Source organism: Ornithodoros turicata, chromosome 1, assembly GCF_037126465.1.
Source record: "Ornithodoros turicata isolate Travis chromosome 1, ASM3712646v1, whole genome shotgun sequence".
NCBI classification, from domain to species: Eukaryota; Metazoa; Arthropoda; class Arachnida; order Ixodida; family Argasidae; genus Ornithodoros; species Ornithodoros turicata.
The window spans coordinates 151,006,076-151,078,164 of record NC_088201.1 but is presented as its reverse complement, the minus strand read 5'-3'; the positions used below and the strand labels follow the sequence as shown (position 1 = coordinate 151,078,164).

Genomic DNA, 72,089 nt, shown 5'->3' with positions numbered 1-72,089 from the left:
CTAACAGAATCTTACGAGATGATCAGACATGCCAGACAAGAAATGGGGAATCTTCATCGTAGCGCCGTCACTGCGTGGGTCACTACACCAGCACGATGACGGAATGGTCATTCTTTTCATATACCCATTCCGCTACCACACTGCCACGACGACTCGTTCTTCTCCTGTCTGAGAGAGAGAAACAGAGAGAGAGAGAAGCATGTCTCGACTAGAACTTTTATTCTCGATTATATGCGCGTGTAGCTCTTTGTTCCACGGTCACTCGGTGCCTGACGACAACGCTCTTGGGGTCTCTTCCGGGTTTTCCGATGCTGCACAAAAAGGGAGTACTATCGTAATGCGATACCCGTCAGAACACCAGCAAAGCTTACGGTATTTGCAGCTTCCATAAGGGAAGGAGTGTATCGCATCCACGAGATAGCGTTTGTTGTCGTACGGGACCAAGCTCTTCTTGAGTCTCGAAAAGGTGTACATTGTTTGCTTTATACTCTGAATGGTGCACTGCTTCTGAGAGACTGCCATTTCATTGAACAGAGAATCACGGTACACTTCGTGCAATAAATGTTTCCTCACCATGTCTTTCTTAACTCCATTTGCTCTTGCGATCTGTTTGTGTGTACCAGCCAAGAGAATGCTGTACATTTTGGCTCGGCTGGCTACGACTTCCTGAATAACTGCGCCTCCCGTCTCGTCTTTGAGGTACCCCGTCTGATTCGCGTGCTCGTCGTTGAAAAGCAGGACAGGAGGACAGATCTAGCTCACTCTCAATTTTCATCAGCTGCTTCTCCAGGGTCTCACACGTGAGAGAAAAAAATATGCTGTCCGTATCACTATAGATCAATTGCACTGGACACGTCAAGCGAGAAAAGAGCGACTCGTAGATGAACCTGTACATTCGGACTTTGGATATCTCTAGAATGGCAAAGCCCGCGTAAAGGGGGTGCGTGCATTTAACCCTCTTATTCTGCATCTCGTACAAGATGCACTTGTCACTCAGAATGTGGAAATGCTGACTGTTGATGGAACTAGCTTTTCGGAGCGCGGTTGTTTCTTTGTCGTAGGCAATGGTATACTTTTTCATACGTCTCACATTTTGTATCGACTTACCGAACGTGCTGTTCGACATGGCTTTGTAGAGAAGTCGCTCGGATTTCGTGGTGGCGGCATTCCTCAAAGCAACGTTTCTGTGCATGAAGGTTCTCAAAAAATTGTCTTGACGAAACGAGAGGATGCTGTGAACACATTTTATTTTCATGCCCAACCTCACGTACACAGCCAAGCAACGCATAATGAACGACATAGCGTTCCTTGTCGTAGCACGTCAGCAAGAGTTTATTTGTGGGAGGAGCGCTCTGCTTCAACGCATATTTCAAGTGCCGCTGGTAGGGGGAGAATTCGTTCTCGTCCACGCACCTGTGTTAGGGTGCCAGGGGAAAATCCCTGGTGAGCGCGTGCAGTTCTTCGGGATACGACAAGCCTACCACGAAGACATAACCTACTTCCGAATCGTGAGGAATGTTGGGAAAATCGATCTCGCTCCACCTCGAAGGATCGGCCCACTCAAAACCACCTGTTTGGAGAGGAAAATTCATCGCGCACGGATACAAACTGTTCACGTCGAGGTACTGGATAAAAGACTTTTCTTCCTGGGGATCGTAATCGTCGCACCCCTCGTGATTTGCCCGACAGTATATGTGGAAGGTGTTACAAATGCCTCCTCTGATTCCTTGCTCGATCGTTTCGTACATCTCCTGGTCACTTATGAGTTCGAGCTTGACTTTAGTGAACTTCAGAGCGCTGCTCCACGCGTAACTGGCAAGAGATACGGTGCGTAAGATATCTATCCTATCCGTTTCTTGCGCAATTCTCCTTAAATATAGCACGACGTCACAGAGCTGACAAGTGTCAAGCGTAACGTACAGACCCGTGTAACCGCCGAGGTCCTTACATTCAAACAATTCGAAAATCTCGAGGGCGGACTGATAGACCTCGTCCGTGATCTCTTGGTCGTTCAGGTCGCTTTTGAAAGCTTCCTTTGGCGGTAGCGCGGGCAACCATTTCTAGACATTGTACATTTCTAGACTATCGACGAAGGTGTACGGATAAATGCCCTTCCTGAGGAGGCGACGGAAACGGTCACCAAACATTTGACGGGTACAATGAAACGCACTCTCGCCTCTGCTGGCGAGCAGAGTTTCCACCAGGTTCGACAAGGAGAGGTTGAAAAACTGCGTGATATCGCGGAAATAGATATCTCCAATATTGAACCCTCTTATCTTTTCCGAACTCGAAGCTAAGATCCACGGTTCACCGATATTTAGAACGTGCATGTGTCGGCGAAGGGAGCTCAAATCATATTGCAGGTTGTGCATGCACACGACGAGTTCTTTGGTGCTACGACACGTAAGGATACACGTATCACACAGCGTCACGACAAAATTCGAGGACCCGGGCTCTACGAAGCGGGTGTGGTCGTGATGCAACACTTTCCGTGTGTGTCGGTTAAACTCGATTCCACAAAATTCACAGTGCGTCGCGCACTGGTGCGGTCTTCCACACTCATGACCAACGGTGACGGAACACGGTTCAGCCTATCGATTTGTTCGCCAAATCCCTTGAGCGCGAACAAGCATTTTTCTGCCGCGTTAGGTCCCAAATAGCCACCGAAGCCCATTATTTTCAAATCACAACTTGTCACTAGCACGATGCTATACGAGCTCATCCTGCGCATACTGGAAGCGTCCTTAACGAGTGCATCCTTTTCCAGTATGCTTTCCGTGTCCAACACCGCGAAATAGGGGTAGGGATGCATTTATTGTATCTTGGTGAAGGAGACGCTCTCCCCTGCTTTCGGTATTTCGAGAATTACTTCGTTTACGTCTCGACACAGACGTTCGTGCTGCTCCAACGCCCATCTCGTCCTATAACCGCTCGTGCATTTCTCACAATAAGAATAGTCGCCTTGTCCTATGAAAGTGCTTAATTTTCTGATTCCATAGAAATGCTTCCTAACCTCGAGCAGGTGGACTTTATGTTTATAGAGCGCGCAGGGAACCCGTCCGGTAGATATGGAACTCGTCTGCTCGTCGAACACGTAGATGTACACGGTTATTTTGTTTTTTCTCTCCCACAGGGAGATGTCTTCATAAGTGACTGGGAAGCAGGGCGTCCAGTACGTTACGCGCGTCTCCGGATTCGAAGGATTCATGTATTTCTGGTATCTGACATAATCGTTTGGGTTGTTCCTCAAAGGATACAAGAGTGCCAGCACGCTATACCTGAAACAGTCGTTTTCGTGATTCGGTGGACGTTTGACGTTTGTGAGAGTCTTTCTTTTTCTCTTCAACATTTCGGGAAGCTCGATCGTGCACCCGACGCGCTACGGTTTTAAGCGCGTTAGTTTTAAGTCGACACATTGGGTGTCGTTCGAGGTGAAACCAGATCCTTCTCTCGCATAGTTTTCTACGCGTTGCGAGGACTCTACGATGGCAGCACTTATCGCGCCTTCGATTTCTTGGCGATTATGAACCACTCTCATGTGAAGGTTCACGTGAAAAAGATAAGGAGTCAACCCGTCGGCTCCGTCCTTAATCATGAGCGCCTTCGAGCACAGACAAAATTTGAAAGGCATGGAATAAGCTTCGAGGACGCGCGTGATTACTGCAGCTATGCTCGGTAGACAGAGTCGCAAATCGTCGACGTTGTCGTCGTGCGGGGAACAGAAAAGTGTGTACCTAGTAGCCCTTCCATCAAGTACCTCATCTGTGTCAAAAAAAGGAAGAAATCGTTTCTCGAGGGATCGTTCTCTACGACGTGTTCTCGTAATTCAACGATTCTACGACCCTGGACAAGCTCAGCTTCGTTTCCAAATTCTGTGCTTGCATCTGGTGATTCATCTCAAACCCTACCAGACAGAGGAATGAAATCTGCATACGACTGATCCCCTTCCCACATGAGCAATTCGTCTGCACTGTCATATCCATCTAGATGTTCGTCGTCGTCCGTTTCACTTATTACGAAAGGCGAACTGCTAACTCTGTCGTCGTTGTCATCTGAAAGCATCGCATGGCATCGATGGGGTCGTACTGACATACGAGACAGCGTAGCACTGCAGTCGAACAAAATAAGTACGAGATTCCCCCTCATGAATCAATGCTCACTTTTCCCTTCAGTTGAGGAACGCTTAATATTGATGATGAGAGAGATATGGATGAGTCCCTGTGTGTTTAGTGACATGCGGTGACAGCAGTAGTATAACTTGATACTGTATAAGAACCGTACTGAACAACGACGCCCTATTTTTTCTAATCCAAGATGGCCGATTCTAATCCAATTCTAAGCCAAAATCCAGTTCTAAGCCAATACAATCCACTTGTAATTCAACGGTCCAACGGTTGTAATCCACGTCACGGTAATTGGCCCATGCCTGCTGATTGGCTCACCAAAACTCCGCCCCTTTATGCTAATTACTTGGCTCCACCCACTTCACGCTGATTGGTAGAGGCTGATCGTTGAGCTCTGCCCCTAATTAACCGGCTCCACTGATTGGTTCCCTCTGATTGGCCAGCTGAACATAGCATTCACCAGTGCCGTGGCCGTCGTTCTAGGCCTACTGAACATAGCCTGCACTAGCGAGGCAGCGGCTTCACTGCAGCTCTATCTCATATGCCCAAACTTACCTCGTGGCGTCCAACTTTCCGCCCACTTCATGCTGATTGGTCCTACCGATCCAGACTTCTAATCCAGTCCGCGCTAAGCCTACTGATCACTCTCCCAGCGCTCTGATTGGCCGCTATAGATTGGCCCGTCCCGCCGAACATAGCCTCCACTATCGCCGGCCCTGCTCGGCCGCAGCTCCACTGTGGCTCTATCTCAGATATCCAAACTTACCTTTATACTAGGTCTGCCTACTTCATGCTGATTGGTCCGTTCCAAGCCTACTGACTTCTAAGCCAAACCATGCAAAGCCTACTGATTGGCCCTTCACACCGAAGCCTACCGATGGCTGGCCCTGATTGGTCCACGATAAGCCTACTGAACAGTGACTGGCTTGCCTGAATTTGTCGGCACCAGGCAGCCGCTTCAGACAAGACACACGGCACTTGTTGATTTCAACCTTTATTCGGTACAACAGCCTCCTGGTCCAGCTGTGGGTTGGTTCAGCTGCATCAGAGAGATCGCTAGCCCCGGTCCCCGTTAATCCCCATTAGTCCTTGCGCTCGTTGGTGACTCAGCTCCCTCCTCGGTAGATGCCATATGGCTCATCTATCTGCAAGTGCTCATTGGCCCATCTAACTACAAGCCTCTCATTGGTCACTTATGTCTATATAGCTCCCTAACAGGCAAGAACTGCACTTCCACTGACTGCTAGACCCGACTGCTACTCCCTCTAATCTCTACATGAGATAACATAGGTTTAACTGTGGGATATTGGAACTTTTACCATAAGGTAGGCTTAGCGAGGGCTGGTGGGCTCCAACTGCTGTCGACCCATGCCTCCGCGGCTGCTCACTGGTTCACAATGAAACTTTTTCACATGCTCTGAGGGCGCCAATGAAGGTTCCCTACACATACAATAGATGGCGCCGGTTGTACCCTCTTTGCAAAGATGGACAGCTGCGACGCGAGTGTGGTCCATCGTGACTCATTTATATCCAACTGGTTCGTACTTCTAGAGAGCCAGCTGTAGAGGGCTGAACAGCTTACATGCCACTGCCTCCTGCTGTTAGTTCACAATGAAACTTTTTCAAATGCTCTGACGGCTGCCCTACACATACAATAGAAGGCGCCGGTTGTATACGCTCTTTGCAAAGATGGACAGCCGCGACGCGAGTGTTGATAATGTCCATTCTAAACGCAATGGTCGCTCCTTTCTATCGAAGTGCTTATTGGTTCATACTTCTAGCAAGAGAGCCAGCATTAGAACCCAAATCTGCTGCTGAACATTACAAACGATGAATAAAACAGCTTACATCAATAGTTCGGTGCCGCCATCTGAAGTCAGCCTTCTTCATGCTCCATGCCCCTCATAGCGATGGCTGCCTCGCGGTACTAATGGTAAATTTTAAAAAATGGAAATGTTCAGGGTACGATGAACACATCATAAAACACACTCTACCCATCTCTCCATAAAACACGAGTAAAGTGGGCTTAACCACGTTGTATGCATGCGTAGGGGGAAGCCCACCTCTGGGAACAAGCTTTTGGTTTTGTGATAGTGTGCCTTTGCACTTCAACATGAAAATTTAGTTCAGTGTTTATCAAGCAGAATGGAGAGGAAAAAACATAAATAATGCTATAGAGTGAAGCGCGTTCATTCTTAAGAAGAACGGATTTTGCTTCAACAACAACAGCAAAACAAAACAAAACAAAACGTTTCAATGTTTAATAAGCAGAACGAAAAAAAAAACATCGTGATGCCAAGCAGTGAAACCCACTAGCTCCGCACGCGTTCGTACTAAAAAGCTGAGCAGGAAGACGCACATGATTGAGAAACATGGAGAGTTGATGCGCTGCAGAGAAGCTCGTTTTAGAGAAAAACGATTTCAATGTCGATTGAGCAGATCCTCAAGAAACCCTGTAGAGCTGCACCTGCAAGGAAGCTTAGTATCGTTTTGTTTTAGACGGTGTGCGTTGCAGTTCAACACAAGAAACTAATTAAATGTTTATCAAGCAGAATGGCGAAGCATAGTAATGCTATGCGGTGAAGCTCACGAATGCGCTCACTGACGCTCCAACGCTTATTAAACAAAGTGATCGAATAGACACAGAGTGGTTGGTGCTGTGCAGTGAAGCTCCGCACGTACTCAATATTAAAAAGAAGACTCAACCCAAACTGAGTAGGAAGAAACACAATTTCAGATTGCTTTCAGAGCTCTCACGAAGGCATTCTGTGCAAACGTATCCAGCGTATATTTCACGCGACACACCTAGCACGCGTTCCTTCAAAACAGTACGCAAGAGCACTATTAGACAGCAAGAAGAGGCATGCACACACCGTTATCACGTAGCTATGGATACACACACAATTCAATTTTGAATGCGTAATCTGCGTAGGATCGCGACGCACGGGCTCAACATGCGCCGATATAGACACATCAAACTATCGCGCACCTTCCAGGTCTACAAATCTGCATCACGCCGCAAACGTAGCCATCGTATATTTCACGCGACACACCTCCGCGTTCGCACGAGCACTACTGAACAGTATGAAGCACCATTAGAAATATATATTTAGGATGATCACACAAAAACGCACTCAATCTTAAAACGCAGACTCAACCCAAGCTGAGTTTGAAGAAACACAATTTCACATTGCTCTCCCGGAACATTACGTGCAAACATAGCCGGCGCACGCAACCCACCTAGCACGCAGAGCACCAGTGGAAGCACCATTAAAAATTAGGATGGTCACATTATGAACAAGTTCATCTCGGAAAAAAAAATGCTCTCCTTCGCAGACGGGCACATAGATTCACGAGCACCATGCAGCAGTATCTGAAATACGAATTTCCGACGGCAGCTCGTGCGACTTTAGCCTGCTCATGTCCGCGTATATTCCGGTTTTAGACAGTGTGCGTTTAACATAAGAAATTAACTAAGTCAAGCAGAATGATAGACCACAGTGATGCTATGTGATAAGGCTCTCACTGACGCTCTAACGCTTACAAAACAATGCTATGCACCGAAGCTTCGCACGTACTCAATGTTAAAAAGAACACTGAACCCAAGCTGAGTATGAAGAATACACAATTTCACATTACTGCCCCAGAAAATTATGTGCAAACATAGCCAGCGCAGGCAGAGCACAACTGGAAGCACCATTAGAAACATAAATTTAGGATAATCACACGGCGTCACATTATGAACAAGTTCATCACATCAAAAAAATGGGCTCACCTCATCTACGTGCGTCACCGATATGACGCACGTAGATTCTTATCGAGCGACGCGGCACGGCAGGGCACTAACTTCATTGATATAAAACAGATGGCCCCAACCGGAGGGGTATATTACGCGCCTGTGTTTCGGCTATCTAGGTTTCCGTGCGGCTGGCACGGTAAGTTGTCGACATGCGGGCGAACCAGGAAGGTGCGCGGCATTTTGGCGTGTCAGCGCACGTTGAGCCTATGTGCGCGGGCAGGCTAAAATCGTGTCAGCTGTCCACGCGCCCGAAGTTACCCAAGCAGCACAATGTACCGAAAGTCGAGTTCAATAGGGGTGGACGGTATGTGTCTTATCAATGTTCTTTAGTTTCACCAGTTCGTTCAAGGTCTTCCACCTACCCGTCCACCCCTACTGCACTCGACTTTCAGTACATTGTGGTCATTGGGTAGTGCCCTGCCGTACCGCGTCGCTCGACAAGAATCTACGTGCGTCATATCGGTGAGATGAGGTGAGCCCATTTTTTTGATGAGATGAACTTGTTCATAATGCGATGCCGAGTGAATATCCTAAATTTATGTTTCTAATGGTACTTCCAGTTGTACTCTGCGTGCGCTGGCTATGTTTGAACATAATGTTCTGGGGGAGCAATGTGAAAATGTGTTTCTTCATACTCAGCTTGGGTTGAGTGTTCTTTTTAACATTGAGTACGTGCGAAGCTTCAGTGCATAGCATTGTTTAATAAGCGTTGGAGCGTCAGTGAGGGCCTTATCACATAGCATCACTGCGCTCTATCGTTCTGCTTGATTTAGTTAATTTCTTATGTTAAACGCAGACTGTCTAAAACCGCAATATACGCGGACATGGGCAGGCTAAAGTCGCGCGAGCTGCAGGCGCGCCGTCGGAAATTCGTATTTCAGATACTGCTGCATGGTGCTCGTGAATCTATGTGCCCGTGTGCGAAGGAGAGCATTTTTTTTTCCGAGATGAACTTGTTCATAATGTGACCATCCTAATATTTTTAATGGTGCTTCCACTGGTGCTCTTCGTGCGAGGTGGGTTGCGTGCGTTGGCTATGTTTGCACGGAATGTTCTGGGAGAGCAATGTGAAAAGTGTTTCTTCAAACTCAGCTTGGGTTGGGTCTGCGTTTTAAGATTGAGTGCGTTTTTGTGTGATCATCCTAAATGTATATTTCTAATGGTGCTTCATACTGTTGAGTAGTGCTCGTGCGAACGCGGAGGTGTGTCGCGTGAAATATACCCTGGCTACGCTTGCGGCGTGATGTAGATTTGTAGACCTGGAAGGTGGGCGATAGTTTGATGTGTCTATTTCGGCGCATGTTGAGCCTGTTCGTCGCGATCATAGGCAGATTACGCATTCAAAATTGTATTGTGTGTGTATCCATAGCTACGTGATAACGGTGTGTGCATGCCTCTCAGGTGAAAAATTGCAATATTGGCGGATATGGGCGGGCTAAAATCGCGTGAGCTGTCCACGCGTTTCAGATAATGCGTGCTGTATGGTGCTCGTGTCGCGTGACGCGCGGTGAATCTATGTGGTGTAAAACCTGTCATATTTCTAACTGTGATGCTGTTAAAGTGAACACATTTATTCTGAGGTGAACTTGCTTATAATGTGATGAACTTCGTTCATTTTGAATCTGTGTGATCACCCGGGACTTATGTTTCTAATGGTGCTTCTTGCTGTCTAATAGTGCTCTTGCGTACTGTTTTGAAGGAACGCGTGCTAGGTGTGTCGCGTGAAATATACGCTGGATACGTTTGCACAGAATACCTCCGTGATAGCTCTGAAACCAATCTGAAATTGTGTTTCTTGCTACTCAGTTTGGGTTGAGTCTTCTTTTTAATGTTGAGTACGTGCGGAGTTTCACTGCGCAGCACCAACCACTCTGTGTCTATTCGATCACTTTGTTTAATAAGCGTTGGAGCGTCAGTGAGAGAGACAATCGTGAGCTTCACTGCATAGCATTACTATGCTTCACTATTCTGCTTGATAAACATTTAATTAGTTTCTTGTGTTGAACTGCAACGCACGCCATCTAAAACAAAACGATACTAAGCTTCCTTGCAGGTGCAGCTCTACGGGGTTTCTTGATGATCTGCTCAATCGACATTGAAATCGTTTTTCTCTAAAACGAGCTTCTCTGCACAGCGTCAACTCTCCATGTTTCTCGATCATGTGCGTCTTCCTGCTCAGCTTTTTAGTACGAACGCGTGCGGAGCTAGTGGGTTTCACTGCTTGGCATCACGATGTTTTTTTTTTCGTTCTGCTTATTAAACATTGAAACGTTTTGTTTTGTTTTGTTTTGCTGTTGTTGTTGAAGCAAAATCCGTTCATCAGCTTTTAAGAATGAACGCGCTTCACTCTATAGCAATATTTATGGTTTTTCCTCTCCGTTCTGCTTGATAAACACTGAACTAAATTTTGATGTTGAAATGCAAAGGCACACTATCACAAAACCGAAAGCTTGTTCCCAGAGGTGGGCTTCCCCCCACGCATGCATACAACATGGTTAAGCCCACTTTACTCGTGTTTTATGGAGAGATGGGTGGAGTGTGTTTTAAGATGTGTTCATCGTACCCTGAAAATTTTTTTAAATTTACCATTAGCACCGCGAGGCAGCCATGGCTATGAGGGGCATGGATAGGATGAAGGAGGCTGACTTCAGATGGCGGCACCGAACATATTGATGTAAGCTGTTTTATTCATCGTTTGTAATGTTCAGCAGCAGATTTGGCTTCTAATGCTGGCTCTCTTGTTAGAAGTATGAACCAATAAACAGTTGGATAGAAAGGAGTGACCAATGCAGTTAGAATGGACATTATCAACAGTCGCGTCGCGGCTGTCGATCTTTGCAAAGAGGATATACAACCGGCGCCATCTATTGTATGTGTAGAGCCACCGTCAGGAGATGTGAAAAATGTTCATTGTGAACCAACAGGAGGAGGAGGCGGCATGTAAGCTGTTCAGCTTTCTAACGCTGGCTCTCTAGAAGTATGAACCAGTTGGATAGAAATGAGTCACGATGGACCACACTCGCATCGCAGCTGTCCATCTTTGCAAAGAGGGTACAACCGGCGCCATCTATTGTACGTGTAGGGAACCTTCTTTGGCGCCCTCAGAGCATGTGAAAAAGTTTCATTGTGAACCAGTTAGCAGCCGCGGATGGAGGCATGGGTCGATAGCAGTTGGAGCCGCCAGCCCTCGCTAAGCCTACCTTATGGTAAAAGTTCGAATATCCCACAGTTAAACCTATGTTATCTCATGTAGAGATTAGAGGGAGTAGCAGTCGGGTCTAGCGCCCTAGTGAAAAGACCCCTCAGGTCTAATGTGTTATGGGACTGAGAGGTCCTCTCAGGCTGGTGGACCTCTCGGGCTGACCTCTCAGGTTGAGAGGACCTCTCAGAAGCTAATGCCCAGATCTGAAATCAGAACATCAATGTTAAATTTTGCCGTCTACGCTGCACCTGTCGTCGGAGTGGTAGAATCATACAGTGCTATGATACACCAGACATAGATACAGACAAGTACATGTCACAAAACTCCATATATATTGAGTTCCTTCGATTGTAGAGATATACTCAAGGCATGCACGCTGCTATCTGATTATGTAACAGTTATTTCAAATGTCTTACAGAATTGTGAATACCTAATATTTGTTGAAGGATCGCTCGCAAGAAACTACACGAAACGGTAAATTGCAGCAACAGAAACTAGATTTAGCACTTACATGTCTACGAAAGCATACGAGTCGTCATCAACACATACTGTCGTATTTCACAAAGCGTGAACTCATGGGACACATATTCACAATGTCCGCAAAGCGGCGATGACAAATATTCTTGAGGAACTCTGCTTCTCGGTGATCAAGTTCCTCTGTTTTACGTATACTTAGGGACTTGCGATGCACCGTCTAGTTTCCCTTGCTTGCGTAAGCCGCCAACTAACTGGCGAGATTGGGTTCTCATCATCTGTCACTTCGTACGAGATTCATCTGTAAGAAATACAACTTCAAAATGTCAGTGTAAATCAGTGTGTAGGCATCGAAATATATAACATACCGTTTGGCACCAAGCGCCGTTGGTAACGTTACGTGGTTGGTAATCTTCCTTTAGGCGCTCATAATGCGTGTCTGTGAACAGTAGTAAAAGCCTAAAGTCAAGAGGAATACCTGTCAATCACAAAAGCATATTTGAGACATCGTCTACATACCTCAAAAACAGTTAGAATCCCGAAGACAAAACGCAAATTACTTGAGATCCGCGGCCGACGTCCTCTCACACTTCAACGTTTCAAAACAGACTGATTCAACCGCTGGCGACTGGCCGAAACGCTTCCACCTACGTGCAGTGCAATAATGCACGGATTGCAAGAGCAATAGCTTCAAGGGGAGACGGCAATACAAGATTATCACGGCACGTGTTCCTTGAAGGAATAATGCACAAACATGTGAAATCTTGCGATCTATTTTCCAAAGCGGACGAGGTAGCATGTTCCGCGGCGATGAGAGGTGTTGCACGACGCACTGTCGCAAAGCTGTCTGAGAGGTCCCCCCAAACCTCCCAGGGCTACATGAATGATTCTACAACGTCTTCCAGATTTTCTCTAAGAGGTCCTCTCAGACGCTTCTGTGCCACCTGAAAGGTCCTACCACACCTTTCAAGATTTCTTGAAAGGTCCTCTCAGGCCTCTCAGGAAATGTTGAGAGGTCACTCAGACATATTTTCGCTAGGGCGATCAGTGGAAGCGCAGTTCTTGCCTATTAGGGAGCTCTATAGACATAAGTGACGTGACCAGTGAGAGGCTTGTAATCAGATGGGCCAATGAGCACTTGCAGATAAATGAGCCAGATGGCATCTACTGAGGGAGCTGAGTGACCAACAAGCGCAAAAGATGACCGGGACTAACGATCTCTCTGATGCAGTTGAACCAACCCACAGCTGGACCAGCAGGCTGTTGTACCAAATAGAGGTTGAAATCAAGAATTGTCGTGTGTCTTGTCTGAAGCGGCTGCCTGGTGCCGACAAATTCAGGCTAGCCAATCACAGTTCAATAGGCTTATCGTGGACCAATCGGGGCCAGCCATCGGTAGGCTTCGGTGTGAAGGGCCAATCAGTAGGCTTTGCGTGGTTTGGCTTAGAAGTCAGTAGGCTTGGAACGGACCAATCAGCATGAAGTAGGCAGACCTAGTATAAAAGCAAGTTTGGATATCTGAGATAGAACCACAGTAGAGCTGCGGCCGAGCAGGGCGGGCGCAGGCTATGTTTGGCGGGACGGGCTAATCTGTAGCGGCCAATCGGAGCACTGGGAGAGTGATCAGTAGGCTTAGCGTGGACTGGATCAAAAGTCTGGATCGGTAGGACCAATCACCATGAAGTGGGCGGAAAGTTGCACCCCACGAGGTAAGTTTGGGCATATGAGATAGAGCCGCAGTGAAGCCGCTGCCTCGCTAGTGCAGGCTATGTTCAGTAGGCCTAGAACGACGGCCAGAGCGCTGGTTAAGGCTATGTTCAGCTGGCCAATCAGTGGGCTTAGAATGGGCCAATCGGTAGTGGCCAATCAGAGGGCTTAGAATGAACCAATCAGTGGAGCCGGTTAATTAGGGGCAGAGCTCAGCGATCAGCCTCTACCAATCAGCGTGGAGTGGGTGGAGCCAAGTAATTAGCATAAAGTGGCGGAGCTATGGTGAATCAATCAGCAGGCAAGGGCCAATCATCGTGAAGTGGGCGAAGCCAAGTAGTTAGCATAAAGGGGTGGAGCTACGATTGACCAATCCACGATCACTAGGCTTAGCATGCGCCAATCACCGTGAAGTGGGCGGAGCCAAGCCAACTAATTAACATAAAGGAGCAGAACTACGATTGACGAATCAACGATCAGTGGGGCTTGGCGTGGACCAATCAACGTGAAGTGGGCGGAGCTAATGGCGGCCAATCATAATGGCTTTGGATTTGGCTTGTGTTGGATTACAAGCGGATTGTGTTGGCTTAGAACTGGATTTTGACTTAGAATTGGATTACAATCGGCCATCCTGGATTAGAAAAGGATGTCGTTGTTCAGTACTGTTCTTATACAGTAGCAAACTATACTACTGACAGCGGCTATTGGTTCCTGAAAAAACAATGCCATACATAGAATACACTCACACAGCAGAGACGGTCAACTTATATTTTGGCTCACGAAACGACTGACGTCGTGGATCGATGCCCCTCATGGGCTTTCGATCAATCGCCGTAGAACCAGCGCACCTTTTATAGTCGCTACTCCGCTCTCCTCCTCCTCGCATTGCGATGCTGTCATCTGTACTTTGCCCACCCTGCCTTCCGTGCCTTTTTGCGGTGTCGCATATGACAGTGATACTATTGTCGTCGAATAAAACGTTACGCTAATGCCAAGCTAACACTCTGGGCCGACTCCTCTATGGCGACGAGAAGGCCCAGAGTGGGATTCGAACTCAGGAACACTATATACACGATACACTAACCACCAGTCTAATTCGTGCTGCGTGACGTTTTTCTTATTGCGGGGTCCGTGTCTAAACACGTCCAAACATGTTCAAACTCGTTCAAGGACGTCATAGAGAGTGAGAGAGAGGAACTAGTGCGTCCAGGGACGACTTCAACGGTTCGCCTCTGTCTGAACACGTCTAAACATGTTCAAACACGTCTTAACATGTCCAAACACGTTCAAGTACGTCATAGAGTCAGAGGAAAACCTTTACTATACATGTTGAAGCGAACGTTTGATCGCTTCAAGTAAGTAATACCCATAAGTAAGTAAGTAAGTACGTAAGTAATTCTTCCTAATACCCATGTCATCATCATCGTCGAAATGTTTGAAGAGTTTCGTTTCCAGTTTACAAACACTGTTGCTGCGTATGAAGTCGGTTTTTTCCCGCTGTCGGCTGATAGACGGCTGTCCCATGCTTTGAGATCTTGTGTGTTTGTGTTTGAATCAATGCATAATGTCACGTGTCAAGATGTCATTTTGCGTGACACGAAACTGTTCTAAAACGTCGTCGAATCAATTCATTATCCTCAAGTGCATTACACCGTTTATTTTTACTACTTTTTAGAAAACTTTCTGGTTTTGGTTGTTTCTATGTGAACGCGTGCGTAGTCCGTGTACACCTGGAATTCATACGGGGAGTATACTGCACGCAGGGTGTTTCAGTAACTGTGAGAAGAGAAATGAGATGAAGGTACGCTACAGAAAATTATGTGCTTTTCCTCGTTTCTGTGATTAGTAGGTACTTTTCAATATGGCCAGTATGTCTCAACCAACACCCCCTTTTCTTTTTATTTCCGCTATGCCATCAACAACATTTATTCGTAGGGAGCTATTGTCATGTTCTATAATTTCTATAATTCTTGAATGTAACTACGAAATTTGCCAAGGTGATGTAACGCTGTTTGCCAGAAAGGAGAATATTTCATGTCAAATTTACCCCATTTCTTTACGGAGTACGTTCCCTAGTACTATGGTATTGGAGTTGGTAATACAATGATAAGAACAATGGTAATTTGTCTATCTTTATCGAATCTGCGAGTTTCTCTGTGTTCGATTCAGCGATTACCATTGTATCAGGTGAGGTCGGGAGTAGCCCAGTAGGACGAAATAATTGATAGATGCGCTGCCTGTCTATCAGAAAAACGTTACATTCACTTTACACTCTTCGGAGTTCAGTTGACGCGGTTGAAGGGATTCGTTAAAATGGATAAAACGAACTCTATTGCGAAAGTTCTCCAAAGATGAATATATTCCTGCATATTTTCCGCACTGTTCCCTCTATTTTTGACACGATTACTACTATATCCCTTTGCCGTGAAATGTTAATTCGCTGCAGCCAACTGCCATGCTTGCATCGCAAAGCCGTAATTTGGATAGGACGTAAAAGTTTTTCGGTTCAGTGTCGACGGTATTCACTTTGAAGTTGCATACCTCCCATCGTGAGGACGCACGTCAACATAAGAAGTACACGCAAAAACAATGTCTTGTTGTTTGTGCTTTCTCGCTCCCAGACTCGGATTTTTCTTTGTGTAGATATAGGTCCTTTCTAAGCACTCTGTCACTTTTAAGTATTTTGGCACCTACAGAGAAAAGAAACTGAAACAGACACCGTTATGAGGCCCACCGATATTTCGTGCGTTTCGCAGAAAATTTAATTTTCGAAAAGCGCGGGAGTTGTGATCACGCCGCCGCCTCCGATACCAGCGTAACGCTGAATTGCGCCTATTCAAACCGCCGACGACGACGACCAAAAATAGTTCCAACGTCGCCGCCGATAAAAACAGCATCGGCGCACATCTCTATGGATAACTGCCGAAGGGGCCTCTGCTTGTGTGAAGGGGCCGGTTTTTTCATCTCACACGAATTAATTGCTCGCACAAAATTAATGCGAATGTTGTGTTCGGTACCAAGGGAGCGGTTCCTGTTCGGTATGATGCTCACCAAACTTTTTTCGAATCCTTCCGAAGCCTTCCTTTAAGCGGTAATAGGTAAACGACTATTCTCTGATCTCCCGCCTGTTATATATTCGTTTACGCAGACTGACGAGGACAGCCTACTGAACTTCCACCAAGTCCTGAAAACAAAAGAACACAAAATCCCTTTCAGTTAACCGTCGTTTCAGTGTTATGTTTTCGGTTTTCCATTTTTTCGGAACTTCTTTGAGTTTCAGCGAAACTGTCGGGCATAGTACCAGGTTACTTCTTGTTTTATAACGGTAGCGGTACATCTTTAGGTTACTCGACAGTATCAATATCGGTATTTCGCTTTTTTGTTACTCAAGTAACGAGCATCAATAACTCGATACCATTCTTTTTTATCGGGTGAACACTGACTCTCGCATGCAAGGCCTGATATTCCTATGAAAAAATGGCTAGGAAGCAAGCGAGCTGGTGAAGATGATGCATAATGTAAAACCCCGAGACTAGGGTGTTGTGTCTAGTTCGTATTGTGTCTGTCCTTTCGTGTTCCCTAGTCTCGGGGTTTTACATTATGCTGATATTCCTGTCAATGAAGGCGGCCGCTGACACTAAGCTCAGACACAGTGTTGATTTTTCTCTTACTGATTGTAACATACTGCACTTGTTATTGCGACCCTGCATAGCAACCACTAATTGGGCACCATTTTCCCGCTATAACCTCAGAAGCAGGGTGTACAGTAGCCATTCCAGAACACAGACTACAACATTCCGGCTGTGTCGAGAAGCTCCCAACCCAGTTTATGAGAATGAGCAGTCCTAAAATTGGCGCCCACTCCCGTGAAATAACGAGCAACGTTCAAGCGTATTCGACATCGAAACTGCGGATGTCTGGGCACGTTCTGTGCATGCTGTTTAACATGGCGAGCTGCCTTAGTTTCGCATAGCCTTCGTCGGCATACTTGATAGATTCGTGGCTTTATTCGTTGCGAGACTGCCATGAACGCATGAAGAGGCAGATAAATTTGCACTAAAGTCTCCTGAAATTAAGTATAGTATAGACTTCATTGCTTCTGCTCTAGGACACATTTATAATTTATCGCTCCAAATAGGAACTTCCCCCGCACAATTGAAACAAGCTAAGGTCTCAGTTATTTATAAAAGTGGGGATAAAAACGATCTATCAAATTATAGACCAATATCAGTTTTTCCAGTATATTGATAATGTCTCGACAGGTTTATTTACACCCGACTGCAGAAATTTTTCGAGAGACATCAAATAATAACTGACTTGCAGTTCGATTTTCAACAGAATAATTCTACAGAGAGTGCTCTGTTGAGACTAAAGGATATTATAATACCCGGTTTCAAAAGAAAAAGTGCCCAACGTCAGCGATCTTAGTACATTAGCGTACAGCATTTAACTGCTTATACCATGGAACACTGACAAACGAATTAGAATACTATGGAATTTGGAGAGCTGCACTAGACTAATGCGATCTTATTTATCATTCAGCGAGCAGGCTGTTATTGCAGATAAGGTTACACCCGATTTTGCCTGTGTCAAGTCAAGTGTGCTCCAGGGTAGTATTTTAGGACCTTTATTTTTCAAGTGCTACATAAATGGCATGGTCAATATTTATGCAATAGCTTCTAGCACAGTAGAAGTAACCTTTCTGATATATGCGGACGACACTACGCTGCTTTTATCCGGGTCATCAGTTATAGAATTTGATATATTGGCAAACCACACTTTAGAAAGCGTGAAAACGTGGTCAGATTGCAACTGCTTAAGCATTAACATTAAGAAAACAAAGACGATGTTGTTTAGTCCTAGAAATATGTTTCTATCCAAAATAATGCTAAACGTTCCTATGACGGCAAGGAACTCAAGGCCGTGTCTTCATTTAGGACAATGGCCGTCGTATTTCCGGAACATTTCACATAGACTTTGCACTGCAATTTTATTGTTAAAAAGTTAGCAAAGATGACTGGAATGTTATGTAGACATCGTTATCGACATCCAGAAAATGTAAAGTGCAAATATATAATTCACTGTTTGTTTCTAGATATAGTTATTGTTTTATGGTGTGGGGTACTACCACTGCCAGGAACATAAATGTACTGTCTGTCCTGCAAGGAACAGCCTCGAAAACTATGGCTGGCTCGCGTTCTCTTGTGCATTGCAGAGAGCTTTCTAGGTGCTATAACACCGCGCCAATTTCACAGTTTTTTTTTAATTACAAGTTGACATTAACGTATTCTCTAAGTGTTCGTAATAATCGTGCCGAACTCTTGGATTTGTGTAATCTTCGGAAACGTTCCTGTTCCTATCGCCTCAGAGCTGTACAATTTGATGTACCGATGTGTAGAACTAATTACCAGAAACAGTCAATACAGTACATGTCGGCGTCTTTGTTTAATCAGCTTATAGGTACGTCAGTACAAACGTCCTTGTTTTCTAAGCGGGAAATATCCTATTTCTTTATATCCAGGGATTAAGTGAATTTCTATTGTTCTTGTGCTTCTTCTGTGTAATTTCTGTGTAATGCTGTTGGATGATGTATTCTTCGGAGGAGAGTCTTCGCAAAGCCTTCTGGCTTCTTACTCACTCCCATCCGAAAGGAAATACAATTGAAATTGAAATATGAATGCAACTACGCACAAACCATATTCGAAATATGCACTAAAAGCCTGAATACACATGTACAGGGTGTCCCACGCAAACACATCTTTTAAAACTACGACGGTGAAAGAGCACACTCTGAGAGGGTGAAAGAGCACACTATCCTGGGAAAACATTAAAAGAAAATAGAAGACGCAACCCAAGTAACTGGTATTTACCTGCGAATAACTTTCCCGACGAGTTCCAAAAGAATGATTTCATATTCGAGGTGAGGGCATTGTAGGGTAGTCCTTACGTTTGATAAATCAGCATATGTCACAGTTCTGCTAAAACACCCAGATATGTGGTTCTTAGCTTGAACACCTTTATAGGTGGCGCTGGCTGTGGTGAGCCTGTCTCTATCACGCTCATTTATATACCACGTCAATTAAATGAAATTTAACGTGAGCATAGATGATGAAATTGACATAATCGTGAACACTATAGTGGAAGCAGCTGTTAAAGTCATTGCTAGAACATCGCCATCAATACCCTGACACACCAAACCCTAGTGTAGTGACGACTGTGGGGATGCACGTAAAGGAGAACAAAAAGCATGGGTTATATTAGGTTGTGGTTTAGGTGTAGGTTGTTGTTGTGGTGACAGAACAGCACATTTCAAACATGAACAGCCTGCTCCAAAAGTAAAATAAAACCACACAACGAGAACAATGAACCATATAACCAGAGCCTGACTTTTTCGGGTGAACGAGTTTACCCCCGAAAGGCCCGGCAGTCTGTCGGGTTTAACCTGATGTCTACCGGTCATTACAAGCGTTCGTCGCAGCTCCGGTCCCGTAAGTTGACTTTCCTGCGCAAACAAAGCGTTTGTGCATGCGTGAACGCTGCCTCCACGTGCGAGAGCCTTGCGTATGCGCGTCATCCACCCCATGACGAAGGAAACTCGCCTTTTTACTTTCACTTGCTCATGGTTTTGCTTGATGAACATGTGCATTTATGCATTTCATGCATTAACGTCGCGACGTTCGTCTTTTGACATGATGGCGGGTCGTATACGAAAAAGACTTGAAGAATGCGTTAACGAGTGCAACGATTTCGAAATAGTGAAGAAGGGAGACAACGAAAACGCCAGGGCAAGATATGGTGCGCTAGTATAAGTCTAAAAGTCGTCTACAAGTAAACTTTGGGAATGTGTATTAGACATCTAACAAAGTAGCTCTATTGCTCTGTATTCATCTCCTTGCCTTCCCCCAGCCCTGCTAATGTTACGCTAAAATACAGCTAATAGCCAGATAATTGTAGCAGATTTAGACCCTTTTTAGAGCAAACGTGTACAATGGGACAGTATTTATCTATCCACGAAGGCGTCACATAGACATGTATTAGCCATGATGTCTAAAATTATGCACAAATTATACCTAAGTTTTGGCACTTGTTGTTTGTTTTTATTCATCTCATGTAGTTGTTCATCCAGGTAAATGTCCCTCACATGCACATGCAGGTATGTGTAGTTCATGCACAGAATACAAATAAAGTATGGATATTGGTACAAGATTTATTTCTTTTGACGTATTTGGTAAACATTTACTTCCAAACATGTGGTCAAATTACCGAACATCATGAGCACTTCTCATCTTTTGCACAATGACATACCAAAAAATCTAGGTACTCTTCCGAAGTAGATAGTAGTATACATGCACAGATATCGCAGTACTTGTATCACTGGTAGATACAAGCAATGCCTCCGTCCTCGGGTCGGTGCTCGCTCCCTGATTGCTCCAAAGGCAACCAGTACTTTTCACGTGTGGGGTGGTAAGGGTAAGGGTGGTAGGTGTCACGGTAGTGTGGTAAAATATTGGATGCAGCTTGTGTGCTGCAGAAGTAAAATTTATGCATATTTTTTACTCAGGCACTTTGCAAGTGTGAAGTAGATCACCATCCGTACAAGTCGGACCGTATTTTGCTTGCGCAGAGCCCGTTTGCCTCCGGACTGCTGATTCGAAAACGAACCTTTTTTCTATACACTGGCAAGCACCATGGAAAAATTAGACAATGGACGACATCAGGTAATCGTACCTAGGTACCTTGTGTAGTAGTCTATGCATTATTTTTATTGATTTTGACACCGCATGGATCATGGGTTGAAAGATGAGAAGCTGAAGTAGTTTACAGACTTCCTCCTGCCTTGTTACAACGCAAGTGACCAATCTTCGAGGCAGTGCTAAGCATGCCGGGATCACTGACGTTGAAGTTACTAAAAAGAATGTGACTTTACACATCGTACTCTGCAAATCAAAATGTGCACATGCCAAAAAAAGACGTGTGACGGAATCTGAAAAATAATCATTCTGGCATCCTGCACTCACATGGCATCAATGGTATAAATCCGATTCAGTTCCGACCCTCACACTGTAGCTGATGTGCTTTAGACACAAAGTATTTACAAGCGACTCACACTAGAGTCAGATTAGCCAGCTCATACACATTCAGCGACATTGAACAACAGCACAGTCAGATTTGCAAAAGTAACAGTTTTCGTTTACCTGAAATGCGACTATAGCTGCAGGTAAGCTGAAGTGCCAATAAATTTCTCACAGGACAGTCGTTGTATTCGTCACCTCCAAGACATGAACCGGCAAGCACCAAATAAAAGAACTGCTCAATGTGCGGAACTATTTTAAAAACAAATGCAACAATCTTATCTATGTTGCCTCTGGCAAAATGTTCACTGAACCCATAATTTACCTCAACACAGGCAGCACAGACTAGTGACAACTGCACAGGGTATGAGAGCAGAGTCAGATTAGCGGGAACATAGAAAACAAGGGGTATTGAACAACACTGTCAGATCTGAAAAGGTAACGGTCTTTGTTTACCTAAAATGAGATCGTACCTCTACCTGAGCTGAAGAGCCAACAAATGGCTCAAAGGACAAGCGTTGTATCCATCACCTTCATTCCATGACAGTGCAAGATACTATAAAATAATAAAGACATGAAGGGGCCAAGAAGTAGTCGCCCCAACAACGTATTCAAACGATTGAGTGTTGAAACACATGCCCCAAATCTCCATATTGTTCGTTGCAACCACGTTAAACAGACAGCATTGAACGTGACCGTACGACTGGATATTACTAACACACATTTGGGTGAGTCCCACATCTCCATTGTGTTCGGCACTCATACGCGACCACATTCTGTTGAGAAAGAGATTCAGCTTTTGTGCTCCACAGCTCTATCGTACGCGACTCTGTGACAGTGTACACAAGCAGGCACAAATCTGGAAGCGAAGGACAGGAAACCCCAACAACACAGAAACGTCCTGCGATCGTCCCCGGGATGTCAACCCCGGACGACGATGAAGTCCTCAGGAACTGGTCCTCCCAGTGTTACCTCCGTGTTAAAGTGGGACTCCCGCTCATATCACCTGCACATCGTTAGGGTGTCAACCTGGAACACTCGCAGGACCTTGTGAGGACGACTTCACCTGCACCCACCTGTACCTCATTTTTCTGCGTATAATTTATACGAAACCAGACGCTGACCTGATAACTTCTCTTTTTCCATACATCTTGATTAACTTCCGCAATACAATCTCACTGTTTGCTTCTTGTACAATTGATAATGGACAACGAGGGCAGCGGTTTAAAGAGAAAGCAGAGAGAAATATAAAACACGCAAAAAAAATCTTGTCAGGGGCACGAAGTCCGAGAAACCCACTCCGAAAGGTACTACAATTCTCTTCCGCAGCCGAAACAGACCCTGTTTATTGCTTATTCCGTACATTCAAGAGTCCTGCTCGCCTGTGACACAAAACGAAGGGTGAGCTATCCATGTTTCTTTCGATTACGCAAAGAAAGAATACTCAAAGTGAGGAATCGATTGAAATATTAGGTCCACATCAATGCAAAATCTATGTTTCTTACTCCTTTTGGTTTGATATGTTCAGGTAGGAGCATTGAAAGTCAAAAGCAGTGCGACAGAATCGCGCGTTTCTCTCCATTCCACAAGTAATGCGCTCCATTTATCATAGACAGTCATCCTTTTTAGATGCAGATAATTTTACCCTGGACCACCCTTTATTTCAGAAAAATGTTAATCAGGTCCCAGGATCGACCCAAAAAGGAAACACATGTGTTTAGAAAGTCTGAACAGGTAAACTAAATAAAGTAATATTGCTCGTCCCGCTAGCTACCCACATCTACGGGCACAGGGCGTACCAGAATGACTCTTCACGGACAGCCCGAGAGTGTCCTCAGGTCCAAAAGGTCCTCAGGACGTCCTGAGGATAATCTCGAAGGACGAGGACACGATGACACTGTGGGGACGTCCTGAAGACCGCGTATCTTCTTTGGGAAGAAACAAAACTCACCCCTGAAACCTGAAGGGACGCCACAACAGGGCTTGTGATTACGCTTAATGCAATTGTTCATTAAATTGGACAAGATGCCAGAACAGCCTCGTTGACCTAAGGATCACAACGAAAAATACGCGAGACGCTGGGCAAAAAATAAACTTACCCAACTTCGACACACTTCTGTAGCGAGCTTGAGCTCCCAACAACACACTGAACGCGGGCCAACTAGTTTGAACACTGACCGTTGCGCCAGTGGGGTTAAGGTGTAGTATATTTCTATTGTCCGGAAAAACTCACGTGACCTCTAGCGTTGGGCCAATCGGATACTTGTACATTTTTTTTTCACGTTCTACAATGGCGCAAAACAGTTTGAAAAGCCTATGGGGATTCCCATAGAGGCCTCGAGGGGTGATGCGCTTGCCTTAAAGGTCTAGCCATGTAAATTTTGCCGGGTTCCTGTGTCACTGTGAGCAAGAACGATGAGCTGTATTTCACCAAAAAAATGCAAATAAAGGCATTTCACCCCATTCCACCATGCTTTCCTGATCATCAGATAACACGCGATTTTTACCCGCCGAATTCTGAAAACAATAAAACTCGAACATATCAGGCTCTACATATAACACAAACTTAAATCGTTCAGAACTACAGAGGGTCCTGAACAGTCATCGGCAAGAGGCCCAGATGAAATACATAAGAAAATTATTCGTAATTTAAGTCCAGTTCAGAGGAAGTGTTCCGTTCTTTAACCGTCTATGGCATAGCAGGGGTGGGCAGTAATACTGATATTTATAGAAATGCATAATACTTCCCAGGAATCAGTATTATAATACTAATACAATTCATTTGAGGTATTATAATGCAAAATACTAATACTTGTATGAATTATACGAGTAATACTACAGGTTTTCCCGTCCATTTTAGTCCAAGTGCCATCTGAAATAATCCGAGCGGCATTCCATTTAATCCGGGCGCCATCTGAATTAATCCACGGTGTTTTTGAGCACTCACACGAGGGATATCGCCGCAGAATATTCTACAGACACGTAGTGGAGGGAAAAGTAAAAGCTGCTGACAGGACTTAAATTATACTGCGTCTTATGTTGAGCATTCGCACGGAACCGAGATATGGAGTGGTAAAGCACAAGCACAGCATACGACACCATTGGTCATGTCGTCTGCAACAGAATATCTTCTGACTGAGCTGCAGGATATTGCACACGGTTAGAAGAGCACGAAAAGGCATGACTCCTATGGCAGACGACACCTCTGGTACTGTCGTCTGCTACAGAATATCTTCTGACTGAACTGCTGAATATTTCGCGCAATTAGAATAGCGCGAACAGGCATGGCTCACATAGCAGACGACACCACTGTTGCTGTCGTCTGCTACAGAACGTCTTCTCACTGAGCTGCAGGATATTCCACGCGGTTAGAAGAGCACAAAATGCATGACTCACATTGCAGACGACACCATTGGTCCTGTTGTCTGCTATGGAATATCTTATGACTAAGATATTGTCACAAGATATTCCTTCGCAGACGACAGCAACACTGGTGTCGTCTGCTATGAGCATCATACCTTTTCGCGTTCTGCTGCCACGCGGAATATCCAACGGTTCAGTCAGAAGATATTGTGTAGCAGACGACAGCACCAGTGGTGTCGTCTGCTATGAGTGTGGTGGCTTTCAGTGTTCTTCTAACCGCTTGGAACATCCTGCAGTTCAGTCACAAGATAACCTATAGCAGACGACAGCACCAGTTGTGTCGTCTGCTATGTGAGTCATGCCTTTTAGGGCTCTTCTAACTGCGCGGAATATCCAACAGTTCAATCAGAAGATATTGTGTAGCAGACGACAGCACCAGTGCCGTCGTTTGCTGTACTTCCGCTCCAACAGCCAATATCTCAGCCTCGTGCGAATGTTCCACATGACACAGCACCACTTCAGTTCCATCAGCTGTTTCTTTTTTACTCTTTCTTCCAATAAAATACTCTACAAAAATGTTACCCGAGTGAACACGGTTATAGTGCTTAAAAACACCATGGATTAATTCAGATGGCACCCGGATTAAATTAAAAGCATCTGGATTTTTTCAGACGACGCCCGGATTAAATTGAATGGCGATCAGATTATTTTAGATGGCACCTGGACTACTTGAGATGGCACTTGGACTAAAATGGACGGGAGAACCTGTAGTAGTAACCCGAGTCGGCTATTCTAAAAAAATGAAAAATAATGGAATAACCAGTTTCTGTAATAGTTGACACTGTCATTCTCGATTGGCGTTTTAGTTTATGCGGTTACATGTCAACCTGTTGTGAAAGGGACAGTCTTATAGTGCATGTCTATTAGATCTAGAAATAAAAATGCTAAGAACGAGCTGTTCGAAGCTGTGCGACCATCTATGGTCCAACTGCCTGCAGGTGACTTTACCGGACACCCTAATTCAGACGACAACTCCCTTGTAAATGTACTATTGACTCTCATAAGGGCCGATGAACTAAAGAAAATGCAGAAGTGCGCGCAGTACCCTCGTTTCAAGAATTTGCGGTAACGAAATAGGAGCTGGCTGTGTTTGTATGTAAAAATCTGCAGATGACCTACAGAGCGAGGGCTCTGTTCCGCAAACCTTTGAAGAATCCCTCCCACCGTGAAAAAAGCTCATCGCACAACGAGGGGACGTGGTGACGTATGCTATTAGCCTGACGTGACCAGTGACGTGCAGCAGCACAGGTCAAGCATGCAACGTCGCGTGACGTGCGAAGGAGCGGCTTGATCTTACAAGTCTAAGTATGCTGCAGTTGTGAATGCGACGTTGCAATATATTTTTGACAGTGTCGGTGCTACTGCATGGTAAGATATCGTGGATCAATAGACGATTTTAAAAAGATGCGCGCGCCATCATGCGCGCGCGTAAAGCAGCATGGGGACATTTGAGGGACACTACTCTGTCGTCTGCTTCGGTTACGGTTTACCCCAGCCGACGCTTCCGCTGTGCACGCCGGGAATGGTGTTGTTCTTCTACCCCCGCCTCTGGTCATCTTGTAATACTCTAGGACGCTCTAAGTTCCCATGATCCCTTGCGTGCCACAGGTGGTGCTTGCTTTTCTAAAAAGATCTTGAGTTTTAATCGTGAACGAATCTTTAAAAATGTCTAATTGAATGCCACAAGATATGCATGTGCCAATTACCATACTTCATGCCATTTTTAGAGTAGTGTGTTCCTGTTTTGTATTTTCTCTTTACTACTTATATGTTTTCCTTTGTATCCGTCAGCACAGACTACGGTACGAGCCACATGCCACGGGAACAGGCGACGCCACGGCTTACCACCTGAAGGGTCCTTCGAAGGTACCAGGCAAAGACGATTTGCACCCGCTCACTGCAGGTCGACGGCCCTCGTCGTTATTTTGTATCAGTTCGTTTTATTTGCTGCAGTACATGCCGTAGACAAAGAAAAAAAAGGGGGGTCAGCTCAGTTCTCCTTTAAGGAGGTCTTACCAAGTTCATTGCGCTAAGACCATTCCAAAGCGTCCCCTTTCATTCCGCAATAAGTGCGTCGGATACAGGACTACCTATGAAGCAACCCTGGCTTTGTGCGATCTGTGTGACACACCGGGTTAACGTGGGCGGATTCTGAATTTGAATGTCCTCGGTTTGAAAAAAAAACTAACAAAAAACTATGAAGTATCATATTCGAAATTTTCTTCATGCTCGATTTGTAGTTCCGATTAAATGCCCGACGACTGGCATTCGCTTCGGTATCAGAAATATTCGAATTATGCCGAACTCTAGCATCAAGACCCACCAATGTCACAAGCTCGCAGCGTCCCAGGCAGCACAATGTACTGAAAGTCAAATGCAATAGGGGTAGGTGGGTAGGTGAAAGGTCTTGAACAGCCTCGTGAAACTGAAGCACATTGTCAACACCCATACCGTCCACCCCTATTGCACTCGACTGTTAGTACATTGTACGTGAAAGCACTGGTGTCTTTGCAAACACGAAGGCAGATAGAATATATCAGTCATTGTAGTGTGCTTCAGCTGCGATGATGCCCTTGACATCCATGGGAAAATGCACCTGCAGAGTAATCAAGCAAAAGCAAGGACACAAAAATGCTCGTATCAGCTATTAACGCGATATATTTATTTGAGAGCTGTCATTTCTGTGTGCCTACGAGCCATCCAGTGTGATTTAAGGAGATCCAATCTTAGCACTCAATTATCTTTATTTCTCTGGGATTTGAGCGATCTACTTTCTGTGTTTGTGGCCACTCGAATCCAAGGCTTTGGGCTCCGATTGTCTCAATATTTGACATCTGTTACCGCTCAAGTAATCGTCGCGCGTACTGCGAGTGATTATAAAATTTCCTACACTCACGCGAGTTTCATTATTGCATTATGTATTGCAGTTAGGTTCAAGCTGCTGAATTTTATTTGGCCTTTAAAAACATTTAGTTTAAAGATACATTCTTTCTTGTGCTGGTCAGTCTCATTACTTTCCTTCGTATCGTGAGACTTGCCTTAGACGGCTTTTCAATCTTCAAACACATTACTCTCGAGTAAATCTACATTCTACGATGAATCGATGACATCAATTTACGGGATTTGATCATTTTTAATACCATTTGTTGAAGAAAACATGTTGCGTTGAATTCTTCTCTGTACTTACGGAGAAGAAAGAAACGACAACATGTTAATAAGTTAATGAATTTTAGATAACTGAATACCCAATTATGAATCCAACTTTGGTAATTGAAGTACCCAGTGTTTAAGTAAATTTTGTAGTTGCAAACGCTCTCCTACAGCATGTTCCCCTTGCCGTGTAAGCCACTTGCTAAAACGGCATATACTTTGCTCCGCTCTTTTTTTTATGAATTTTTAGCAGATACATCCAACGCGTCACAGAATTTTCATTAAAAAAAACGAGCAGAGCAAAATATATGCCGTTTATTTCAGCAGGTGGCTTACACGTTCAGGCGAACGTGCTGTAAGAGAAAGTTTGCAGCTACTCGACAAGTAGTGAAAAATTTACTTCAACACTGGGTACTTCAATTATCAAAATTGGGTATTCATAAATGGGTATTCAATTATCTAAAATTTATTAACTCTTTAATAAATGCTTCCTGAGAAATGCGAGATGACAAAAAGGGTAGCCTTCCATATGAATCGCGCTATCAACGCAAGGTAATGCTGCCTCTCCTTGCCAGTCTTAATGTTTGATCATTCAGCAGGTGCACGCGCGGGGGCAAGCTTTGGAATACAGTGCGGCAGCAGTACGATACGAATGAAGAGCTGCTATTCGTCAACATGTTCTCGAAGAGAAACGGTGCGCTCTACTTATGGCTCTTCTCGTCTCTCAGCGCGGCCCTTGCAGGTCATTACAATGTCTGCGACGTTGACCCCAGGACAGGTAATACGTCCTTCTCGGAAAGGAATAGCTTGAGCCGGAATTGGGGATTAGTGTTTTGTTGGAGAGTGAGATACATACAGATGTCATATTTGGGCATGTCATGTTGTAGATGATATGTCAGATGCAGATGTCATATCCGAAATTTCGTCGAGAAGAATGTCGCGAAGAACTCTGAACTCTTGTAATGGCTTCTATTCAGTGATGGGAAGTATTTGGAGTGCCCAGAGTTTAAGTAAATTTTTCACTCCTTGTACTTTACATAAGTACATTTGAATTTGTATAATTTGTAGAGTACTGTAAGTACTTTTCTTCGGCACCTTCCCTTCAAACCGTTAAGCACCCAAATGACAATACAAGCGCAAAGCTCGGTCGGAAAGTCCTTTCGTTCGCGTCATATTAATAGGTCAGCATTAAATTATCCATGTTCCCCAACTAGCTTCTGACAAAAATGCTTGCTAAAACGTTTCTAAAGATAACTTGCTGATCTCAAGCTGAAACAAACTTGCTATCATGCTAGGAGAAGTGCCACATGAGGATACCCAAGAGCCCGATGGCGAAGTTTTTGAGAAATGTTGGTTGAGTGTATGTGTCACTGTTTGCGCGGTACGCGCATGAAAATTACATGTTTACATCCATCTCTCTGAACCATTCCAGCAAAGATGAATCACTCTTTATTTACACTTCACCGATTACATTAGCAGTTGTGGCAAAGCGATCGACACGCGCACGTTACAATACTCTTCAGGCCGTCAGAACGTTCCTCATCAACGCGTCGTCCAGCGAAGATACGCGTGCGAAGTTAATTTGAAAATCTGTCTTCTCTCTATGCCTGTCCATGTGGTTCCCGGAGTAGACACGGTCTTTACTTACTTTCATGTTCATAGCGAAGACGGTCAGCAAAGCAGCGGGGGGTCGAAACACTCTCAAAACACAACTCTTACAAACGAAATCACTACTACAACAGTCATAGAAATCACTCACTCTCGCAGTGACTCCAAACTAACTTGGGTTTTGTACCTGAAGCCGGATACGGCTGCAGTGCGGGTGGCGACAATCTGGTTACTCTCCTCGCTGTTCATTAGCAGCGGTGGCGCCTCATGACACGGCAAAGTATTCGCAGACGGACACAGAAACCGTTGTCTGTGCTTCCATGGGAACTGAGGCAGAGCCGTTTATAGGGAGAGTCTGGCCATTAGGAGGAGCCTAACTTGAAGCGCGTCATGCGACGTCACGGCTAAGCCACCTCCCTCGCCGTGCTCCATTGTTGTCCCGTTGTCAGCCGGTCGCCGACGCCATATTGATGCTGATCGTTGTTTACGATGCAAGGAGGGAAGACACGTGCGTACATTGTCCTTCGAAAGCCCTTCGTCCTTGAACTCTTTCAATTTGGCAACGAAGCCCCCCTTATCACAGGCGGCTGTGGGTCATAAGCCGATTATTCCTGTAGATTGCATTCATTGCGACAACAAAGCTGACGGACAACACAATATGGTGCGCACCAGATGGCTGTTAAGCGGATTCTGCTTGGATTCAGGCTTTTTAGGCGTCGCAACGACGACTCTGACGTCAAAATAGGCTCCACCCACGAGGCGGCAAAAGATCAGAGAATGGCCAAACTCTCCCTAAAAATAGCTCTGGACTGAGGGACATGTCCTAGGGTACAACGGTTCGCTGTGTCACGAAACACGCGAATACCGACCAATGAACTTCTTCCAGCGCTTCCATTATCATTACACGCACCAGGGTCACACACTGAAACTTTTGCACGACCTAACTTTCATTGGCCAACGAAAAAACCTTTGATTTTCTGTGCACTCAAATATCATATGCGGAAGCATGCGCCTACGATGTCTGAAGAACTTTCTAGGTGGGGTTTCTAAGGTATGAGCGTTCAAAATCTTCGTTTTTTCATATGTCACGCGTTGAGCCGCCTCCATGCCTGACAGCAACCTGGCCCAGACCCCTAGCTTTTGATATGGAATTATAGAGCTTTATTCTCTGCTTTACCATAATACCTTTCTCGTTTCACTGGTGTGTGCACAAGTGCCGTAATAGCCGCAAGAACATGAGGATTTTCGTCGTCGCCACCAAATTTGCAAAAATGCTGCAAAATAACAAAACCACCACCGGAATCCAAGCACGAGAAGCCATGCAAAAAAATGCAAAGCCGTGAACGCGTTCGTTCGAAAGATATTGAATGCCAAAATCGCTATGCCTGAAATCGCGTCGGTTCTGTCATTTTTTTTTTCTTCTCTGGAACTACGAAAACTAGCGAAAAAATGCTGATGTTCCTTCTGAATCCGAGCCCCCCAGGCTACAACATATATTTTTTAAACAAAAATTACTCATGGTGCCCGGACCACCTTGCCTGAGTTGAGGTGGGATCACCCGTTCATGAAAGAGGTGACGAGGAAAGGCGTAAAATCGTAATTGTTTCTTGTAAAACGAAAAGAAGGGAGAGAGAGTGTGGTACTCAGAACGTAGATTACGCGCATATCTACTCATTGAAAATCCAGCGATTGTCTGGAAATTGTAAAATGATTGCGAAAATATCCACTACAAAGTGTGGCGGAAAAGAGGAAAAAATAGGAGACGCGCCTCTTAGTTTTTCCACCTCGCTTTTGTTCCAGATACCTGAGCGGTATCTGAGCCATCCACAGCTTATAGCTTATTCACAGAAGTACGGAAAGAAACACCCATGGGTCGTATATTCTTTCCTCACGCACTTCTCGTATTGATTTGAAACAATGATGAGCTCGACCTAAAGCTTTAGCGCATTGAAACGAGAGTGTTCGCCATTTTTTGTGTGTGTGTGTGTGTTACCATTGTAGCACCCTGGATTGAACCTAAGTTGAACCGAATACGTAAATGTGTTTGCAAATACAAAACGGCAGTATCTGTGCATCACTTCCGTACTTGTAAAGACATACTTGACGCGATGGCAAGAGGCGCTACGCTTGTTGTCATACCTTAGCGGCATAGCGGCAGACTCTGCAGTTAAAACATGTGACCTTCTTTGACTCTGTTACCTTTCGCACGTCTGCATGGCTGCCGTGTCAGCAGTCAAACCCACCATAATTGGCGAAATCATGAAAGTCTTAGTCGTGACAATGTCTATGACTGAATACACAGTTTATACGTGCTGCTTGACTTAAATTCGTAGCGCTTGCATTAAATTGGTTGCAATTTGGATTAATTTGGTTCACTGGTGGATTAAATTGTGTAGCACTTGAACTACATTGAGTGACCAATTGATTAAATGAGCGAGAAAACGTGTAGTGTGGTGGGTATCCTGTGGCCACACATCTGCTCACCGTCATCCTGAGCGCTGGAACAGGTGCGTGGAAGAAGAAGAAGAAATTGAACTCGCACAGCAACTGTTTATTACGAACCGAACGCTCACATCTATAAAAACATCCAAGTGGGGAAATGGGTACGAGCAAGGGTTTACTCACACAGTCACCCATTGCGGGTGCCTGTCAGGACTAACAACAACCGTTTCCATTTGTACATTTCTGTTGCTTTCGTCATCATCACGTCAGCCGGCCCGAATCGACGGCCACGTATGGTAAGGGTAACCTCAGAGGCACTTGAAGCTCCGGGCTTGCTCTAAGAGCCAAGAACACGCGAAATCACAATAACATGTGGACACTGAAAACGACAGTTTAATATCACCCGAGGACACGAGGGGAATATTGCCGCTCTTACAGTCACTATATAAGCTTGCGCTTACAGTATCGACACGCTTTTCCCCTATTCAAGATTCCGCTCCGGGCGCCCATTCGCTCTGAGAGATCACGTGACCTGGTGCGTGCCGTGTGCATAGCCGTGGACGCTGCCTTTTTGTTGCTCGAAGCTGCTGCCGTGATTTCGCCATTTTGTATGCGTTTTTAAGACTTAGTAGTCCGCGAAATGCCGTGTTGCGCGGCTCTTTACTGAAAAAACAGCACAGCGGAAGGCCATACGCTCTTCAGGTTTCTCCTAGTAAAGTGAGATGGTCAACGTCTCGAGGCGTGGCTTCGAATCGTGAACAGGACATTCGAGGCTTTGCAGGTATGTGTATTTCATCTCATTAGCAGTATATTGTCACGAAGCGAAATGGGTCGGCGAGTCGTTGAATAAACAGCGAACGGTTTATTAGACTACTTGGTAGCAAAACACAAGAGTGATAGCTCTCTGAACACAACTGAGTCCAAAGAATGAATGCTCCAGCTTGGAGCGCACAAGCATTTAAGCGTCGCGCCGAAAAGTCTAGAAACAGCACGTGCGTTTGCCAGAGAGCAGGCGATGTGTCTGGAAGCTTCTTGCTTCTTCTTCAGCATGCGCCGGGATGAGATGTACCGTTTCGTGCCTGCCCTGGAAGATTCGCAATGATGATTCGTGGCATTGCCCCCTCCGTAGACGCGGGGCATCGTCTCGATGCCGTTTCTTCTCCTTCTTTTTTTTTTTTTCATGTTGTTTCCTTCCAGCCAGTCTTCAGCGCTACCTGCTGTAGTACGGCTTGAGTCGAACGACGTGAACTATTTCAGTCCTCGGGGGTCGTCGAGAGGGAACGCTCCCCTCAGGTACCACTTCGTAATCCAGGTCTCCAATGCGTCGAAGTACGTTGTAGGGACCGAAGTACCGCTTCAGTAGCTTCTCGCTCAGGCCTCGTCGTCGAATCGGCGTCCAAACCCATACCAAGTCGCCTGGACTGAAGCGTACGTCTCGTCGGCGCAAATTGTATCTTCTTTCATCGACGCGTTGTTGTTGACCAATCCGTAGTCTGACCAGCTGGCGGGATTCTTCTGCTAGCTGTGTGAAGTCCAGAGCGTCGTTTTCCACATCACTGGGTTCGTGGGGCAGCATCGCGTCCAGCATAGTCGATGCGTCATGGCCGTGTGCAAGGCGGAACGTGACGTGACGTGTGAATCCCGTTGTTTCCTGGACAGCCGTGTTATAGGCGAACCTGACGTAAGGCAGTATTTCGTCCCATGTCTTGTGCTCGACGTGGACGTACATCGAAATCATGTCGGCAAGGGTTTTGTTTAGACGTTCGGTGAGCCCGTTCGTCTGCGGATGGTACGCCGTTGTCCTCCGGTGAGCGGTGTGGCTGAGTCGAAGGATTTCTTGTGTTAGCCTGCTTGTAAATGCCGTTCCCCTATCGGTGATTAAGGCGGTCGGAGCTCCGTGCCGTAGTACGATGTTCTCGATGAAGAACTTCGCCACTTCTGTTGCTGTGCCCTGTGGAAGTGCCTTAGTCTCAGCATAGCGTGTCAGGTAGTCGGTGGCGACGATTATCCAACGATTTCCGGAAGACGAACGTGGGAAGGGCCCGAGTAGATCCATCCCAATCTGCTCGAACGGCGCCGACGGCGGTGCGATTGGCTGAAGGTACGTATTAAGAAGGTCGTACCGGCGGCGTTTTTCGCCGTTGGCATTCCCGGCACGTCCTTACGTAGTGGTGTACGGTTTTGGCCAGTTTTGGCCAGTAGTACTTTTCCCTTATACGGGCCAGTGTCCGGCTGTATCCCAAATGACCTGATGACGGTTCGTGGTGGCAGGATTCCAGAATCTCGGTGCGCATGTCCCCAGGCATAACGAGAAGCCACGTAGCGCCTTGTGGTGCGTGGTTTTCTTTGTAGAGAATTCCATTACGTAGGGAAAACTTGGGAGTGATCTTCTGAAGATGGGAGGAACATTGTCGGCGCGGCCCTGCAGATAGTCGACAAGTGTCTTCAACTCGGGGTCGTTATACTGCTTGGTAGACATGGTAGTCGCGCTCATTAGACCGAGGAAGGCGTCGTCGTCCTCGAGGCTGTTGTCCTGTCGCTGGAGTGGTGCTCGGGACAGTCGTTGTGTTTTCTTCCTGACTTGTAAGTGCCGGTTACGTCATACTCCTGTAATCGGAGGCTCCATCTCGCTAGGCGTCCTGAGGGGTCCCTTAAACCAGCCAGCCAGCACAGAGAATGGTGGTCTGTTACCACCTTGAACGGATGGATGACGTTTCATCGTCACATGATGGTAAGAAGCATGCAACCTCTCACACCGCAACATGCTTAATGTGAACAATATTGTCTTACAGCATGTCCCTTTATGGTTGAGGAGCCTCTTACACTACAAGAAGTCACGGAAGTCACCGTCCCCACCAACGGTAAGAAATTATCATCCCTATGGAATGAACCGCATGTAAAACTATTTGGATCTCTTTGCAGCGGAAGACGAGTTGCTTCAGCAGCTTCCTGTTGTTTGTGCGGCCACCGTCTCCACCAGCGGTGAGAAATTATTATCATTATGGGGAATGAACCGCATGTAAGACTATTGGATCTCTTTGCAACACAAGACGAGCTTCAGAGGCTTCCAGCTGTTTGTGCAGCCACTGCCCCCACCAGCGGTAAGAGATTGTTATCATTATGGAATGAGCCGCAATGAACATTTCCTTCCCTGCTTTTCTTCCATTCAAAAGCTAGCTTTACAGCTGCTTCAACGGAAGTGGAGCACATACTGCTCGTCGACACTACATCCGCTAGTGCCGACAAAGATGACTCATCGTTGTCACTGAACTCGTCGACAGTTTCGGCCGAAGATGGCTATGTGCCCCCAAGTCATGAACGGCTATTCTGTGGTGGGCAACCATGCGAGCACGAGCTTCAAATCGTTGACTTGCGACGGCGTCTCAGTAGTGTTCTAAAGAAAGTCCGCCAAATGAAAAAGAAAATGGAAACCCTGGAGAGTGAGCACCTTCCCACCTTTCCTATTCTAACCCCTTCGTGTGGCGGTACAACAATTTTCATTATCTTGATCCCTTTCCAGAGGACCCAAGGACATTCCTGTCCTCAGACCAGATTCGAAGTGTTGAAAAATACAGACTCACGAGCTAATCGGTACAACATTTATCCTCATTCTCCCCCTCAGTGTTTCAGAAGTGTAGAACCAGGGTTCAAGCTGCAATTTTTGTTCACAGTTGGGACGAGGCAACACTGCTCAAGGCACTAAAGGCACGACTCGCGTGTCGCCGTGGAGGCTATGAGTTCGTGAAGGAGCACCTCATGCCGCTTCCTTCTGAACGAACGTTGCAAAGGAAGACTGAAAACGTGAAGTTTGGACCAGGTACATGACTAAAACAGTAAATTACAGTTGTTCTTGATGGTGTCTTTGTCGTGCTTCTCCTGGGTATTCTGGAAGAGCTTCTACCAGCTCAGAAGGTCAAGCTGGAACAAATGCGTCCTCAGGAACGACGTTGTGTTGTCCTCCTTGATGAGATGCAACTAACTCCAGGCCTTGATTTTGACCCGACGCAAAAAGTCGTCATTGGGCAGGCAACGGTATCACTGGCGAACCATGCCGCTAAAGATCCGTCTGTGGCAACGCATGGTCTTGTTATCATGTTAGCAGGACTTTCATCTCGGTGGAAGCAAGTCATTGCATATCATTTGTCAGGTTTGTTTGTTGCTGGCAAGTTCCCAGTGAACGATTGACGGAACCTTCTTGAAGGATTTCGTCTTCCAAGTCATCAACAAATGTGAAGCAGTTTGAGCGAGTGTCGACGCTGTGATATCAGATGGGCCCCAGCAACAAGGCGCTTTGGAAGCTCTGTGGCATAGGAGCTAGCAAGAATTTGGGTGCTAATGTATCCTGCTCCCACCCTTGTGACAATCAGCGAAAGCTGTACTTTTTGGCTGATCCTCCACATGTCCTGAAGAACATTCGTGGCCGTCTCGTGAGGGGACATCATATCCGCCTGCCAATGGATGTTGTAAAAGCTGAAAACCTCCCAACTGATGAGGTGAGTACACTCACGGACCCACTGAACCATGGCATTGCAAATGGCACTTTCTCTCTAGGTCTCAATACGACACATCAGACGTGTTGCAGAGATTGACGCTGCACGTGACTTAAAACTGGCGCCCCACCTGAAGTTGCGCTACCTGGACCCAAGCCACCACGAGAAGGTGAACGTTGCCTCTGCAGTGGCAGTGTTAAACCATGCCGTTGCAGCAGCAATTAGGGTTCTCGTTAACCTTGACCTGCTTGGGAAAAAGCCCTCAGCACAGCTTGGTTTCTGGAGCAGGTTGACAAGTGGTTCACATTGATGTCGTCGAGGTCAATTACCACCGGCATGAGTGAACTAAAACAGAACGAGCACAGAGATGCTCTGGCCTTCTTGGATAAGTTTGCAGGACTGATGTCAACCATCACGATTCAGAAAGAAAACCAGAGCAGCTGCTTTAAACCAGTGCAGGCTGGTGTAACGGTGTCAACATACAGTGCAATTGCCCTACAGTCTTTCCTACTCAAGCAGCAGAACTTTAAACTTGTAATGCTGGGTAGGCTAAGTCAGGACGCTCTCGAGAACCTCTTTTCTTGTGTTCGAGCGAAGAACCCGGTTCCTCGACCACTGGAGTTCAAGCTCACTTTGAGACTGATCATGCTGTCACAGTATTTCCGTCCGAGTAGAAAAGGCAGCTACAATATTAGCGACTGTGCAGACTTACTGGAATTCGTGGAACTCAGAAAAGGTGTAAAGCAGGACATCATTCGTGACAGCACTAGTGAAGGAGAAGATCAGCTCATTACCTCTGAACTTGATGATCCGACACAGATGGACGACGTAGAAGCTCAGTCACTATGCTATGTGGCGGGGTATGTTTCAAGAAGTGTTGCTTCTTGCTATAAGCTGTGCGACGCATGCAAGACCTTCTTAAACGAAGATTTAGTTGTGGACAATGACGACCTTCTGGGATTCAAGCCTTATTGCGGACCCGGTGAACGAAATCCACTCTGCCGACCATCCAAAAGAGTATTCAGTTTGCTGCAACATGAAGATACGATATTCCGCCAGCAAGAACACATGGTATTGAGCCTTTCAGTGCCTGCTCTCACCCAGGCCGTCTTGCAATCCGCGCATCAACAATATCCCACGTGTCACAATATCGGAAAGAAACTTGTTGATAAATTTCTGACCCTGAGGATGCGGATTGCACTCAGGAAGATCAACAACAAGCCGAAGAATACATCATCAAAATGTGGCAGCAAGAGCGTAGCAATGCGAGTGCTCGCAGCCAACATAAAATGAAGTCATCATCCTGAAGTATGGTTCCACCGCAAACAAAAGAAAAGGCCCTTTTCAGGGCCATCTCACTTGTTTACACAAGAGGCAGCACTGCGAATGATTGAAAACCCTCATGCATCTGAGTAAAGAAATAGCACTTCCTTAAAACCCCCTATATTGAAACTAAGAAGTAATGCTAATTTGCACACACAAAAAAAGTGCAAAAGCTTTGTGATGGTTGTTCAGAGTCTGGAACACATAAGGGTGTGTGTGGGGGGGGGGGGGAGGCAAACAATACACACAAAATCCCACTCCCAGTCTCCTGTGTTTCTCTCAATAAACATATCCCCCCCACATACACACAAACACACACATTCTCCGTACGTTTATGTTTACCTGTTTGAGAAGTGGAATGTTTATTTTGCTGAAGGCCTATTTACACTGAAATTCGGTTCATCGCAGGTGCTTTCACGGCGTCAGCCGTGTACGATGTTCGCTGTTACAGCCTCTTGCACTGAGGTATTCTACATTGACAATAAGGAAAGATAAGCGAAAGAATAAAAATGCAGCGCACTGCTGATTTTAATGCGTAACGGATGCAAACAATTTACTCGGAACGAAACATCGCGAATTTACTTGAACAAGATTTTGTGTGGATGCTATACTCCAGCAGCATGCACACGAAATCTTGTTCAATTATATGTTTCATTCTTGTAAATTGTTTGAAAATAAGGGTTCATTAAAAGCAAGGCGCATCTTTCTCAAAGAAATACTAACGCGTAGGAGAGTTTCATATCCAGAGGCCGCGCCGACAACACAGGCTGCTCGCTCCGGAGAAAACGAAACGATACGGGGTCACGTGGCTGAGCCCCGAGCAACAAGATGGCAGCCGTGCTCCTGTACGTAGTTCAATGTCGATACTGTAGCGTAAGCTTATGTAGTGACTGTAACCGTAAACCGTGACTGTAACTGTAAATAAATAAAAGAGAACGGAAGGAAGAGAGAGAGAGAGGGAACAAGTTCACTTCAAATTATAGTGAACCGTCGTTAACATGACCGAGGTCGTTCCCGCGAATTTCGGCCATAAAGCGAATTGTCATATTAACGAGCAACGTGGATGATGCTCCAGGTAAGCACCTCATAAAGGAAGTCTGAAGACGCAGATATTGCAGGCACACTATTTCAATTCAATTTATTTTATTTTACCTACACTTTACAACCTTGCAATTCATCGACGAAAGAAATCCGTTAAAATCGTTTGCTTAGAAAAACTGCCAATATATGTTGCCTTACTGCCGACTCATTTGCACGGGCGATGGCGAATACATACCGCGCGTACGTAAATCCCTTGAACATAGCACTTGTGGGCCAGGAGGATGACTCCGTAGAAGCGGGGTCGTGGCATCGGCATTCACCGCGCTTCCGTTTTTCCCAGGACCAGTGGACTTTTGGGTCAGAAGCAGGACTCGGTCTGTTGTGGACGGTCATAATAACAGGGGAAGAATACACGAGTTTTCCGCATTTGTCCCCAGAAATGTTGGTCGTAGTCGGATACCGAGGTGTCATAATAACGATGGGCCTTTACACAGGACCTCTGTTGGGAACAAACGGTGCCCAAAAAAAGTGGTCATAAAGTGAGGATGTCATACTAGCGAGTGTCATATTAATGCGACTCGACTGTGCATTACACGCTGCGTTATTTTCGTACTTGTCATCATAATTCAAAACCACGTTTCGAACCTATACAATCACAAATATACCGGACTCTTGCTTGCTTCGGCGCTAAGCGAAGAACGTAGTTTCAGCCCGTGCTTCGGTGTGTTTACTCAATACTGCGCGTGCCATGCCATGGAACACTCTTCAGTGAAAGACATATAGTCAGCATTGGGAAGCGGAATGGCTTCGCTGTTGGAAGAACGTGAAATAAATGTCGTCAGTAGAATATTGGGAGAACGGCTTTGGGCTGCTGTGAGCTGTGTGATTCAGTCAATCGTTATTGAAAATGCAACAGTGCGCATCATGCCGCGCACATTGAGAACACTACGATCAGAACCGTTCCATATTGACATACCCACGATAAGAATGCGCGCGCTCCCCTTGATGTCTCATTGGGTGCCGCCAACCTTTGCCTTCTGGGGATCCCATTTGTTGCCGTCAAGGAAGGCTCTGTTTCATTGTTCTTCTCTTCCAAGCCCTAGCGTTCTGTGAAACGATTCTGTTTGAACTGCACCAATTGAGACACATACTTTGAGACACATTTGAGAGCAAGTTCTTTTTTGCATATAATTACTCCATTAAGAAGTGTACTGCCTACTCAGCTGTTCGCGTTATGGTGACACGCATGAAGGCAAGGATGTATCCTTGTGTCTGCAACGGCTTGACGAGCCCGCGGTGCCCGAAATCTAGCATGAGGCGTCCTGTATTTCCTCCCTCCAGTCACTTTGGTGGCCCCCAACTGTAGCCCAGCCAGAACAAAATAGAACAAGAGCCCTGGAATATACCTCTTCAACTTCATCTTTGTAATCACCAAGATAGTATTTTATTGCGTTATTTTTGTTTTGCTCACTTTTTTTTTAAGCTGCAGCCTCTATCCAGTTATGAGTCGTGAAGAGCAAACTGGACCGACGCGGACATACATTCTCTGATCCTTTCTCTTTTCTCTGACAGCGATGTTTATGGCAACGGTCATTGGACGTTCTACGAATCATATATTTAAGGTCTGTTCCCGAATAGTCAAGGACCTCCACAAGACGCCCGATTCCAGTACATTTAATAAGGTGAGTGTAGGCTGTGAGATCCGCAAATGTGACTTTTCCCGAAGTTTCCGTCTCAAATTTGCAGTACTTGAAAGCAGTACGAGGTTGCATAAGTGCGGCGTTTACTCTATCAGAAATGACATGAGCGACGGATTCGCGGAATCTGTAGAAGGAAAAGGCTTGTGCAACGAATTTGCGTTCAAAACTGCTGATTTCAAATATACTAGGTTTTGTGACTATTAAACAGTATAACCAGTGTTAAAAGTGTCAGCAGTTAAAAGCATACACAATATCTAATAAAAACGGGCAAATAATGTACAACACATTGTACAGCTAAAAATCGTTGACATTTTTAATAGGCTGTTTCAGCAGTGGGGTAGAGTATCGCCCAAGGTATATCTAAACTGGTAGCGAAAACAAGCGAAAATACCAAATCAGACCCATCGGCAAGGCCACCAGCAAGAGGCGCGAGCGATCCTGGGTGTTGACAGTAGAGGCACGGTTGTAACCAGAAAAACTTTACAACATGGGCGTGGCTTGTGTGTGTACTAATAGGTTATTCATAATTTCCATGTAGAAAAAGCTTTCTGTTGCCCGCTCGTGCACATATACGAGATCATCTACCACTCCAGTACATTTCCGTATCCTGCTCCTTTGCGCATGTGTCACAGTTGGGTCTGTTTATCCGTGCGTCTCTGTATCCGTACCGTGTGTCCGTGCATTGTAATACGGAGTTCGTACACTCTTTGGGTTAAACAGGAAGCGACGTTCACATCTCCGTGCTGTAAACCAAGATTAACACGAGTGAACAGATGAATACAATGATCCCATGTTGCTGGGCCCGCGAAAAAAAGATTTCGTCATGGGACGAGCGGCCATGATGGTGTGAGTGTTAGCAGGAACCAACTGTGTACCAACGATGTCGTGTTTTGTTGCAATGGACCTATAACGGCCACTTACTGAATAAATGCAAACGTCTAATCACTAGGTATACGTATAGCTCTAGGTGAGAAATGGGCCTTATGTGAGCCTTCCTAATTTCTCTATGGTCATCACGATGCGTTTCTGTTTGGAGTTGTCAAAATCTGTGATAACTGTGTATTTGGAATTGATATGATTCATTAAATCTGATATGCTTTATTTTTCTGTGTTCTCGTCTGGTATTGCTGACTGGGCGCGGAAAAGGGAATACAAGGCAAGCGAAGTGGGCCGGGCCAATGTAAACGTCCATGGATAATTATGCACTACTTATTATTCATACTAGTGACGTCGTCTCTGACGTCATTTATTTACAATCGTAGTAGTCCGCGCAACGGATGGATGGCGCTGACCGTCTCTATCATGGCGTCATTCTGAAGACACAGGGGCCTATGGGAGTTACGCTACCTGTTTAAATATACCTTGTATCGCCCCAGACTATGAAACTCCCCATTCATCTCGTAACAAAGTTGTTGCTGTTGTTCTTGCTGTTGAGCTTTTCTGAGTCGCTCTCGCATGAACGAAACAACCGCGAGGGTCGCGCATGCGCATTATGAATCAGGGAAGGAGTCGTGGGGAGCGTGGTTTCGTACGAACGACCCACTCGCGTTGAGTCGCTTCGTTTTATTCCGCGAGCACGACCGATTGACATCGCGCAGCAAGATGGCGGCTGTTGTTTACCGTAGCGGAGCAGCAGTGGGTTTGCGAGATGTTTACTGGTGCCGACGATGTACGTGCTCATATATTCTGCTGTAAGTTGTTGGATGTAACGACGTATTCATTAGAGCATTTCACACGAATCGGCGAGCAGTTGTGGCGTAAGAGCATGTAGACCGTGTGAGAAAGCTTGTATGTGCAAAGCGCATTAGAGCTACGCAAAATGGTCATCCCCGTGTCGTTCCCTGTTTGGTGTAACGATCTAGAGAGGCTCGCACACGGGTGATGAACCTTTTTTAAAGCAAAACTCCCTCTAATATCACCGTGATTCATCAACGTGTGATTAAGTCTCCCAACAGCGCCCGAGTGTGCTTGGCAGAGCGTTGACAAGACGGTGACAGGCGTACTCCTCCTGAAGAGCAGCCTTCCGCAAAGGGAAGGCCTGAAAGCGCACCGCGATATGTCATGTTTAGGAAAGATACCAATGGTCCAGTTCTTACTCAAGTCCATCAGGAATCCATTTGGAGATGAACGATTTTTCCGATTTGTTAAAAGTCTCTGTAGTTCGCTTCCCATTCGTTTTTCGAATCGGCAGAATCAATCGTTCGTTTCGGGCACAAACAACTCGCTAAAGGTCCCTATGCTAGTGCCGTAAGAGGGCCGAAAAGTGAGAAATTACTCTCATATTGATTACTCTCATCAAGGAGGGGAGCGCCTTAGAGGAGTTGCTCTTTGTCTTGTTCCGTCGTTGGAATAACCGGTGAATATAGAACTGTGTGTGTATGACATAAATCAGTGCGCTTCTTTATTTTCCAGCTGATAGATTTTGCATGTGACAACGGTTATCTCTGCGTCGAGAAGGTTGGAGAGGATATCCCAAAGGTAACAGCTGCTGTTTAAAACTGGAATGATTCGGAAGGATAAGTCAATTTCAATTTCTATTTGTTCATTTTAAAAGAAACGGAAATGGAACTCAGAGTAAAAAGCCGAATGGCTTGATGAATGAGGTGAAGTGAAAGGTAACACGGCTCATGAAGTATCAAAATAGACACGATGCTTCGTAAAAAAAAACGTTGAGAAGAAAAGATATACAAAGTATATGTGTGTGGAGAAGATATATAAAGTATATATGTGTGGAGACAATGTGCGGTCAGCTTTATCACGAAAAAAAAATGTTAGGAGGAGCAGAAATTAGAAGTATAAGCCCTGGGACACTACCATAAAAACTGAGAGAGGGGCATGCAGAGCGTAGTCACAGCATTAGGGCTAGTCTTGTGTCCGCCTTTTCTCGGTTTTCGTCCATGCTGCACTACTTCGCAGCTCAATAGTGTTTATTTTTTCCTTTTTGTTGGACCATATTGTGACAGTTGATTTTATCACGCAGTACGCAGAGTGCATGATCAGTCTTTACTTAACAAACTCGGTGAGTATCGGGTCCCCACCTCTTAACTGTATTTCTGTAGTGTCATCTTCTGTTTCTTGTACCTTGGCATGCAGCGACCACTGTTTTTAGGGAAAGCAAGGGACAGGTAATAATGTACTCCGTGGTGATGCATTGCACCAGGTGCTGCGTAAGTGTTTCTTACATATGGGAGGGGCGTTCAAGTCAAAACGGGACTTTTCGTTTTTTTTACAAAGGTAAAATGAACTTACAGGCGAGAAATTAGTTTTGTTTTTCAACATAATCTCCAGCTGCACTAATGCACTCGTCCCAGCGTTTCACGAGAGCTTGGATGCCAGAAGCATAGAAATCCTTACCGGCACGTAGCAGCCATGGTCGAACCGCATTCTTGACCTCGTCGTCGCAGCTGCCGTGGCAGACTCCAAGGATCGCCTTCAGTGGCCAGCAGAGATGGAAATCACTGGGGGGCGAGTTCTGGACTGTAAGGGAGATGTGGCAGCAACTCCCAGCCAAGTTCCTGTAAGGTGCATGTCGTGAGGTACGCGGTATGGGGGCGTGCATCGTCCTGTAGGAGGAGGATTACTTTGGTGATGAGGCCCGGCCGCTCTGGCTTCAGCGCCTTATGCACATCCCTGAGAACCTGGCAGTAATATACAGCATTGAAGGGGGTACCGTTAGGCAGAAAATCAACATGAACAACGCCAGCCTTGTCCCTGAAAACCGTGGTCATGACCTTACCCGCAGACGGGGTGCTTCGCAGCTTCTTGGAAGCTGGCGACCCCGGATGCTTCCACTGTTCTGATGCGCGTTTAGACTCAGGAGTGAAATGGAACAACCACGTTTCATCTCACGTGATGATCCGATCAACATATATGTATATACAGGGTGTGGCCAGCTAAATGTGACCATATTAAAAAAAAAACACATATCTATCACTTTTTCGGAGATTAAATCAATTGCACTTTTGCACATGCTGAAGGGCACTCCCCAGGAGGACACCCTGTATACACATTCTCGAGTGTCTTGATGATTCAGACGGCGCCGTATTAATAAACAGAATAAGTTCGCACAGAGCACCACTAGGAATACCTTGAGATGACATCACTTAATTCTTTGTGAAATTACATAGGCAAGACGTTTCGAACGGTGGACCTTTCTTTTCAAAGTGAAAAGATATAATGAGCTGGTCAAACAGTTGGAAACACTCACTTTCGTGTGCTTCGACAGCTTGGGGGAAGGGAAATGACAGTGCGTTGAGGATGCCGAAGGGAGGTCATAAATTCTGTGTGCGGGGTCCTGTCGAGTGTGTCTCGCACGTGGGTGGGTGATTTGGGGGGGCGGGGGGCTTTCCCTAAGAAGCATTTGTGTGGAAAAGACTGGTTTGCGTCGCGTAAACGTGTGTAGCTTCCTATGGTGTTGCAGGCGTTATTATTTCTTCATGATCTTTACAGTGGACAGCGATCCCGGTTGTTCGTTTAGGGCCGGATTGAATTGATGTATTAAAAAAGATACATTCATTTCACAATCCCTACCGCTCTTGAATCCGGAATATACAGGGTGTTCAAAATTAAGCTTTCACGAGCGTTACGCAAACACAGCGATGACAGGAAGCCGGATGATAACTTTACGCTACTTGTGTAAAAAACAGGTGCTGCTAATTATGTATCACCTGTTTCTTACTCGAGGAACAGAAAAATAGCACCAGTTTTCCTTTTGTTCGCCTATTTATAAAGTGCTAGTGAAAGCTTAATTTTGAACACCCTGTATATAGGTAAAAGGATTATCAAACGGCCAAGAAGTTTTACAGAAGTTCATAAAAAAAAGAAGAAGACGCGAAACAGATTTTAGGGAAGTTACAAACACTAGTTTATTACATAGGGAGACGTTAAAAAGTAAAATGGGCAAGGCGTCGACGTTTCGACAGTGCCACTGAACTTCCATAACAGCTGTTCCCGCGTCTTTTTTTTTAACTTATATATATATATATATATATATAGAGAGAGAGAGAGAGAGAGGGAGAGAGAGTGCGCAGATAGAGTAGTCCCACATTTTCGCACATAGCGCGTTCCCTGCATACCGTACAAACTTCCGGCGGCGCAGGACAGCGCGTTTATGCAGTAGCAAATCGAGAAAAGAATCGTAGTAACCAAACTCTGCGCAATAAAATCGTTAGCAACGTTAACTTCGCTCCGTGTATTTCCAATGGGAAATTGCAGTGTAGCACAGTAGCATCACCCTACCGCTAGGGGTGCCACCGACACACAAACAAAACGAGATCTGGCAACTGTGCCATGACCGCCATACTGACTTCTGCATAGGAAAATCGGGATGCACGGAGTGCAACCTTTGCATTGATAACTTTTTGTTACTTTGAGTTGGGTACCAAAATTTTTTGCTAGTTTTTATCTGATAAATGTGTCCGCCACCGGAAGTTCATGCGCTAAGCATGCAACACCGGACAAAAATGCAAAAATGTGGGGCTACTTTATCTGCACCCACCCTGTATATGCAGGGTGTCCACGCTAAGTGTGAACAGACTTTTTAAAAATATATCAATCACTTTTTCCGACATGAAATCAATTGCAATATAGCATATGATGAAGGGCACTTCCTAGGGGGGCATTAACAGACTCCTAAGGCAATGTCTTAATTAACTTTCAATAATTAACTTTTTAATTATAAAAGCTACGAAGTTGCTCCAATGAGAACATCTGATCTCTTCGGTCACCAGATACCAAAGCTGTTTTTAGAACAAAAATCCGTTCGATAGATCGTCCGCAAAAAATTCGTGAAGGAACGCCATTTTTTTCTTTATTTTATTCATTGCGCATCTCTAGAGACGCGTCTTTCCTTCGCCCCCAATATGAGAGGATGAAAGAGCACAAAATCGCCTCTTGCGACCTGGAAAAAGATTAAAAGAAAACAGAAAATGCAGCCCAAGATAAGGGCAGTCGCGATAGAGTCATCCGATAGATTTGTGTTTTTGTTTTGTTTCCGCAAGTAAAAGCTAATCTTCGACGCATGAGGCGGCACTGTGCTCTTTCACGCTCTCACACTGGGGGTAAAGGAAAGCCGCTTCTTTGAAGATGCGCCAATAAACCAAATAAAGAAAAAAATGGCGTTCCTTCACGAATTTTTTGCGGACGATCTACCGAACGGATTTTTGTTCTGAAAACGGTTTTGGTATCTGGTGACCGCAGAGATCAGATGTTCTCATTGGAGCAACTTCGTAGCTTTTATCATTAAAAAGTTAATTATTGAAAGTTAATTAAGACATTGCCTTAGGAGTCTGTTAATGCCCCCCTAGGGAGTGCCCTTCAGCATATGCTATATTGCAATTGATTTCATCTCAAAAAAAGTGATTGATATATTTTTAAAAATCTGTTCACACTTAGCGTGGACACCCTGTATATATATATATATATACAGGGTGTCCCAGAAAACGTGTCATTGAATTATAATAAAAAAACTACGCCACCTAGAATCATGCGGTCAAGAGCATTTGTTCTTGTTAGGTTTTCGCCACCTCGTAATGTGAATGTCATGTACTTCAAGTTTAATTATGTAAATATTTGCGAACTGAACTCGAAAATTTGCCAAGTAAACGTAACTTTTTTACCCCACCAATATGAAGAGAGTTCCGAATTCACTCAAATTCATAATAATTCACAGTGATATTCACGAGCTATCCCATCGGATAAAATAGCCGAATATCATGCTTTTCGGAGCATCGGACCAAACGCGCGATGAGTTTTTGAGCGCAATCGCTCTCAGTGCGACGAAAGGAGGTTCCGAAGCCAGCTCACAAAGTGATAGTAGCAAAAGTAACAGCTCCTAAAATTAGGAGAGGGAAAGCATTATCCCAGCGAAAGTCGGACGTGATAAGCCGTGCCTGCTTTATCTCTTTCTGCGATGTCGGGGAGGGCTGGGTTTCCAACATCCTTTCGTCGGACTGACAAAGATTGCGCTGAAAAATTCATCGTGCGCTATTCTGTGCGACCTCCGTAGAGCATGATGTTCGGCTATTTTTTCCGATGGGATAGTTCCTGAATATCCCTGTCAATTATCATTAATTTGACTAAATTAAACACGCTCTTCACATTGGTGGGGTAAAAAAGTGACCTTTACTAGGCAAATTTCCGACTTAAGCTCGCAAAAATTTACATAATTAAACTTACGTTACACGACATTCACATGAGGAGGTGGCAAAAACCCAGTAAGAACAAATGCCATCGACCGCATGACTCTAAGTGGTGTAGTTTTTTTCATTATAATTCAATGACACGTTTTCTGGGACACCCTGTATATATATATATATATACGACTTAATCCCGACTTAAGCTCGCAAAAATTTACATAATTACACGACATTCACATCAGGGCGGGGGGGGGGGACAAAAACCCAGTAAGAACGAATGTCGTTCAACGCATTACTCTAGGTGATATAGTTCTTTAGTATAATTCAATGACATGTTTTCTGGGACACCCTGCATACAAAGCTGCTCCCACGACGTCTAGTGAGAGCCCGAGAACGATACTAGATGACTGGCCATCATACACGACATTAGAGCGTGAGGGGGCACGCTTTTTTTCCCGACTGCAACACCAGTGGCCGTTTGAACATGATCATGTGAGGTAGACACGAACGTGCTCACAATTAAAATCGTAGTTCGTATCAACGTCGCAAAACAGGTTAATGTTGTACGAGCTGGGAGGGAATTGTTTTTTCTCACGCATGTCGAAACATACTTTCTGACACGAGAGACACAATAATGACGACAAAATGTCACGTCTGACGGGAAATGACAGGAGACGCGTGAGAGTGAGAGAAAGGACCATTTTCCATTGGCCAATCCAGTGGCACATGTGGAGTATGCGTTCCGTAAACTCCTGCGACGGTCAGTAGATTGCAATATGCTCAACTGAGTTTCATTTGCCAGGTGCATATACTGGTATATCTAGCTCATGCAAAAAGTATAGAAGCAGGGCCAAGTTCAATATTCTGTATACGGGTCCTGTTTAGTGCTTGCACATGTACGTGTGTGTGCAGGAATGATAAAGATGGAAAGACCTACAAACATTGCACATGGGTCGTGACATTCGAGATAGTTTGTGTGCAGTCAATGTGTCCAAGTAGTCAATTCAAATGTCCAAACGCTGGTCCCGGTTGCATAATCCATGCGCAGTCGTAAAGTTACTCAAACTCAACGGACGAGCATCTATCCAACCCAAGGCAGCACGAATGATGCATGGTCCATGCAAGGTCTGTGGAAGTCGTAGAGCTAGTACAGTGAAGCAACACGTTTTTGCTGTCTTCTGCTTCTACGCATATGACGGTCGGCTTCTAATGTAAATCGGAGAAGTTCATCTTATCGATATCCCACAGAAATGAGAGACCAAAACGCCGAGTCGCTCCGCCGTTGGCTGTGCTATAGTTTGATTCCTGCATACCCAATGGATCTGTGTCTGCGCATAACATGAAGTAATTGCCCACAGATTTTTTGTTACAGACGACAGCTGCGGAATTCGATGAACATGACAGGAATCTGCTTGTAGAAGGTGCAGTAAGTACAGCGAATAACAACTGTGTCAATGCAGCGAAGATTTTTACGTTTAATGGACAGCGTGTAGTAATGAGTGATGCTGCCAAGTTTTCCCTGCGTGCCAATTAAGAAATGTAATCCAGCAAAGCATTGTAGTTTAGTTCTTCGAGAGGTAGACGACACAAATGACAGATCAGAGGGGAGCGGGCGCACGAATGCTAGAAGCAAACGAAGATTGCATGTGCGAGTGCAAATAAACATTGTTCATAGTGGGGCATTCATCTTGCTCTGTGCGTCATTCTGTCGTTGGCCAAGGACAACAAAAGTGAATCAGCACCAACAGGTCTAGATCGCATCTCCACATCATGATCAGTGTGACGATACTGTTGAGATGACGGTGATTGGGGTCTCTATGAAATATTGCCTGTAATTTACTGGAAATGTGGGCAGTTTGTGTTCCATAAATACACTCTAAGAAAAAAAATGAGTACTTTTACTCCTTTCGGGGACTAAATGCATTGCCACAAAAATAGTCCCTTTCGGGAGTAAATGCACGGGAGTAAATGCACGGGAGTAAATGAATGTCACAGAGCGGAGACTGCATTTGACGAGGTGTTGTAAGAATCCCGGGTACATAATTCGTGTGCATGCATGAAAATACTTTGAAGCAAACCGTCAACCGTGATATATCGAGTGATATAAAATCTTGCGCAATACATAGGGCACAATTTGCGAAGAAAGTTGCGCTAACTGTTTCTTACTCTGTGTGGCTGGAAAATTGCTACGTTGCCTGGGTTGTACAGCCTTATGCCGTTGAAATTGACCCAGGGCACATTTATACGTAGGCTGTTGCATTCCGGAGACCATTCGCGAAGTTCAGTGACAATTTGCAGCCCTGGGGAGTAAATGTCGGGACTAAATATCGGGTTAGGGGACTAAAATGGGGAGTAACTGCAATCAAGGGGAGTAGAAGCTGCAATTACTCCCCGTTTTACTCCTTTTTTTCTTAGAGTGTACCCAATCAACATCAGCAGCACAAGAAGCAATGTCTTCAGCGCCCACAGACAAGGGGTGACTTATTAGACACCAACTGGTTCTTAAGTAGGCACCCCGGAGTGCGAATGTTTTGGGTCAGCACTCACTGAACTCGCTACAAGCGTCACTCGCGCACCAGGAGCGTGAGACCCCAACCTTTTTTTTCTCTCTCGCGTCACTGCGATACGTGAAAGCAGACGACAAGCGCCCGTGTGGATGACATTTGCTGTGTGGACATCCTTTCTGCTCAGCGCCGACAGGACGGCCTCCAAAGCGTGGGCTCGGTAGCCAAAGACGGACTTACTATGTTGGAAAATTGCACCCCTTAGGAGAAAGTGTACTATTTTTATAACTAGTATCATGCTTTTTGATTAGTGCAACATTAGGGCAACATTAGGGCAACATGCACATAATAGGTATCGGAGGTTATTTGCGCGAAGTGTAGTGTTTTAATGGAGACACAATAGCGCCATGCAGCCCTCCTCATAGTGAACAACTCGTATAACGTTAGCAACGAATTCGAATATTTTCCATTCCATTCGCGTTTAAGAGGAGAAGTCCTCACAGCTGCAGTTGCCCCTTCCAATGTTACTATAGTTACAAACTAAGCCAATATGTCTTAGCTGTGCATCGCATCAGCAGAAGGCCGGAAGGGGTATCAGTGAGCAAGGAACGTAGCACTGTAGATCTATTTTCGCTGTTTATTGGACGCTCCGGGTGTCTCTACCCCCTATTCGAGTACGCCGAAAGAGAGGCTCCCACTTCTCGCGTCCATGGCATTCCACGGGGAGTCTTTGGAATCGTCAAGAGAGATTGGCTGACGTGCACGATCCTGTACAAGCCCATACTTGTCTGGAATCAGCGGGTTTGAAATCTACAGATCCTGCCAATGTTTCTTCCGATTAGTAGACACGTATGGTACGGTACCCAGCACGTGTCTATTAGTCCATTATTAGTCGGAATCTGGAAAACGGCTACAGTTATTCCGTTCCTGAAACCTAGAAAGGATGCTTCAAATCCAAGCAGTTACAGACCCGTAGTTCTTACGAGCTGCCTTGGCAACACGTTAGAGAGAATGGTTAATGACTGGCTGGTCCATTTCCTGGAAGGGAGCCAATGTCTAGCTATGTTGCATGTTGTTTTCGATCCGGACGTTCGACGATGGATCGTTTGATACGTCTACAGGGGACCACCCGTGAGGCATTTGTGCAAAAATGCCACTGTCTGTCTGATTTTTCGATCTAGGAAAAGCCTAGGATATTATTTTGTGGCATGGTATACGGTTAGGTCTCCACTGCTTTGTCTTCTTATACGTATTGCGGATTTCCTCGGAGACAGAACATTTGGAACAACTCTGTCATGCCCATCTTTGCAAGAGCATAGCGTGCCACAGGGGTCTGTTTTGAGCGTCACACTACTTCTGCTCAAGATCAATTCTGTACCTATTGCCGTCCAACCATCCATAAAGTACATTTTGTATGTGGATGATATTCGGTTACCTTGTAGCTCCACAACCCGAATAATAGTTGAGCGACAAGTGCACCTAGCAGTCAGTAGACTGGTGAAATGGTTTTCCAAGACCGGGCGTTGCGGATTGATTTCGTCTTTTTTTAATCGGATTCGTAGAAGACAAGAACGATGATGGGAAAGTGTGTGTGCTTTATAAAGCGTGGAACTTTACGATTGGTTGTGTTGTCTGGGGATGCCATTGGTACACTGACGAGATAAAAGTTATGAGTAAGCGTCGAACCTGTCTCTTGGCCTTTTCTTGAACAACGTGTTTAAAGTTTCACCAGAGAGGACAGTCCCCGTCCAGTTCTCTAGAGTTAGGGCAGTGTTTCCGCCACCGACCATAAAACTCGATACCCACGGTCTTCTTGTTCAGTTTGTACACAAATTTCTTGGTATCATATTCGACAAAAAGCTCACATTTCTGCCTCACGTAAAACGCTTGAAGCTTAAGTGTATGAAATCTCTAAATTTAATAAAAGTTTTGGCACACAGGTCTTGGGGAGCAGATAGGAAAACGCTGCACACGGTATACACTACAAACAATCCACTCAACACTCAATTATGTGAGCATTGTGCACTGTTCAGGTCGTCATTCGGTACACAATCAAGGGCTGTGGCTGATATTAGGTGCTCTCAGAGCCTCTCCGGTTGAAAGCCTTTTACGCCCAAGCTAAAGAGTGGTCTCTAGAAAGGCGTCGACTTTACCTTGGGGCAATGTATGCCCTCAAAGCCGAAAGTTCTCCTGCGGGGATTCTTCTGTGGCAGTCTCCACCAGAGTACAATTGCCCATTATTAAATATGACATGCGTGAAACCCCTATGCAAGTATTGCAGCAGGAATTTAAAGATACCAAACCAAGCTTTACAGGACACATAGAAACATATATACGGACGGCTCAAACTCCAGTACTGCAGTACCATGTGCTACGGCCTCAGGTACATGTACACAATCTCTTTGGCTGAAGAATGTGGCATCAGTATTTGCAGCAGCGGTTTACGCAGTGATCTTAGCTTTAAATTTCATATTACAAACTCATCTAAAATCCTCCATAATATATACAACCTTTCTCCCTCCAGTCTGCAGGCCATATGTAATGTACACAAAACAGCGAAAAAAAACTGGTACAAGGAGCACCATATTTGGCTAGCGTGGTGCTCAACAGGTATTACCACATGGAGTTCTGTTGGGTGCCAAGTCACCAGTGTTGTGCCCGCTACTCAATTTAGGTATCGAAATACCGCTACCCGCTACCCTATTTAAAAGTAGCGCGATACTAGCGGCGCTACAAATCTACGAATGTGGCGCGATACCGCTACAGCTACCAAAAAATGTGGCGCAATTACCCTTGCGCTACTTTCTCGCCGATGGCTTATGAATACGTGCCGTATATACGCCAGCGAGATTCAGGGCTGAACGACGACGCGACTCGACTTGCTGATCTGACTTACATGATCTGACAGCGAGTTCACTAGACGTACTCTAGCGTCTAATTTATTTTAGTTTCTCCCTCAAAAGTAGCGGTAGCGGAGGCTGTTCCGCTACTCAAAATTGTAGCGGAAATTACTTTGTCCTACAAATAACAGATGTAGCGGAGTTACACCTCCGCTACTGAAAAATGTAGCGATTACAGTAGTGCCGCTACAAGTAACGCCGCTACGCACAACACTGCAAGTCACACTGGTATACATGGTAACGAGAGTGCAGATCGGGCTGTTGCTGCAGCGACCCTTTCTGCTGACATCACTCCCTTTGGAATGCCCTATGAGGGTCATAGGTAAGCCGTGAATAAAGCCGTCAACCTAAAATGGCAAGAATTTTGGGAACGGCAGACGGAAAATAAAGTGCAGAGAGCAAAGCCCAATATTCAGTGTTGCACCTAGTACCTATACGGCCGGCCGCAGTGTCTGGTACAATAACGCCTAAGAATCCGCCTTAAAATTTAGGCCGACCGGTGCCTGCTTCGAGTGGAGGAACCATCTGAATGTACTCATTGTAGCGATCCTCTGTCCATTTTACATTTACTCGTAACAAACGTCGTCAAAATAATTTCAGTGCGTTTTACAAATACCTTTATCACTGCACTGCGGCTCTCTTGTTGGGTGACGAAGCTATCTTCCCCTTTTGCGCAGAATTTAATTTGTTGAAGGACATCTGAACTCGTAAAACATTTTGTAGTTTTAGAATGATGGGTTTTATGAATTCATGAGATGTTTTGACTCAACATGGTGTTTTCTTTTAACAAGTCCATTCTAATCATTGCACCGGCACGTTATGACCATAGTTGTCAATGCGCCAAAAATACCCAAATCATCACTCATCAACAACAACAAAATAGCTATTGTTGGTTTTGTCCCGCTGCTCGGGCTTCAGTCGTCACTCACCTTGTCTGCAAGCTTGCCAGCTTGTGTGCTATCCTATCTGTTTGTGCCTCATTAATTTTTTTTTCTGTTTTTCAGCGGTGTTTATATAAAGCAGTGCCGAACATGGATGTGGGACGGCATCTGGCACTGTACTTTCGAAAAATATCTGGTTAAGTAAGTGCAAGTGGTATGAATAAAGTACTAAAAAATGGCTGCCATAAAAACTGAAAATGGTTAAAAATAAAAACTACATTGACGATGAAGGCTTGTCTTACGATCTCCCTCGCACTTCTGAGGCACATGAGACTTTGTACGCATGTGTCCTTTCTATGTGTTCCAGCCTCAGAACATCGATTCCCACAATATTTAACCCCCATCCATGATGAGGAGAGTTGCTCCAAAACTCGCTTTCCGCATGTCACGAAACACCTTCCGTTAAGATGCTGCCTTAACATATCGAATGCGAGTCATTTTTACTTTTACAGCTCAGCGGCGTAAGCGTTTGAGACAAGTCCAACTATTCCAAATAAGTTTATGACGAACACTACACGTCCGCCACTGCAAGTGACACAATACATTTTTGAGCACATAGATGGGATTTTTTTTCACCCGTGAAACATGCTTATGAGCAAAGTTCAGCATGGCAGAGACACCACCATATGTGAAGCATATGAATGTCTCTGAAAGGTTAGAAGTTGATATGGCCTCTGCTATACGTATGTGTTATACCGCCTGCTGCATTTACTGCAGTATGTATCGTACCAGCCGAGTAAATATGTAGTATAATATAAGGAAGGTTCTTGCAAGACTGGCCGCAGCTAATCTAAGCTTTCAGCAACATCTATACTTCCAAACCAGTTTTTTGTTACTTTACTACATCACCTGACTTTCTAAATGCTATATTTTAGCAGTATGTGATGTTTTCCTACAACATTTCAATGCATGTCACAACATTTTTTTTACATCTGCTGTACTCTATCCAGGCAAGCGATGCTGACAACAAATATACCTGTGAATAAATTCAGGAGTGCCTCCCACCTTCAATGGATATGCAGGGCCATGACGCTGCCATGTTTGCCCCCTTCCTGTCGTTGAGAGGGAAGCAGAACATTGTCTGCTTCCAATGTATCAAGTACTGTCTTGCTGAGGCTCTCCCAAGGGTAATAAATTCGTGAGAGCAGAGGCATTTGTGGGATTGGTGAAGGTGCACTCACACATGTTGGCTGATCTAAACAGGAAAGGAAAACAAAAAATGGCGCTTAAAGCCCCGAGCAAGACGGCGAAGTGGCATCCAGAGATGTATGCACTATACCTTGTTTCCACAGTCAATTTTTACCAATGAAAATATCATCGAGGCATTTCTCAGCACCAGCAACCATAGAGCGAAGTGATAACTCATCCATTAAATACACCTAGAAACAAATAATTGGTGTTCTTGGAAGCAGCATTACGTCCCTCTATGGCACAAGGAACACCATGCACTTCCAAAATCTTCATGTGATAACAGATGGTCGAAAAGAGCTCGATGAGAAGAAAATTTCTGCAGGAACAAAGTGCACCCGTATATCACCTACCAAGAGAGTGCAAAAAAGGGATTCATTTATAAACAGCCTTCAGCTGTGCGAGCATGAAACCGCTACTGGTGAAAATTTTGACGCCGCTTTGACTAGTGAAAGGTACATTTGTTTGGAAAGACTATGAAATATGACCTCTTTGATGAATTGCAAACTGTAGAGGATCGGAATTTTGCAGACAGGAAGCTTTCCTATAGTGCAAATGCAACAGATTTCAGTGGAAAGTATAACAGGCCATATCGGAATGATATCCACTTTGGAAATTGGGACACTTTCAGGTGAACTTTTCACAACAGAGGAATTCTGTTTACTCCAGCTCCAAGTGGGGAGTCACAACATTTTTTCAATTTTTAGTGCGAGATCACAGCAAAACACAAAATATTTCAGTAGCCTCCCCCTGCACGACTGAACGTTAGGCAACTCTTTACGTTTCTACTCATGATCTACACACAGTGACACACACAGACACTGCTTTCCTGCTGTTGCACACCGTTGCTGAGACGCGTATGCAACGAAACAATTTTTGCAACCATGCTTACAAGTGGTGCTCGTATTTGGCTTGGTATAGTAGTGGAACAACGAAACAGATTTTCAACTCACCTTTGCTTTGCGAGGCTACAGTCGGCCAAAGACCAAACAGTAGATGCACTTCCAAACACTTAAAACTTCACGGGGCGTCTCATGCGTCTACGAGGAAAGAATTTCGCGGGCTTCCAGTTAGCGGCTCAGGTGACAATGCTGTATTGCTCCGCGCTGTGCACTCGCTGACGGCGAGACGCCGGCGTCCTTGAGCTTCCACATTCATCCGAGCAAAAAGTTACGCCCGAATACTGCGATATTACTGTTGGATCACTTAAAAACGGTAAATATGTGCTTCGCTGAAGAGATGTATCGTCTTCCATATTTCTGCTAGTGTAATCGTGACGTGGTCTGAACAAAATATTTCATTTTCGGCGATATTGCTCTACTCATTCCCGGAAAAGACGACGGGATAGCAACGGTTCATGTGCCGCTACGGAATTGGAGCAGCAATGAAAAAGAGAAGCTCTGGTTCCGCGGGCGCCGTTCCGTAAATTTACGGTCTTTTTTAACAGTGTATCCCTGCGGATGTGCGGCCCTGTATTGCGAATGTCATGCCCTGTTTTCGTTGCAATCGATACGGACATGCGGACGCACGGACATGGATGCCAGGGTCCATGCTAGGGTCCTCGCTGTTGTGCAAGTGATGGTGAGGCTCCCCACAACACAAAGGAAGTGGGCTAACTGCTGGACCAATTGCACCGGTGAACAGCCCTCATACTGCTGATCCTGTCCAAAGTGGACATATGAGAAGGAGATTCTATATGTCAAGGTCATGCAAAGCATCAGTTATCCGGAAACAAGAAAAAAATGTATCACCATATTTCTTTCAGAAATATTTTGCCGCAACAGTCAAAGGAATGCCACACCTGGTCATCAGACACACGCAGGTTCAAGTACACGCAATCACATTACCGAATTGTTATCTTCTAAAACTTCACATTAAATGCTCTCCACTCACGCTGTATAAAGGAGTTGTGGTTTAATGTTCCAAAATGGTTACAAACATCGCCACACAGGCCGCACTCATCCGCAAACGCGCCACACACACACAGTCCTGCAATAGCTTCGCTCTCACCCTCGCGGAACAGGGGGCGCCAGTAACGAGCGGAGGAGAATTGCCTACATTCGGCCGTCCTGTTCGTCTTAACGTCCTCGTTAAGTCCAAAAGACAAAACTAAACAAAATTAAAATGTCATTTACAACGGTTAAAAGTACATACTATTGCACAACATAATCTTGCAGCCGAGCCGGTAGTGTACGGTGCCTAACCGGCCTCCTAGCAGCAGGCAGCTCTTCTTGCGGATCCTCAGAATCTTCAGAGTCAGCATCGTCTTCAAGATGAGTTGTCTTGGTTGTTGCCGACCAACTCTTTAGTTGGGAGACGTGCGCTGTAGTTGCGAAACAGCTACCTGAACTTGGATTGAGCTCCGTTACTCTGTAGGTATCTGCAGGCAAAACTTGGGTAATGACCAGGGGTCCTCTATACTTGGGCTGAGTCTTGGTTGGTTGCCCAGCAGACGCTGTCGCGCTCTTGCCCTCAGCTCGCCTGGTTCACTCCAAGTAGCCTCACCTTCTGCCGCAAGCTCTCGTAGTGCAATCCCGTAAAAGGTTGGCTTGTAGCCATGGAGAAGTTCAAAAGGAGTCTTCCCTGTAGTTTTGTTTATAGCATTGTTTAGGCTGCACTCTTCCTGCTTGAGGTTTTTATCCCAATCGCGGTGTTCAGGGTCCTCCATTGCTGTGGTGATGACTGGTAGTACCGTCCAGTTCACTCGCTCCACCTGTCCGTTGGTCTGGGGATGCCGTCAGGAATTCAGCACATGTCGAATAGTTCGTGTCCTACAAAATTCATCAAACGCTTTTGAGATAAGACAACTACCCCTGTCTGAGATAAGAGTTTTTGGCAGCCCTCTCTCTAGGATAAATTCCTCCGGAGCACTCAGTACATGTCTAGATGATGTGTCTCGCGTAGGAAAAAGTCTTACGAACTTATCCCCAATGACCAAAAGGTGCTGATTGCGTTTCCTGCTTGGCACAAATGGTCCCATATGGTCCAGGTGCACAGTTTCAAAAGGACGTTTTCCAGGTGGAATGGGATGAAGGAGTCCCTCTTTTTTCCCATCAGGAAGTTTGTTAAAAATACATTCAAAACACTGGGAAATATGCTTCCGCACATAGTTACGCATACGAGGAAACCAATATGCTTCCTGAATTTTTGCTACAGTTCTGTCTACCGAGAAATGTCCCAGCTGGCCATGGCACTGAATCACTATTGCTTTTCGCATTGCCTTTGGCAACACAAACTTGCTTGTTTTCTCTCCGTCTTGCTCAAATTCTTTCATCAGTCGACCATCCTTTAGGGTGTAAGCACTCACTCTTGCTTTCTCGTCCCTGGTACGACAGTGTTCTGGCTTCCCTAATATTGCCAATAGCTCGCATATCTTCTCATCTCCCCGTTGTAGGGCTAATACCTGGTCAGCAAGGTCGCAGGAGAGACAGACCTCAAATCTTCAAGGAGAGAGTCCATTGTGTCCACTGGCTCATCTACAGGGCCTCGGCTGGGAGAATCAACGTGTAGCATCTGCGATCCCGGTCGATGCTTGATGGAAAAATCAAACCCCTGTATCAGGTCGTACCATCTTGCAATCTGGGGCTTCTGTGTTCGTTGTGCGTTAAGATAGACAATAGATAGACATGGCAATCCGTAACTACGGTAAAGTGGATGCCCAGCAGTAGAGATCTCAATCTGTCCACACACCAAATGATGGGCATGAGTTCCGATCTTGTTGAGTGGTAGTTGCTCTCTCTCTCTCAGTTGTCTTCTTGCTCACGCAATAGACAAGGTGCCACTTATTCCCTTTTTGTTGCAGCAGCATTCCTGCTAGCCCTTTTGAACTTGCGTCGGTATGCAGCTCAGTCTCTGATTTAGGGTCGAAAAGCTGCAGCACGGGCTTTGTCGTCAGACTTTCCTCTAGGTATTGGAAGCAGCTCTCTTGTTGAGCTCCCCAATCAAAGTCCGTATCTTTCCTTGTCAACCTCGTTAATGGTTCAACAATCATAGCATACTTGGGGATGAATTTCCGAAAAAAAACGCTCAGTCCTAAGAATCTCCTGACTTCGTGCACGTTCCTAGGCGTTGGAAACTGGGCGATAGCATTTACCTTGTCGTCCCCAGGCTGCATCTGTCCACTGGTCAAACGGAAACCCAGGTATTCCACACTGACTTTGGCAAAAAAAAACACTTGCTGAGGCGTAAGGTCAAATTTGCATCCCTAAAAGCGTGCAAAACCTGCCGTAATCATCGAATCATGTCGCTCCAATCCTGTGCTGGGATGAGAACATCGTCTAGATAACACATCACTACTTGTCCTCTTAGGGGCCGTAAGACTTTATTCATAAGGCGTTGGAAGACGCTTGGTGCGTTGGTGAGGCCGAACATCATCCTCTCGAACTGCCCTGTTTCATTGGGTGTAATGAATGCAGTCTTTCGCTTTGCACTTTCCGTTAATGGCACTTGCAGGTAACCATGAGCAAGATCCAGGACCGTATAGAGCATTGCTCCTGCGAGTCCTTCAAACTGGTCATCTATGTTTGGTAAAGGGTACTTTTCCTTTACCGTTTGGGCATTCAGTCTTCTATAGTCGACTACGAGTCGTTTCTCCCCATTCTTTTTATCCACTACCGATACAGGGCTGGCATAGTAGGAATCTGTTTCGGTTACCAATCCAAGGTTCTTCCACTCATTGACGATCTTGCGTATTGTTTCTAGTCCTTCAGCATTCGTCCGATAGGGTCGCACAGAAACTGGAGTACTCCCCGGAACTTCGATGATGTTCATTTTCACGGACGTACACCCCAACTCTCTTGGCGTCATTGCGAAGCATTCCCGGAACATGTTCAATGTTTCCACCAATTCGGTATGTTGTAGCTCTGTGACTGTAGGTCCAACATTGACCTCAGTCATCAGGATAGGTTGTCGCACGGTAGTGACTTCCTGTTGATCCATGGCGTACACCTTGAAGACTTCAACCTGTTCAGCGCGTCCAAGGGGTTGTGCTTTCTTGATGATTGCCTCATGATCACCCGCTGCACACAAGGGCAACGTTACTTCACCAAGTGTCATGTCAACCAGGACATCCTGTCCACAGTGTCTGTAGACGACGGGACCAGTAACCCGTTGCTCTGTTGTAAGCGTAATCCGGTTGACTCTATCTTTCCGTAGGTTGGATTCTTCCTTTGCCCTCATCTGTAGCTTCTGCTGAACGTCAAACGGTTCCAAATGGGCAAATGGGCAATCATACTGATGTCAAAACCGAAGACAGCCTCCAACCCTTGCATACGTTAGGTAGGGTAATTCAGTAAAGGTTCGTCCGATTAGCAAGTCCAGAGTCTGGGCCTCATCTGGGACCACGAGAATGGGAATATCCCTTGCAACAACACCGTCTATCTCTATATTAGCCTTGCACCTTCCTATGCTCTTAGTCACAGGCTCGCTGCTGTTTCCAAACCCATACAGAGGCGTTGACTCCCGAATGAGTTCTGTACCACATCGTGCTGCCGCCGAGGCGCGAAGGAGGCAGCCAGAGCTACTTGTGTCAACAAGTCCGATGAGGGGGAACTCTTCATTTAATATCACCTCCTTTAGCAAAACACCAGCGTGCTTCGTCTCATCCGTTGGTTGACTCACAGTGTTTGCCTCAGTACGCTCGGTCATCACTCCCTCCTTGCAGTGACGTTGGGTGTGGTCAATTCCATTACAGCGCAGGCACTTCATTGGTCGTTTCGGTTGGGGGCAGTCACGTGCCATGTGTCCGTACTGGTTACAGTTGTAACATTTACGCTCACCTTTTTCGTTTGAGACTGGAGGTCGTCTGTCCTTGTTGTCACGTTCATCGATGGCCTTCCTTATAGTTGTCGTAGCCGTGTCTGTAGCACGCAATGCATTTACCACAGTCTTTTTGTCACGCGTTGCACCAAAACGATCTTGTCTTTCTCGGTCGATTCTTTCAAATTCCTGAATATCATGCAGGAGGTCGTCTTCGTCGTCGTGCGTTTTTCCTAATAGCATAGTGTTAAGTTGTCTTGAACGCAGGCCTGTGATCACTTGTTCACGTGTGTCGCAGAAATCAAGATTCGCCTCGTTGCACAAGCGTACCTTAGAATGAAAGTAGGCCGCAGTGCGCTCACTTCTCTGGACGCGTTCCTGCATACGCGTCCATCGTTCCGCTACTCGTGTTTGGCTAACGAAAGTGCGTCGAAAACGATCTTCGAAGTCTTTCCATGACGTAATGTCAGCGTTATGTGCCCGCAGCCAATCTTTTGCTGCTCCCGTGAGATGACACTTCGCCGTCCCAAGAAGAAAACTTGTGGGCCACTTCCCTAGTAGCACAAAAGGTCTCGAAAACGTCTTTATTTGGCTGAATTGGGCTGCAAGACGATCGAGACGTAACTGGGACGTTTAGTAAACGGCTTTTTGCGCACGTTTATGAGATGTCGTAAATTTCCGTTTAGAAACCGTTTTCCCAGTCTGATTTCAAGACATATCGATTATGTTCAAGTTGATACAAGCGATACTTGCGTTGGACTTGCAGTCCCACACGAATATATTTGATCACCGCACACCACGTCTACACTTCCTTTTATCAAACAATGATATATAGGATGGAAGCGAAATGCAGACGTCGTCGCATTTGCAGTTCGGTGTAAACTCTCAAGGAAAATCTAGTTCGAGCAGCGAAATCGCACCTCAGTGCCGCACGCGTTGCTCATGTCAATTTTCACGCCACAGGCTTGCCACATGCACCACATGGCATGCCGTCTGCTTGTTGCCACTCTCCTCCATTTATCTCCTCCCCCGTCTTCTGATGGAGGAGAAAGCCCTCGCCCACGTTCGCCATTTTGAATCGAGGTACAGTCGCTGGTAATTGCGTTGTTGCTACGCTTTGTTGTCCGGCCTTTCGAATCCCTGCAGTGCCCTGAACTGCGTCCTGTTGTGCGAAGGTACGTTGTTGGGTTTTCACCATGTGGTATATTTGAACTTAGCCGTCTCTTTCTTTGTTTAGGAGAAGAATCATCCTTAACAGAGCGGGAAGGCTCACTCTGCGACGGCGTATTGACGGCAGCATGGCGTAAACTCTGTTGAAGGTGCTTGAGGGGCGTTCAAAGTAGAAGGTGTGTATAACATTTGTTAATCTGATTTGCTGTATATACCTGCGTGTGACGTGAGTTACCTGCTACGGGGCTACCTACTACGGGGAACGGGGCGCAAAGTTGAGCTGTTGCAACATTTAAATTAAAGTGACTCGTCTGACAGCCAAACAACGATATTGTTTTTGTTTGGTGCCACCGCTCTGCAAGCCGAATTCGAGAATGGTGTCGCCTATCAAAACAACGCCGATGAAGTGGACGTTTCCCAACGTGTGAACGGACACATAGAAGACTGCCGTTCCAACTACAACAAAGGTTGAACGATTGAATAACAAACCTTGCCTACCCCTGTCCCACACATCACACAAGGACCGACCTGTTCGGTCCTTCTGGCTTCTTTCATACCAGCTGATAGCTCGGAAAGTTTGTTGACAGTAATGGTAATTGAATGCTCCTATGACCTACTTGTGGTAGTACAGTGCTGGACAAAAGTTTACAAAACACACTCTGGCGCATTCCTTCCTCAGAATGACACGCTAGCAACGAATGGTATGCCATACGGACTTGCAAACATGTGACTGGGTTACTTTGGCATATGTCTGTAATTCCGTACGGTCCCGTTCGCTGCTAGTCTGTCACTCTGAGGAAGGAATGCTCCGGAGCCTGTTCCGTAAACCTTTGTCCAGCAGTATACATCAATGCGAGATTGATTAAAAGCTGAATTAAAATTGTTCACAGTTAGACGCAAATCTCACACATACAGGGTGTTCAAAATTAAGCTTTCACGAGCGCTACACAAACACAGTGATGACAGGAAACCGGATGATAACTTTACGCTACTTGTGTAAGAAACAGGTGCTGCTAATTATGTAGCACCTATTTCTTACTCAAGGAACAGGAAAATAGCACCAGTTTTCCTTTTGTTCGCCTATTTATAAAGTGCTAGTGAAAGCTTAATTATGAACACCCTGTATAGTACAAATAGGGACAGGTCTCACAGTGCAGAATTGACATGATTGAATTTTGTCCAGTACGATGGGAAGGAAGAAACGTCCGATTGATTCAGTCAGCCGCCAGCAAAAGAGCAAACGTCTAAATAGAGAGCTATCCCTCCTTCTTGGTAACCTCTCTACCACCGAGCACAGTTCCGATTCTTCTGAATCGTCCACAACGAGCGCACATGCTAGTCCAAGCTCTCATGTGACCACCACTGTGCCTGACCTACGTAGCCGAGGGGTAATAGGCCTCCCAATTGTGGACAATCCTGAAAACATTACCTTGCAATCTCCAGATGAATGTGACATCAGTGACGCCGGAAGTTTGCAGACGTCAAGTGGAAATGTCAGTGCCCCTAGTACTCCTGGCTTGGGTGATGACACTACAGGCAGCCACAGATGTGATTTGGCTGGACCACAGGCTAATAGGCTGGATCCTATAGATAGCTCAGAAAATAACGCAGTGTCCGACCTGATGGCATTCCTGTCCCAATGGTGCATCGAACATCATGTACGACAGAGTGCCCTCAATCCCCTTTTGGTAAAGCTCCGCACACACCGATGCTTTTCTACAATCCCGTGTGATGCCCGAACGCTGCTAGAAACACCGAGGCGCACTGAAATGCATGTTGTTCCACCGGGGGAATACTGTCACTTTCCGTTACATGACAGTCTACACTCTGTTCTCCTTAGGAGCCCTTGCTTCCAGAGCCTGCCCAGTGTGATCACACTTTTGTTATATGTGGACGGTGTGCCCATTTCTAAGAGTTCTGGAGGACAGCTGTGGCCCATTCTAGTTAAAGCTTCAAATCTGCAGTTCAGTGAGCCTTTCTTAGCAGGTTGCTACCATGGACCGCAAAAACCCGAATGTGCAGACGTATTTTTGTCATTGCTCCTAAAGGACTTGAAATTACTGTTAGCAGAAGGGATTCGTGTTAATGATTCGCTGTTTACGATTGAGATTTCAGGTTTTGTTTGTGATGCCCCTGCAAGATCATTTCTGCTCGGCATTAAGGCACATAGTGGGTACTATGGTTGTGGCAAGTGTCAAGTAAGGGGCTCACGCGTTGCTGGAAGACAAGTTTTTCTCGACACAGACCCTCCAGTGCGCACAGATGAGGACTTCCGTTCCAAGTCGATGCCTGAGCATAATGTGAGGGAAACACCACTTCTTCAGCTGCCAATCGATTTGGTGCAGCAATTTCCCTTTGAGTATATGCACCTGGTGTGTCTGGGTGTTGTAAGAAAGATTGTGAAGCTGTTAGTACAAGGAAGACCTCCCGTAGCAATGCCTCCTGTAAAGGTCAAAGTGGTGTCTGATCGTCTTTTGGGTCTGTACGGCTACATTAGTGCAGAATTTGCACGCAAGCCTCGTTCTTTGGAAGAGGCCCCGCGCTGGAAAGCCACAGAAGCAAGACAGTTCTTGCTGTACACAGGCCCAGTGGTGCTATTCGAAGTGCTCGAGCAGACTAAGTATACCCATTTTCTGCTGCTTCATGTTGCTGTCAGGATACTCATCGACAAAGACATGTGCAGGTCGTACAATGCATACGCAAAGGAACTACTTGTTGCATTCGTGAAGCTGTTTAAAAAGTTGTATGGAAAGGAGAATATGTCATACAATATTCACGGCCTTGTGCACATGCCTGACGACGTCATCAGGTTTGGGCCTCTAGATGCGTTCAGTGCTTTTCCTTCAGAGAACTACTTTTTCACACTCAAAAGACTGGTGCGTAGTGGTCCTCGACCACTACAGCAGATCAGCAGACGAATATATGAGCAAAATGCTTGTCACAGGGGAGCGCCCCCACCGTCGTCTGCTGTATCTACTACACTGAGCTTAAAACAACCTCACGATAAGGGCCCTCTTGTTCACAGTTGCACTGGTCCTCAGTATCAAAGAGCAAGCTTGAGGGGTTTCACGGTATGCACTGCTGCTGGCAACAACTGTTGCCAAATGAGCGACCTCAGCATTGTTGTAATTGAAAACTTCGCGCATTGCGGTCAGGACACAGTAATGATAGGAAGACGATTTACAAGTTCCTCTGACTTTTATGCATCTCCATGTGCATCGTCCATGATGGGGGTGTACAAAGTATCGCGGCCTTCCAGTTTGCAAGCCTGGCCAATGGCCGACATCAAGTGCAAGTGTGTTCTGTTGCCCTGTCCAAGCGGAGATTGTGAATATATTGCAGTTACGATTGTGCACTTGCACTAAAAATCACTACCTTATTGCGCGTCATTCCATGAAAGGCTGTAACTCATTTGTCGACTGGCCTACTGTAGCTCTCGCTAACCAGATATCGGAGTAGGTTATAATGGCATTTTCCGATGTAGTGAAGTACCATGTGTAAATATGTAGACGTCGTGTTAGTAATCACTTGTGTCTTCATTCAGTTGTGAGCTACATAATTTGTTGCGAGAAATAAAATTGTTCCACGTGGTAGATCGCGCTCTTGTTTTCAAGACCATTCCAGCAAAAAGGTAGCGTATGTTGATGAATCAAGAGAGAGGTACAGGGACAGGTAGCTCTGCCTGCCTCCATACCTGTCCTTTTGCGTCACTGTCATGTTACTAAGGTTTCGTATCTGCATGCAAGGACCTGTCATTTGGTAGTTCCATTTTGACGTATATGTTTGCTATGATTATTTTCAATGGGGAATAATGAAAGCAAAGGGAATGTTCACAAATTCTGGATGTTTTCACAAGAAAGCTCTGACAATACTGCTTTGCTGTACCACGTAAGAGAGGCAAGCACACACAGAAGGCATTACTTGTATCACTTTTGTGACATATTGCGTCTTGTCCCCTACAGTATGTACTGCATCGTCGAATTTCTCGATGACACCGTGGAGATGGTCCCTGTCTCTTGGGTGAAACATCCCGAGAAAGGCTCTCACACGACATGTGCATGGCCAAAGCAGTTCAGTACGCAGCGATTGACGAAGGCAGTGAAAAACTGCGATCCACACGATGATTCGTTCTCCATGTATGATGTGTCTGTCATATCAGTGTGTGGTACGTATACAGGCGTGATACGGTGAAGCGTTCATACATCAAAGAGGATTTCTTTCAGATAACTTTGCTCGGGCGAGAGAGAAACTGCGAAGGGCGGAGGAGACCGATAACATAAATACAACTGATGTAGAAAAGGGGAGGGGCAAACGGAAGAAAAGGCCTATTTGCTTTTCATCGGCAGAAGAGGATTCTGAAACAGATGTGGACCTTCTCAGAAGCTGTGAAGATAGGTAACAGAAATGCACAGCGATTGTTGTATGAGAAATCTTTACATGGCATATAAGCCATGTGCAGCATAAGTAATGTAGTTCTTTATTCAATTGTCGACAGGTCACCGGTGTCAGAGAGAATCGGAAATACCCTCTCAGGTAATTCAATAAAATGATTGTGTTCATTTTAAATATGAGGGATGCTTTCTAGGAACCACATCTGCTGGAGTTCAGCCCAAGAGAGCAAGTCAGCAAAGGGGCACTAAACGAAGCACAAGTAATGCTGATTGTACTCGATGCTAGATGTTAAACAAATTGTTTAATAGCAAGGAACTGCTATAGATTCAGTGAGATGTCAAATCGCTGAACACTAACCGTCCAACAGGTGGGGGGCACCTTGGTGCCAAGCGAAACGTGATGCATGATTTATCATCGACTGATGAGAGTTCTGATGAAGTTGTGCACCTCCCCAAAAGTCCTTTCCCGGAATCAAGGTAAAGGCAATAATCATGCAGCGATTTTTGGGACATGAAGTACACAAAATTTTGCAGACGGAGCAGTGTTCCTGTGAGTTCACATGCCAACAGGGCAGCAGAGTCACAGCCCCTTGGGCATCACGACTCAGGTATGATTAGAAGAGTTGTCATTATGTGCGCCTAAAGACAACAGTTCATTTTTAGTTTCCAACTTGGGAACAGCCAAGAAACCAAGTAACAACAGTAAGCTGTCGTTCAACAGGTTACACGTAAAAGTGATGCATTACAGTATCTGCCATTTGGTTATGCTGTCAAAACTCAGTGGAGAACTGCTACATATATATATATATATATATATATATATGTAGCAGTTGTCCACTGAGTTTTGACAGCATAACCAAATGGCAGATACTGTAATGCATCATATATATATATAAACATGCCTGCCAATTGTGAGTTGTGTGGAATGAAAAACACTTAATGCCTGTTGCACTAAGCCCTTTTTACTGCATTCTGTGCTCAGCAAGCAATGCTCACTTTAAGGACGGACAATTGACTACGAAGACCGAACCCATGACCCACTTGTGGTTGTACAGTGCTGGACAAAAGTTGACGAAACACACTCTGGCGCATTCCTTCTTCAGAATGACACGCTAGCAGCGAATGGTATACCATACAGACTTGCAAACATGTGACTGGGTTAACTTGGCATAAGTCTGCAAGTCTGTATGGTCCCGTTCGCTGCTAGTCTGTCACTCTGAGGAAGGAATGCTTCGGAGCCTGTTCCATAAACCTTTGTCCAGCAGTGTACATCAATCTGCCATGCCACTTTTAACTGACCATACAGCTTTGTGCCTCGAGTCTGACTCAGCGACATTATATGTCGCTCATCAACAAATCTTCCTTGTAGCTGAAGGCATGCACACTTTTTCATACAACCCAACTAAAGTTAAGTTGTGTCATGCTCTTTGCGCACCGGTATAGCCTTTTCAGTACAAGATTTTTTTTTTACTTTCATAACTCTCCTCAAGAGACAGCCAGCATTTATATTGCTCAGTATCGAAACTGAACGCTCGAAAGCTTTTGGTCTAGTTTCCGCACCAAGAAAACGCAGTGATGTCCGTCATACTCTGTGCTCTAGAAGTTGAGCATGATTTAGGTAATAATTCGGGGGTTTACGTGAGACAACTGTGGCAAGATTTAGAGGGTTTGGGTTTTAGTACTACTTTTCCTTCCGGAGGACATCTACATACGTTTGCTGCGATGACAACACACTGTGAAAACTAAAAAATGCTGGCACGAGCTTTACATTCATTCAATTATGTCATGCATATATGTAGAGGGTATTTATGGGGCAATATATCCTATGTGTGTGTGTCTTTTTCAGACAGCCTAAAGCTGGTGTTCATGCAGCTGTCACAGATAAAGGCCCAAAACAAAGAAATGCTGTCTGTCCTGCACACAATTGCTGCAGACACAGCACAGGTACCTGGTAGAGACCACTGGGATCAAATGGCTACTGAGAGAGATGTTGCAGAAATGGAGGAGCTCCTCAAGAATCCAAGTGAAAGAAAAAAAATTGTGAGTGACTTATTCTCTCTGGCTTCGTAATAAGGGTGTCTATGGCCTGGCTGTGTTGACAGGTTGCAACTCTATCTCATGTCGGAGGGAGCACTGTAGCTGATTTTGTGATGGGGATGCTTCGAATGTTAATGACCAACGACCTTGCCAACAACTACAGTTGGGTAGGACAAAAGGGAAAGAAAAAGTTCAAGGACTTGGTGCTCTACCGTGCAATACTTGGTGAGAGAACTTCCACAGTGCCCTTGCAGACAGGTTATGCGTTTACAATACTTGTATTGTTTCTTTCTCAGATGCATGTTCCCTATCAAAGCGTGAGGAAATACGTGCAGCAGATTACAAGGAGGTCAAACTGGTAATCATGACGTGGCTGAAAAATGCCAAATCTAGAATGAAAAGGTATACCGCATTACTTGCCTCTTCTGTGTAATTATAACATGGTAGAAGGTTGTGTTTTCCTAGCAAGCTGTCAAGGTTCTCACAACTTTCAGCAGTTACTAGTGGAGTGTGATAGTTTTTAGAAATGGAGAGCAAGTGAACTCCATACATGTACTACAAAAACGAGCGTTTTTGGTGTAGCAGGTAATGTAAGGCTCACCTTCTACATGCAGCTGGTGTACTAGTTACTCATTCCTGCACAGTTTTGCTGAACCCAATGACATTGCAAAATTTACTCACACACAGACAAGTGCTATGCCAACTTTTTATATGCATCTTCTCAAGCCTCAGGTTGCACTTGAGGCTTTCGAGAACGTGTACTAACATAGCATATGTTTTACGTCTGAAATAATCGTGTACTTTTCAAACATTTTTATTTCCAACAGAGAGGACAAGGCCGAATCGAGCTAGTGTCGCTGGACTGTCACAGGACCTGGGGGGACGACATCTCGACACCGGACAGAGTACAAGCTTGAAGTGGTGGTAGTGCAGTCGTGGTAGTGTTCTTTCTGTATGAAGCACCCTGTGTTTATCGAACTTGTACTGACCCTCCCACACCATTTTTTAATGTTAAAGCAATTTTCAGCATAACGATTATTCGCACCTCAGGACATAACTAGACAGAAAAGTAGAGAACTCAGACTTAATATAACAAAATAACAAGGTTTACTCAGACGTTTCTTCCGTCGCACGGACGAAACGTGTGAGTAAACCTTGTTATGTTGTTATGTTAAGTCGGAGTTCTCTACCTTTCTGTCTAGCTATGTCGTCTCCCGGCTTTTGGAGTATTTTTACCTCAGGACATATAGAGGAGTGAAGTGCCACAAGCATGCATTGGCAAGCCAGCCTCATGCTAACATTTTGGTGTCAGCTAGTTTGTGTAGCTGAAATTTGTATAGCCATCCACTGTGATAAATGTTATTCCGGGGCCATCCTGTTACAGAACGGTTGAGTGTATAAAGTAGCTGAACAGGTACAGCCATTTTCTAGTTCGATGTAGTCATGCCTAGTCATAAGTAGTACTTGCTTCGCAGGGTGCCTTAATACTCAGTGATTTTTAAAATTATGGTAGCACTACAACTGACATCTTAATGTCTGCTTTGTGTTCTCATGTTTGTGTTGAATAGATTTGGGGAGGAACCCTCTATTATATTTTATACTGTGATATATCTGTGAAAAACTGACTGAAAGGGACAGTGACCGCTGTGATACTGGTACGGAGGTGTTTTGTGCACAAAGCTATGTGCATGCATCTGGGATATTACATGTGATATATTTTACTGCTGTTTTCCAGCTTCTACTATACCTGTAATGGTTTTGTTGTAATAAATAAAGCGCTGTCCAAACGCCCTGGTCCATCGCTTATGCTTACGTGGGAATTCGAAATGTTATCCTACTTAAATCCTCATCAGCACATGAAGTAGTGTAAACGAAGCACATACGAAGGTTTGTTCAGGGCCACATGAGTACTGCTAAAGGGGGTCGAAAATACTGCAAAGACGTCTATAACGCGTATCAAGGACAGCCTTGAAAGGTGCTTTCTCGACGTTCTGTAGTCGTCTTCAAGACGGCTGCAAACACGTCTTCAAGACCCTGGAAAGCGTCAACTTATCCGGGGGTAGAAGACGTAATTTAGACCAGATAGAAGACGTCTAGGAGACGAAAAAGTGGTCGCGGCGAGACCTTTCCTCGACGTTTACAAATCGTTTTGTGCTACTAGGGTTGTGGAGTGTTGACGTTCTCCGCAAATTCTACAACCACTCCTTGGCGGATGCCGCGTCTTCGGTGGCTTGGAAATTCACAAAGTTCTTGCTTAGATCAGGCATGACCTGAAATGTTGTCACATCTTGCGTTGCTTCCGGTCCTGTTGGCGTCGATGTTGACAATCGTCGCAGCAGGTCTGACAGTAGCCGGTCCTTTTCCATAATCACACCCAAAAGTTCACGCACGGTGACGACGTCGCTCTGATCGACGTTTTCGCCGGAACCTGTCGCACTAACCACACTCAACGACTTGCTTTGTCCTTCTTTGTGATTAGGGTTAGCGTCACTTGCCGCCATCGCGCTTCGAATTTTCGTTGCTTACCGGGAGTTGTCACTGCGTTACTGGGTCTCACTTCTGACATGTTATCTTCTAAAACTTGACATTAAATGCTCTCCACTCACCCTGTAGAAAGGAGTTGTGGTTTAATGTTCCAAAATGGTTACAAACATCGCCACACAGGCCGCACTCATCCGCGGTGGTGGTGGTGGTGGTGATGGCGATAGGGCTTGCCGCACTCATCCGCAAACGCGCCACACACACACAGTCCTGCAATAGCTTCGCTCTCATCCTCGCGGAACAGGGGGCGCCAGTAACGAGCGGAGGAGAATTGCCTACAGAATACAGAGGAAAACAATGGAGTGGGAGACCCAACCCCAACTCCACTTACTTCTGTGGCGTCACCTTCAATGTCGCCACTCCTGTCATCACCACTCATGGAAATGGGTTTCATGAAGTGTGATGATGATACGAGCTCACAAGGTTGTTTCGCGAGTACGAGCACCCAGTCTAAAGGAAAGGCAAAATGTAATGCCTCGGGAGAGGCCCACTCCCTAGTATATCGCAAAAGGAATTGACGGCTGCTCGGGAAAATTTCCGAGACAGCCCATAAGGCCCCCAAAAAAGAAATAACGCGAGCTTATTAAGATGGCACACTCTTCGCCATGATGCTGATTGACAAGTGCACTGTACAGTGCAATGAAAATATTGTACAATGCAATCTTTTTCTGCTTTATAGCGATTCTGCAGTGTAATTATTGTCGGTGGCTTTTCACGAATCTTTACGATACAAGTGACCTTGTGGATAAGTATGGTGTGGCCTGTTTTGCGAGAGAGGAGGGTTATATGAATCCCCAGTAAGGGCACTTACACTGAGATGGTGGAATTTGTTTAATAAAAATCGGGTTGATACAGCACGTTCATCTGGAGGTGTTACTATTCTTACATCGAAAACCCTCTCTTGAAAGCATTTCGAACTGAAAGCAACACTCGAGGGAGTTGCTGTTCAAAGATGTCTTCATAGCGTTC

General features: G+C 45.4%; 1 long non-coding RNA gene across 1 annotated transcript; it reads left to right on the top strand.

The window, feature by feature from the left end:
• The first annotated feature begins 42,967 nt into the window (after positions 1-42,967).
• Positions 42,968-54,216, top strand: LOC135371078 (uncharacterized). Its single transcript, XR_010415502.1, has 3 exons — positions 42,968-43,033; positions 49,064-49,112; positions 54,100-54,216. It is a non-coding gene; the product is annotated as an uncharacterized LOC135371078 (long non-coding RNA).
• Positions 54,217-72,089: the final 17,873 nt, after the last annotated feature.